Genomic DNA, 72,089 nt, shown 5'->3' with positions numbered 1-72,089 from the left:
ATGGTGAACACACCACGTGTGGATGCTCAGCAAATGGATGAGTGGTTTGGTTGTAGTTCGAGTCTGGCAGGTTGCCCAGAGGAAGGGTTGGAAGCCAGTGATGTGGGTGACAAATTGGGTGACTGTGAGATGGGAGTTGATGATCAGATGTGTGTTATTTCGGTATCTGATTATGAGTGGAAGTCAGATGTGTCAGAGGGGAGTAGAGGTGAGGGATGGTTGTTTCCCTCACAAGGATATGTAAGCTGGTCTGGAGGAGGAAGTGTAACAGAATATGGTGATGAGGCCATATTTGAAGAGCCAAGGGGGTTGCTGAAAGCAGGTCATGACAGGATCTATCAATGGATGTTTGAAGGAGGAGAATGCTTGAGGGATTGGAAGGTAGATGCACCGAGGTTTCTGTTTGATCCAGGGGGATAAATGGTTTCTGATTGAGCAGCTGCTGGACATAAATGTCTCAGCAGAAGAAAGGGGGTTGCTAAATATGTGTGGCTAAAAATAGAGGCTGATAATGTGTACATACGTGTACATGGCATGTGTGAAGGCTTTACTTTTGAGGGCGTTGCCAGGTGTAAAGGGTGGACGGTATTGGCTTTGAGCTTGTTGCAGCTTGTCGGGTGAGAGGTCAGATGATGGAGATGATGTCAGCTGCTCGGATGTCTGGATATGTGTATGCGTCTCCAAGGATAAGCGGCCACTCGAGGTTGTATTGAAGTGTGTGTGGAGCATGAGGGCAATAATAGAAAAGGGAGCCATGAGCCTTTGCATTGGTGTGAAAGCAATATGGTGGCCAATTTTCAAAATTAAATAAAATAGAAAAATAAACGTGGCCTTATTTTGGAAGGTGGCATGGAAGATTAAGTTGCCGCCAGCTAGGTGCTTCTGGAAGCTGGTCGGCGCAGCTGGATGAAGAGAGGGAGATGTTTTGCCGTGTGGAAGAGTGGGAAGACGAAGCCAAGAGCTGAGGGGCTCTGGGGCGCGGGTGTTGTGTGTGGTGGGCGCAGAGTTCATGGCTGCTGGAGGTCGCCAGGTGTGGAAGCCTTAGCTGACGGGCATTTTGGACGATGGCAGGCTAAGGGACAGCAGGGCTCGTGTGGTGTGAATGGCTAGCTGTAGCCACAGACGCAAAGAAGACGTGTGTTTTTGTGTAGCAGAAAGGGCGCAGCTGGAAGATGAGCGAAGGGACCGCCACGTGAGGAGAGAGAGGAGGACTCTGGGGTGTGCCGCCAGGCGCTGCAGCAGATAGGCGTAGCTGCAAGGGAGAGCCAAAAAGTGGAAGGCGCAGAGTAAAGAGGGATTCGGGCGCTCTCTGGTGAGTGCGCAGAGGCTGGTAACAGACGTAGAGGTGAGTGGAGTATGCTGGCGGGTGATTGCGCAGACCCAGAGAGTGGGAAAAGTGTTGCTACCTTGGATTCAGGGAGGGCTCTTGGGCGCTACAGGAGGTGTTTCAGAGAAGGGCGCAGCTGAGGGTATAAAAGGCCTTGTATGTAAGAGACGACGGGGAGAAGGGCCCCGTGTGTGTTTTTGTGGGCTAGCAGGTGAGGTGCAAAGCAGTGTGGCAGCTGCAGAGAAGTGTTCAAGAGCGAAGGCTGACAGGCTTGGGTTTGTTGTTGTGTGGCTGGAAGAGGCCAACGGGGAGCCTCTCTGCTGAAGAAGTTGACGGGCTGGTGGAGCTGGAGCAGGCTGATTGTTGCGAGCGGGTGCTTGATGAAGCTGGTCTGAGATATTTTGGGATATCCACCTCTGTAAAGGTCAAGGTCCTTTCTGAAATATAAGTCTTGTTCATGCTCTCTGGTCTGGTGTTCTGGTGTGTTTGCATGCGTGTGTGGAAGTGTGGCATGCTATAAGGGCGTAGACAGCTCTACCGCTTCCGTGCCATCACTGTCATTCGTTTGATGACTTTGTTAATAAAATGACTGCCCCAATCACTGACCAACTCCACCGGACAGCCAAACTTGGTAAAAACATCCTTAAAGAGGCACTTTGCCCCACAAAGAAAGCAATATTATCCCACAAAGCCCATGCTTCTACCCGCTTCTTTGTATAGTAATCCGTGGTAGTAAGAATAAACCTGTTCTTGGTTAGAGCTGCTGCGGGTTTGATTGGGCCTATAAAATCCAGACCCCATTTTTGAAATGGTTCCAAAAAGGAAGAATCTGATGGAGAGGCATTTGATCCCGCTGGGACAGTTGTCCCATGCGGCGCTGTGAGACAAACATCGCATTGCCTCACAAATTGTTGTGGATCTGTTTGAACAGATGGCCACCATAATCCACTTTGTCTGACCTTCTTCGCTGTGATTTTCCCTGGAAAATGCCCACTAGTAACTCCGCAATGGGCCTCCCACAACACTGTCTCTTGCTCATGGGGCAGGATACACTGCAACAGTGCATCTGCAACATTGCGATAATAAAGTTCCCCTACACAGACTTTAAACAAACGGCTTCGCAAAGCAAGGCACCTACGGTGGTCCCTGGTTAAATGAGTAGGCATCTCACCACTAGAGATAAAAGAAAACATTTCTTCATACTAGGTCCATGGGATGCTCGGGAGAGTTGCTCCTTCCTCTTCAAACTGTACCCCCCCCGACATTTGGCTAGATCGTAAACAGTGAAGCATCCAGAAATTCATCATCCACGCCAACTGCTGACTCTCCTCTGATCAGCCATGCGTACGAGAAATGGTGCAGGATCCCATGCTTGCCAACCCATGCGCTTACAGGTGGACTTTGTTGCAATATTGACACCAGCCCCACCATCAATTAGCACTTGATCAATCGTAAGGCCTCGGAAGCCTATGAAAATTTCAGGAATTCTTATTTCAGCCACGGGTACTCCCACCATGGGTTCCAGGTGTGCTGCTTGCACTGATAACACCACAGCCGGTGTGATCACCTTGCCCATCTTCTCCGACGGAAGCAGTGCTTTATGAAAATTCAGAACCAATTTAAGAAGCTGACCCAATTTGATTTGTAGAGGGGCGTCTACCAATCCATCCCATCCTTCACTCTGGTCCAAACTAGGCTGTTGTTGGGACGGTTGTTCCAAAAGATCCTTTTGAACTTGTGGCAGAGGCTGCCCTGGTTGAGGTATGTCATCGATGAGAGTCACAGCATCTTGAAACTGCACTTTACTTGGCACTTTACTAGGTCCTGGCGCTGGAACGCATTCCAGAGTTTGCTTGTCCACCCAGGAAGTAACTTGCTGGCGAATAGCTTCTTATGCTTGGCCAATCCAGAAGTGGTTGCACTGGGTGGGGGGGGCTTCAATTTGTGACCAAAACGTGTGACCACACGCACCTCCGGATCCACAGTCTCCTCCATCGACTCAATCTGAAACCATAGCCACCACCGGTTGTTTTCCTGCAGCTTTTGCCTATTTTTCAGCTTTCTTTCGATCATATTCCTGTGCTTCTGGGCAATCTTGGTGCAATGTCCTTCCTCTGGTGCAGAAAAGATAAATTTTTGGACGACCGACCTCCACGACCACCACCCCTACCACCACTCTTGTTGCTATAGGGTTGCTCAGAAGTGCTCCCAACCTGCACCCATGCGGCGGAGAGTTCTGGAGTTTCCTTATCTTTCCCAATGTTAGTGACCTGTGGTTGCCGGCACAAGCCTTGTGCCCCCTCCCGTTGTAGTAACACTCCGACGTGTTATGGGAATTGCTGATACAGATAGCACACCACTTGTCGTTCATCGCACATTCTGTTCTGGATGGCCAGGATTACGGCAACAAGAACACCAGTCTTTCTTCATGGACTTAGTAGCCAAAGTGTAAGGTTTCCCCCCTTCCAAAAATAGGGAAAACACCTAAGATAGTCCACTGTCTTATCTTGGAGAAAATTTCCTACTCATCGACACCTTAACCATGCAAAGATTCAAGGATACGATTCATAGGTAAGACCTAATTCTATCCCGCAGGGGGAGCGTGGTCTTCTAAAAATCAAATCACCCATAGGGTAATTGATCATAAATTGGGCAACTACAAGACTTGATTTCTAGAGGCAACGCTTTTTTCCTCATTCATGCAAGGCACAGCCGTCTCGCTGGCCTAGTCTTCTAGAATAGAATTGCCCGAGAACCTATTTATCTAATGTAGGGCTTTCACTTAATATGTTGGAAAGCTACCCGACTAATCAGGTCCACCCGTCCGTAGGATGGTGCCGTCGGGGCATTCCGTCCTCCCACTTTCCACCCTACTCATGCATCAATTTGTTTTCTAATTAATCCTACCACACTATTTGACATAAATAAACATGTTCCTTAATTAAGACTCTTTTCACAAGGTTTATTAAAACATCCTTTTTCCACAGTACAATAATGCCAAAGATAAGATTTATAAAAAAAGTTTATACATGAATCAATTCCATACAAACCAAACCGGCTCTCTTATTCTTTTCCTTTATACCGCCGATGATCTAGAATTCGGCCTTCCACCAGCCTCTACATGATGCTGGGCAAAACCCTACGGGACCATACACCTCATCGTCGGCCGCCGCCGCTGCTGCCGGCCTGTCGCCCTCTCAGGCTCCATCGCTCGATCCTCCCGCCCCTCAGAGGGATGTCTACGCACTAGGGTAGGCTAATTCACCACACTAGCCTGGGCCCTCAGAACTAGGCAGCATCACAATCACTCGCTTCAATCGGCAAACCTCATTCTCCCAATGGTATGAGGGATACCATGGGCCAACTCTGGGCCTTACGAACGTCTCCGCTGTCCGGCTACACAAGCACAAGAACGGGGGAGCGTCAAGGCAGGGAGAAGTTGTACCTGTACCTTAATTTAACCAAGATAACAATCCATTTACTCACTAAATCATAGGACTAGGATCCATGTCACCTTCTTTAAGAAAACAATCCTTTTCACAAAGATTTTAGCATTTTAACTTGAGATTGCGATAAGACATTTGTTGAGATATTAAGCTCACCGACTACAGTGGGATAACATTTATGGTATAGGTAGTCGTATCATGCAAGTTTGGTAGATTAGACATGTGTGGCAATAATGGCTGACACCCTGGCCGCGTGTGTGGACATTATGGTTAGGGTTACTCTTAGTGTGGACATAACACTATTGTGTGTATTCTCTCTTGTGTGAGATTGTGGGAGTGTGAGACTATGGCTTCTCTTCATGGCTATGGTGATAATATACATTAGGGTTTGAATCTATGCTTGGGTGTGTGCTGCCTCCTCTTCCTTGTGTGTGTTTCTTTACATGGTATCAGAGCCTGGTGCTCTCATTTAGGGTTTTATGAGTGAGTGAGTGAAGAGGAAGAAAAGCTATGAAGCAAAGCTGCGGTGAAGAACTCCATTGAAGCTTGGAGCTTGGGAGAGCTGTGGAGCACACACGAATACCAGATCTGGGAGCTAAGGACCATTGGTAAGTGCTACAAGACCCCCTCTGCGGATTGCAGGTAATCAAAGCAAGTGAAAGGCAAGATTGAAGTTGACAAAAGAAAGCAGAAAAATTCTGGTTTTGAAGTTTTCATGGAAAGCTTGTGAGTGAATGTATTTTGGCAAATGTACTGGGGGAAATGCAAGCAATAAAGTGAAGGTCTCATGTATTTGGAAGGGCACATGTACTAGCAACACAGGAGCAAATCATTGCAGGCAAAAATTGATGTATTTCAAGTAATGTGTGAAAGAAAAAATTCCGGTTTTGTGAACTCCTGCAAAACAGTGAACATACAAGGTAGCTTAGGTCATTGCTAAGGTGCTGATGTTGTCAATGAGCAAAAGCCCCTTCTCTACAGGCTGCCCCAGGAGCAGGCGGCGCTTCTTCATGCTATATTCTGGACTGATTGTGGTGTTTCTGGCCTAGCACACTCATTTCTACATCAATTTGGGAGCTTTAAAGCTTGGAAGGCTTAGCAAAAGGTTAATTGAGGGTTGGATAACACTGGAGCAGCTCATTTGATGAATTTGAAGCTCATTGAACTCAATTAGCAGAGATTTATAGGTTTACAGAAGTGCTGCAGAAATAAAGCTTCACTAATCAAGGCATTAGTCTTTGCCTATAGCAAATTGGGCAAATTCCTTTGGTACAATTAAATTCCTAAGAGTTGCTAAACTTTTGGTTCAATAATTTTTGCATTTGGATCAGAATTGAAGGAGATAGAGCATTTTGAATGACAGAAGGTACCTGACATATGCAGAAAAAGGCAATCAAAGAGTTACAAAAATTGGTGGTTCTCATTCACCTTGAAGAATTTGATCAAACCCTTCTAGAATATGTTGGAGCAATATATCATGAAGCCAATGAAGTCTTAAACATTGAATTTGCACAAGATTTGGAGGAATTAGAGCAAGATATTTGACTAGTTCTCTGGCGAGAAAAAAAAACCAGAAAATTTTTTCTTGAAGAAGTATCTCATGTTTTCAACTTTGATCAAGTACACATTGTTGATGAAGCATTGTGGGATGTAAAAGCACATATATTGCAAGCATTTGATGTGATTTGGAGAGATTTGGAGCATCACAGGTACTGCATACAACTAGCTCAACGGGTGCATCTACTGCATTTTGCAATCATGGGAGATGGTCCGGTCCAAATTGTTGGAGAGAAACTGGATAGAACTAACTTCCAAGTGTGGAAGTTTCGAATGAAGAGTTTTTTGAAAGGCAAAGGATTGTGGAGCCTTGTATCGGATGAAGACCCGGAGCCACTTCTACCTCATCAACCAACTAATGCTCAAATGGTAGCTCACAAGCAGTGGGTAGAGAGGTCTTCAAAAGTGTTGCATTACTTTTCTATTTGTGTTACAAATGCTTTGCTCATACATATTCAAGATGCAAATACACCAAAAGAAGCATGGGACATATTGTGTTGGATGTATGAAACAGACACAGGTGCTCGAAAGATACAACTTCAGCAACAAATTCATAGTGTGACACGTAGGAATAGAAGTATTCATGGGACATATTGTGTCGGATGTATGAAACAGACATAGGTGCTCGAAAGATACAACTTCAGCAACAAATTCATAGTGTGACACCTAGGAATAGAAGTATTCATGAGTATGTTCAAGAAATCAAGGGTTATGCAGATTCACTATCATCAATTCATGCCCCAATGGTGGATGATGATGATTTGGTTGCTCTCACATTGCGTGGTTTAGGCCGGGAGTACAAATCTTTTGATACTTCCATCTCAGTAAGGTTGGGAGGAATGCCAGACTTTAATGAGCTTGTGTCATTGCTCATTGTGGAAGAATTAAAGCTTGGACTTGGTGGTATGAATATTACAGGTGGTGCATCCTCATCCAGTAATGATGAGCATGCAAGGAATCAGGCTTTTTACTCATCTAGAGGCTCTCGAGGAAGGGGGAGATTTGCTCCTCGAGGACGTGGAGGACGTGGTTGGAATGACAGGTCTACTCAACCACAATCAAATCAGAATTTTCAGAATTCACAGTCATCATTTGGACCACGTGGAGGTCGTGGATTTCAATCCCATAGGGGGAGAGTTGGAACAGGTGCTCGTGGGGTAGAGGACGATGGCAAGGTCCTCAACAAAATTTGAATGGGATTGAATGTCACTATTGTGGAAAACTTGGACATATGGCAAAAGATTGTTACAAAAAGCAAAATGATGTCAGGAATGGAAGAGCACAACATGGAAATTATGCATCTACTAGTACAATGATGGGAGTTCAAATCATCTTTTCGCAATGAAGCATATTATGGGGACAATGTATTCTCAGAATGCTGGAGATGAGTCATGTTATATGGATTCGGGTGCCTCAAACCACATGACATGTCATGGTGAGTGGTTTGAGAAGATGCAACCATTGGGTACAAATGGTTATGTGGTCACAGGAGATGATACTCAGCATTTTATAACACATGTTGGCAGTGTGCCTTTGAGGATGCATGATGGAAATGTGAAGAATATGTCAGAAGTGCTATATGTACCATCCATTACAAAGAATTTGGCATCAGTAGGCCAAATGGTTGAGCAGGGACTACAAGTAAGATTCAATGAGAATGGCTATTTTGTGGAAGACTTTAAGCATGGCTGTAGATTGATTGCCAAGGGCAAGAAGGAAGGAAGGTTGTTCAAATTGGATGCAGGCATACCAGAGTTGAACTCAGCCATGTTTTCTAAAGCAATGGGATTGTGCAAGACATTGATATGTGGCACAAAAGGATTGGACATGTGAACATACAGAGATTGAAAAATATGCAAGTGAAAGGCATTGTTGGAGGACTACCAAGGTTCAAGTATGATGGTAGTCATCATGTATGTGAAGCATGTCAGTTTGGAAAACAAGCAAGGTTGCCATTCCCTAAAGAGGGAAACATGAGTAGGAGACCATTGGAGATTATACATAGTGATATTTGGGGGCCTGCTCAAACCCCAACTATCAATGGGAACAGATATTATATTACTTTCATTGATGACTACACCAGGTTCATTTGGGTGTACTTTCTCAAGGAGAAAAGTGAAGCACTTGGGAAGTTCATGGAGTTTAAAACTTATGTGGAAAAGCAATATGGTCATTGGGTCAAATGCTTGAGGATAGATGGAGGTGGTGAATATGTTTCTCATGCATTTGATGACTATTTGAGGAAGCATGGCATACGTAGACAGCTTACTTACAGGTATACTCCTCAGCAGAATGGAGTTGCTGAGAGGAAGAACAGGGTCATTTGTGAAGTAGCAAGAGCCATGTTAAATGAGAAGAATATGCCAAATTATTATTGGGCTGAGGCATGTGCTACTGCGGTGTATGTGCTGAATAAGACACCAACGGCAGCCATACATGAGAGCACACCAGAAATGAAGCTAACAGGTTATAGGCCAGACATTGGCCATCTCAAAGTATTTGGGAGTATTGCTTATGTACATGTTATAGATGAGAAGAGAAGGAAATTGGATCCAAAAGCAGAAAAGTGCATATTCATTGGTTATGCACAAGATAGAAAGGCATATAAGTGCTATAATCCAGTCATCACTAAGCAGGTTCTCATTTCACGAGATGTGGTGTTTGATGAGTTGGCAAGTTGGTACAAAGACAAAGTGGATGTCATGGTGGTGGATGACATTGATGCAAATGTGCATGTAAACTTACTGAATGAGGTCTCTACCTCATTGTCAGGACCTGCAGGATCATCCAGTGAAGCAAGTAATGTGAGTCCATGGTCAGGGAGACTCAGACATGAGAGTGCTAGCACTAGTAGTAGTGCTTTGGACAAAGGAAAGAAGAAGGTTGAAGGAATTGGCATTACAGGTTATGATTCTTCAAGTTCCGAAAGTCTTGATGAGGAACTTGGGATTCCAGTTGTTCGTACACCAGGTGTTGACATGCATGAGAGATATGTGCCACCTCATGCCAGGAGAGTGCATAGTGAGCCACAGGTTGTCAGGAGATCACAAAGAGTAAGGTGCCCTATGGAGAGATTGACATATAGAGGTTATGCAATGCACTATGCATACATGACCTCAATGCTACAACATGAAGAACCAACATGCTTTGAAGAAGCACATGGAAAGCATTTATGGGATACAGCTATGGATGAAGAAATGGATGCTTTGAGTCATAATGAAACATGGGATTTGGTTCCACTACCAAGTGGAAAGAATGCTATAGGTTGCAAATGGGTGTACAAGGTCAATGTAACTCAAATGGTTTGATTGAAAGGCATAAAGCAAGGCTGGTCGCAAAGGGTTATGCACAGACACATGACGTAGATTATGATGAGACATTTAGTCCTGTTGCCAAGATGGCAACTGTGAGATCAGTCATCTCTATGGCAGCTTCTAATGGCTAGGAGTTACATCAAATGGATGTCAAAAATGCATTCTTGAATGGTGAACTACAAGAGGAAGTATACATGGAGCAACCAGAAGGTTATGTACATCCTCACCATCCTACATATGTTTGCAAGTTGAAGAAAGCACTTTATGGGTTGAAGCAAGTACCTCGTGCTTGGAGTGATAAGATTAGCAAATATCTCATGAGCATTGGTGTGGTTGGTATTTCAGATTCTTCATTGTACATGAAGAAGACAGAGGATGGTATTGTGGTTATAGTCATCTATGTTGATGACTTGATTGTGACAGGTGATTCTAGCAAGAGTATTGCCAAGGTCAAAGAGATGTTATGTGCAGAATTTGACATGAAAGATTTGGGAGACTTAAGATATTTTTTGGGCATTGAAGTTGTGAGAAGCAAAGATGGTATATGGTTGGTCCAAAGACATTATGCTTTGGAAATGCTTGCCAAGTATGGCATGACAGGTTGCAAACCCATGAGTACACCTTTGGAGCAAAATGTAAAGCTGCGGGCTGATTTGGGAGATGAGTTAGATGATATTACTATGTACAAGAAAATGGTTGGAAGCTTGATCTACTTGACTATCACAAGACCGGATCTTAGTTATGCGGTTGGACTTGTGAGTCAATTCATGCAAAGCCCAAGGAAACCACATTTGGATGCAGTGAGGAGAATAATGAGATATGTGAAGGCCACAGTGCATTATGGTCTACTTTATACACATGGAAAAGAGTTAGATGTACATGGTTTCACAGATGCAGATTGGGTAGGTAGCTCCTATGATAGGAGATCTATTAGTGGATATGCTTTTACTCTTGGGAGTGCAGTGGTTAGTTGGAGCAGCAAAAAGCAACCCACTGTTGCTTTGTTTAGCACAGAAGCAGAGTATAGAGGAGCAGCTTTGGCAGCATGTGATGCTATGTGGCTGAAAAAGCTGCTTATGGATCTTGGAGTGCATTATGATGAGAAGATTGTCATGTACTGTGACAACATGAGCAGTATACAGTTGGCAAATAACCCAGTTTATCATGCGAGGACCAAACATATAGAGGTCCATTATCATTATGTGAGAGAGAAAGTACTTTGATGGGCAGATTGATTTAGCACATGTGAGGACTGAAGAGCAGGTTACAGACATCTTTACCAAGGCATTGGGTAAAGAGAAGTTTGAGTATTTCAGAGATAAACTTGGAGTATTGGAGATGGACATTGTGAGCTTTTGAGGGGGAGTGTTGAGATATCAAGCTCACCGACTACAGCTGGATAGCATTTATGGTATAGCTAGTCGTATCATGCAGGTTTGGTAGATTAGACATGTGTGGCAATAATGGCTGACACCCTGGCCACGTGTGTGGACATTATGGTTAGGGTTACTCTTAGTGTGGACATAACACTATTGTGTGTATTCTCTCTTGTGTGAGATTGTGGGAGTGTGAGACTATGGCTTCTCTTCATGGCTATGGTGATAATATACATTAGGGTTTGAATCTATGCTTGGGTGTGTGCTGCCTCCTCTTCCTTGTGTGTGTTTCTTTACAACATTCTTTATTAAGGCATATGCTATTGCTTAGAATACAAACTTTAAATAGTAAATCAATCAAATAGATCACTATTAACAATTAATAGAGAAGCCGGGGCCATACCTCAACCCCTAAGAATGATATATAATTGAAAAACAAAATATGTATATACCTTATAGAAATTTATCGTTTATCGTTGTCTTTGCTGGTTAACAAGAGCTTTAGAACTTGACATATGAGAATAGAGCCTTCTAATACCTTGTCTTACGATTGAAATTATCCAATCATCCCCAAGCTTTATCTCTTCTTACTCGTACTGTGACTCTTCTCTCTTTCTAAGGTCTATGGCAAAATAGCCTTCTCTTATAGGACGATGGCAAAATAGCCTTCTCTTACAGGACTACGGCATACTATTCTTTCTCTAAAAGAGAATAGAGCCTTCTAATACCTTGTCTTACGATTGAAATTATCCAATCATCCCCAAGCTTTATCTCTTCTTACTCGTACTGTGACTCTTCTCTCTTTCTAAGGTCTATGGCAAAATAGCCTTCTCTTAACAACGGCATACTATCTCTTCTTACTCGTACTGTGACTCTTCTCTCTTTCTAAGGTCTATGGCAAAATAGCCTTTCTAAGGTCTATGGCAAAATAGCCTTCTCTTAACAACGGCATACTATTCTTTCTCTAAAAGAAAAGCTATGGAGTTTTGGTCTCTTCCTCCGAAAGACCATAGCAATCTAAGCTTCTTTTCTAAGATATTAGATAAGAATGAAGGGATATATTACCTTGAGGCTACTTGTTGCCCTCTCACAGTTTTCTCTGTGTAGAGACCCTGACAAAAACATCAAATTATTTTGGCCATAACTCTCTGATAAAAACTCAGAATAATATAGTCATATAACCAGTCAAAAGAACGGGAAGGCATTTGGTCTACAAGCCCACGCGGGCAGAATAGGCAAAAACGTCTGTATATAGCCACAAACGCGCCATCTTTAGAAACGCGTTGTTTTTTCACATTTTTAGTATGCTTGGACTCTAAATGTGTAAAAGTACTCTAAATATGACCTCTTATCACCTAAATTCGAAATTCTATTCTTGGGGATACTTATCTCTTAATAGAACTATTCTTATGTTCTTATTTCTTTTAGGATTTTTGAAGCTAATATTTTTATTCTAACACTTTCCTAATGTTTCTAGCCTTGTTGTCTCACTCTTCTCTAATTACACTCTCTTTCCTTATTAAAATCTATATTAAAAGAGACACATACATACATGGCTTGGGAGGGACCTTACAATCTCCCCCACTTAAAAGATTCGAGATGTCCTCATCTCGCGAGCTGGGGTAGTATCTAAGTAAATCCTCCCGTCTCTTTCAAAGTGGTGTCCCCACTAGGTAGAAATCTTCTTTTATCTAAACATTGTTCCAAGTCCCTTATTTCATGTGTTTGGCTTGTTTTGTTGTGCCTCCAAAATGTCTATTATTCTAAAGTTAATTGGCCTTACTATCCTAAGTTCATGCATCCATATACCTCTCATATGATATGAACCTTCGAATTCCTTATTCTATACCCCCATGTAATATGGTACTTAACAAATTATCATGGAAAAACGTAAGGGAATCAATTCTTTATGCAATCTAACCTATGATAGCAATTTCATAATTTTAGTATCATCTTGTAGGATACCTCTATTCATTATGCACATTCACATGAATCTTGCACCAATCCTCTTCTATTTACTCATAGAAATACTTGTTGAATTCGGTTATCTTTAACCCAGCTATCCCTATTTCTTGACCTAATTTTTGCTCTAGTTCATGATTCCTTGTAGCCAGGGGTGGGCTTGACGTTCCTCTTGAATTAGGAGACCTCTTCTTGATTAACATGGAAGGACTCATGTCCTTCTCGACACTTTCTATAAAAAACTTTATCATAGTCTCTGGTTATAATTATAGCTTCTAAAATAGAGGATGGTTTTACATTCTTGATGAGGTTATTCAAAGGTAGATTAAGCTTCCAAATGAATCGATGGAGAAGAGTTACCTCATCCATCTCTGGAGCAAATCAGAGAAGTTCAACAAAAGTTTGGTGGTATTCTTTTAGGGTCTTCCTTTCATGGCATCCCATAACTGATTCTAGTTCCAGTGGTGGTTAGATTGGCAATAGTGCTTCCAACTAATTCAGCATTTCTTACGATTTTCAGACGAGCAAGGGTGAACTTGCTTTTTTCATTGTATCCATGAAAAGTTCAAAACTATCAACAAATACTTATCATAGTGCCACATCTAAAGGCACTCTGGATTAATATATTTGAGATCTTCAATTTTTGAGAATTACACATCTCTGGTGCCTTGGGATTGACACATCTAAGAGCATGATTCTCTAGGAATTACACATCCAAAGTTAGACCTATGTTTGTTTGAGATGGATTCAAGATCTTGGATGATCGTCCTAGTGTAAAGTATCGAATGGATGGCATTCACACGTCAACTATTCAAATCTTAATAATTTATAATATGCAAGTTAATGAGATATATCTTGAAAATTTCTCTAAACAAGTTTCGGTCTATCCTTCTAGTCATTTAGTCTCTCACTAGTTTCTTAATTTGATCACCCTATGTTTTCCTCACAAAAGGTTTTCTCCCCAATCTTATTTCTCAAATTTATTGTACAAATATCTTACATGTGCACCCCCAAGATACAAGAACAATTTCATAGGATGATTATCTCAACATGTGAGGATATTCAAATCACTTCAATGGCCAATAGAGATGATTGATTCGTCCTCATATGATAAACAATCACTTGTTTTAATCCCTTGACAGTTAACCTTTGAAAAACAAATCCTAGGAACTAAGATCGGCTCTGATACCACTTGTAAGGTTTCCCCCCTTCCAAAAATAAGGGAAACACCTAAGATAGTCCACTAAGTCTTATCTTGGAGAAAATTTCCTACTCAACGACACCTTGACCATGTAGAGATTCAAGAATATGATTCATAGGTAAGACCTAATTCTATCCCGCAGGGGGAGCGTGGTCTTCTAAAAATCAAATCACCCATAGGGTAATTGATCATAAATTGGGCAACTACAAGACTTAATTTCTAGAGGCAACGCTTTTTTCCTCATCCATGCAAGGCACAGCCGCTGGCCTAGTCTTCTAGAATAGAATTGCCCGAGAAACTATTTATCTAATGTAGGGCTTTCACTTAATATGTTGAAAAGCTACCCGACTAACCGGGTCCACCCGCCGTCCGTAGGATGGTGCCGTCGGGGCATTTCGTCCTCCCACTTTCCACCCTACTCACGCGTCAATTTGTTTTCTAATTAATCCTACCACACTGTTTGACATAAATAAACATGTTCCTTAATTAAGACTCTTTTCACAACAGCCTTTTTCCACAATAATGCCAATGTAACATACCCATCTTCACTAATAAAGAAATGTCCATGTAATTATGAGTTTTTATGGTATAAATATCAATGATTTTATTATTTGAGTCATTTCTACGTAGAATCTTCAAATTCTGAGCCCAAATTTGGAATCTGCGCGCGATTTTACCCTAATATAGGATTTTACAGCATCCAAAACGGACACCGGATCAAGCCTATACGCTAATTTCAATCATTTTAGTTAAAAAACGGCGACCTTTAAACCTTAATAAATGCACGACCGCACGTCCGATTGACGAACGGTCTGAACCCCTGCGACCAGGAGAACCTCCCGGACAAAAAAATTTTTCGCCCCCCGGGGCGGTCCGGCACGCAAATCGAGGCGGGCGCCCCAAATTTGGGTACCCCGTCCCAAAAATTTGGTCCGTACACACTTACTAGGGCGTCCGTACAATGGCCGCCCAAGAACCAAAGGACGACCGCCCACTATATGGTCCACGCGTACCCGTAGGTGGACACCCACCACCAGACCAGATAAGGTACATGCGTACCACTCCTTTCCCAGACAACCGATACCGTATCTTTCCCGTAGACCCATGCAGGCCAGTGATCCATAGCCTTTGAAGGTACACCGTCCTTTTGTCCTTGCTTTGCGCAGCGCCCGTACCCTCACCCCTCAGCTATATAAACCCCCGGGGTGCTCCTCAGTCGGCACGCATTTCTGTGTAGCGTATGCCCTGTTGTACCGCCGTCCGTACGTCCGTCCGTCCCTGTGTAGCGTACTTGCTGCAAGTACAGCCGCCCTTGCACCCCTCTCACACCCCCTCATTTGGTTCTTTTCAGATAAGCCAATTTTACTCCATCTCCCTCTTGCTAGAGGCCAGTGTCCTTAACTCTTCTCCCCCCCCCCCGGCGGTGTGAATAGACTTACAGAGAGGCTTGCATCCACCCCTCCCAGCCCTCTCCACGTTTTTGCCTTTGGCCTTAAGGACATCTCACAATCCCCCCCCCATTTGCGTAGACTTTAGTAAGGGATTTTTGACTCAAGCGAGGGTTCATGCGCCATATTCTTTTGCTCATACGGTGTGAGCAAACGAGCTCGGAATTCAGATCCGACTGAAGCGTTTCGATCGCAGCAGCGAGCTCTACAAGGCGACGCCTAAGATGGCCTCATCTCGGAGACGGCAAAATATTGCCTCACGAGGGGCACGTAACAACGAGATGGAGGGAGATGCGTCCAATGCGGCTCCAGTCCTCCCTTTTCAAGCCCCTCAAGGAAACGGTGGCCAGGTTAGCTTGGTTAATTTTCAAAAGAAGAGATTTTTCCTTAAATTAGTATTAATGAATGTGAGGACATAAAAATTATATGAAATTACGAATTATGTGATGTTGTTTTCGATAAATTGCGTTGAAATTGCTATCTTCATGAATTGTGAATGCTATACTTAGAAAATTACATTGAAGTTGTTATCTTTGGAATTCAAGATTTTTTTTGGCTTCAACGCTAACTCCGTTCCGTGCTTGTGTAGCCGGGCGGCGTCATTAGCAAAGCCCGGGAATGGCCCAAGGTATCCCTCATACCTTTGGGAGAATAAGGATCGCCGATTGAGGCGAGAGATTATGAGGCTGCCTAGTTCTGAGGGCCCAGGCTAGTGCGGTAAATAAGCCCACCCTAGTGTGCAGACATCCCTCTGAGGGGCGGGAGGATCGAGCGATGGAGCCTGAGAGGGCGACAGGCCGGCTTGAGTCCTCGCCAGCAGCCGACGATGAGGTGTATGGTCCCGTAGGGTTATGCCCAGCATGTAGAGGCTGGAAGGCCGAATTCTAGATCATCGGCAGAATAAGAATAAGAGAGCCGGATTGGCTTGTATGGAAATGGATTCATGTATAAACTTTTTATATAATTGCATCTTGTCTTTGGTATGATTGTATTGTGTAAGAAGGCTGTTATAACGAACCTTGTGAAGAAGGGCCCTAATTAAGGAATATGTTTATTTATGTCAAACAGTGTGGTAGTATTAATTAGAAAACAAATTGACGCGTGAGTAGGGTGGAAAGTGGGAGGATGGAATGCCCTGACGGCACCATCCTACGGACGGGTGGACCCGATTAGTCGGGTAGCTTTCCAACAAATTAAGTGAAAGCCCTACGTTAGATAGTTAGGTTCTTGGGCAACTCTATTCTAGAAGGCTAGGTCAGCGGCTGTGCCTTGCATAAGATGAGGAAAAAAGCGTTGTCTCTAGAAATCAAGTCTAGTAGTTGCCCAAATTTTTGATCAATTGCCCTATGGGTGATTTGATGTTTAGAAAATCACGCTCCCCCTGCGGGATAGAGCTAGGTCATACCTATGAATCGTATCCTTGATGAATCTCTACAGGGTCAAGGTGTCGATGAATAGGAGATTTTTCCCAAGATAAGACTTAGCGGACTATCTTAAGTGTTTCTCCCATTTTTAGAGGGAGGAACCTTACAATTGGTATCAGAGCAAGTTTGGCTCTTAGGAATTGCAGTTTAAGGACTGTTTTGTAATAAATGTTTTACCTAACGTAATGCTAATTAGTAAAGATATCCTACTTAAACAAATAAGTTAAATTGATGTTTGAATGATTGTAGGAAGAGGAAGATGCCTACTCCAAATTTCTAGTTTTCCAATGCATCTTCGAGACTGCTAGTCACTCCTCGAATTTCGAGTTTCGCGACACCATGGTGCAGATATTAGAGAAGATATCCTTCCCTCATTTCTCTCGTATTCAGAGAGGATGGGGCAGAGATTTCTGGAGTCGTGGGCCGAGATATTTCTTCATCCGAGCAGATCAGACTACTGGGAACCTCACCACCGACCTTAAGTGGATTCGTTGGATTGAGAAGCTGAAGATGATCCGCTTATTTTGGTTTGTCGGTACCCCCAGGGCCGACACCTCGGTGACTATAGATGGGGTTCGCATACCTCAGGATCGTTGGGTGTATGACAAAGTGATGCAGGTCTTACCTGCTGATAGAGTAGCGGTGTTGGGATCTACCCCAATCCAGAGTTTACTACCCTTACCATCAGTTTTTAGGGTCTTAGAAACTACAGCGGAACCCCCATATTTCACATATGTGGACCGCTCTACCCTTATGTCACAGTGAAGCCTAGGAATTTCCCTTGATGTCAAATAAGACTAATTATATTAGTCTCAGATCTTTGTAATAAAACTTGTCCTTGTAAATATTTGGAAATAAAATAATTTCAATGTTTTACTCTCCAAAAATTAAGCGTTGTGCAAACATGAATTTTGTAATCTTAAAAATTGTTTTTTACAATGATGGCCAGGACGACCACCCTCCACTTCCCAATGCGCTTTATACCGATACCCAGGAGAAGAAGCTCCTGCTCAAGCAAATGCAACCTCCCTCCTTTAAAGGAGAAGGTTCAAAGGTTGAGAAGGATGCTGAAGTCTGGATTGAGACGATGGACGATTATTTCTTTGCTGCCGGTACTGGAGAAGCAAATCAGTCTATGCTCGCACAGTTTCGCCTCACTGGAGATGCTAAACTTTGGTGGAAACAGTGGTGCCGTGACAAGGAAGTCACCGAGCATTCTCAAACGTGGGAAGACATCAAGCAGGCAGTGAAGGAAAGATATCTTCCTCCATCCCATGAATCCATAAAGATGAATGAGTTCTTTAGTCTTAGACAGTGCAGCTTAACTCTTGAGGACTACTATTCCAAATTCATTACCCTTCGGAAGTATGCCCCAGCTATGACTACTTCCCAGCAAGTGGCTCGTTTCTGCCAAGGGCTAAATGAACCCCTAGATTCCCGCCTTGAAGCAATGAGGCCAAGCACATTACAGGATGCTCTCATACGAGCTAAGCCCCTTGTGAAAGAAATGAAGGCTAACAAACCAAAGAATCAAAAGAGATCTTACCCTGAGGCAAACCTTAGAGATCAACCCTACAAGAAGCCTCAACAGAATTTCCCCTACTACAACAGAGGGCGACAAGGCAACTCTTTTGCCCCCCGCTCGTATGCTGCTTCTTCCAGAGAAGGCCCTCTGTGTTTTGAGTGCAATGAGCCGGGACACTTTAGAGCCAACTGTCCCAAGTTGGCAACATCATTCCCCCAAGGTAACAGAGGAAATCAAGGCCGTGGAGCCCCTACCCACCAAGGTGCAAGAGGCAGTGGTCATGGCAGAGGCCGCGGAGGAACAGTTGCTAGAACTGCCTGTGTTATAAGTGAAGAACCGACCTTGGAAACGGCTGAAGAAGAGCGCGCCACCGTCCATGCGGCGGTAGAATACCAATGTCCAAATAAACAATTTGGTGTAATCCAAGCCCCCGCCACTCATCACGGTAAGCCATTTCAGCTTTTGATTGATTGTGGCAGTACCCATTCATTCCTTTCTCCTAGGTGCTTGCAAAAATTAAACTTGAGTCAAAAAACAGCTAGAAAAATGATTGTAGAGTTAGCCAGTGGGAAAGAAGTAGTATCTCGCCACTCTATAGGAAACCTTGATTTTGAGCTGGGTAATGAGCAAACTCATGGTCACTTTAGAGTCTTGCCACTAGGAATTTATGATGGAATCCTTGGGAATCACGGGTTGGTATAGGATTTTTATCAAAGATTATGCCTTGGTAGCTGCACCCTTGACAGATCTTCTTAAGAAGGATTGCAAAATAGTGTGGCTGCCAATCCATCAAAACAGCTTTGATCAGCTGAAAGTCATTATTACTTCTGCCCCAGTCTTAAAGCTTCCTGATTTCTCCAAGGAATTTGAAGTGGTTACCGATGCTAGTAGTCTAGCACTTGGTGGTGTCTTAGGCCAAGAAGGTAGACCAGTCGCTTATACTTCCCGCAAGCTGAAGCAATAGTGTGGCTGCCAATCCATCAAAACAGCTTTGATCAGCTGAAAGTCATTATTACTTCTGCCCTAGTCTTAAAGCTTCCTGATTTCTCCAAGGAATTTGAAGTGGTTACCGATGCTAGTAGTCTTGGTGGTGTCTTAGGCCAAGAAGGTAGACCAGCCACTTATACTTCCCGCAAGCTGAAGCAATATGAAGCAAACTATGCCACCCATGATTTGGAACTCCTAGCAGTTGTTCATTGCCTCAAATTATGGAGACAGTATCTCTTGGGAGGCAAATTCTAGCTTGTAACTGACCACAAAAGTCTAAAGTGGCCAACCTAACCTCAACATGCGGCAAAGGAGATGGATTGAAATTCTACAGGAATATGATTTCGACATCAAATTCCGCCCTGGGAAAGATAATGTGGTAGCTGATGCACTTAGCCGCAAATCTTTCTTGAATGCAATTTCAATGCCAAATAATCCCATACTGGTCAAGGTGGAAGAAGTCTCATCTCATGACCCAGATTATCAAAGGATGATAAAGTTAGTAGAAGAAGGGGGACATTCAGAGAAAGAGAAGAATCTAATCAAGGGATACTCCACTCATGAAGGAAGCCTCTACTTCAATCACAGGCTATGTAAAGAACTGTGAATTCTTTAATAATTCACTAGTTTTTGATACTTCTCTCTTTCTTCAATCCCCATTGGTGGCTCCATCAACATACTAAACCAATTGATTGGTTGGGGGCCTCTACCGTGAATAAAGAATCAAGCAAATTATATGGTAAGTATATTGAATTTTGATCTTTTTATAATTTCTCAATGATTCTCTCTTCTCAACCCCTCTCAAGCTTGAGAAGCTTAATTGGTATGGTTTTTTTTAAATGCTATTGAAGTTAATTGGTGAATAGTAGTGAAGAGTTACATAATTTAATAAATGCTATTGAAGTTAATTTTCATTTATGTTTAAATTCTAATGGTTTTTATGTAATTTCTCTCTCTCACTTAAGAAATGGTCTTACTCATGACCCTTTTCAATCCAAATGAAGCTTTTCATAAGGCTTTTCCTTAATCCAAGATTAAGCTATGCTTGAGGCCAAATTAATGGCTTTTTTCTATGCTTTTAGTTTATGTATATCGATGATTCAATCCATTATGGATTGATGATCCAATTAGAGACCATTCTAATTATTTCCTTAATGATAAGCTTATCCCTTAGAAAAAAATTGAGATTTATCAGTCATAGTAGCGGAGCTATGGCAAAATTTTTATAGAAATTACGCATAAAATAATTTCATTCAAAGCATAAAAAGAGGACTTCCTATCATATTCTAGGAACTATCATCCTAGATTAATTAAAAGAATATTATTATGCATGGAGATATAGATGTTTGCATGTAGATGTATAGGTAGGGATGTAAGTGTTAGATGTATAGGTAGGGATGTAAGTGTGAATGTGGAGGTGGATGTATGCATGGAGATGTGAATGTATGCATGTAGAAATAGATGTGTAGATGAGGATGTAAATGGAGATGTGGATGGATGCATGTAGATGTAGATGTATAGATGTAGATGTGAATGGAGATGTGGATATATGTAGATGTAGATGTATAGATGTAGATGTGGATGTGGAGGTGGATGGATGCATGTAGATGTAGATGTATAGATGTAGATGGGAATGGAGATATGGATGTATGTATATAGATGTAGATGCATAGATGTAGATGTGAATGGAGATGTGGATGTATACATGTAGATGTAGATGTATAGATGTAGATGTGGATGTGGAGGTGGATGGATGCATGTAGATGTAGATGTATAGATATAGACGAGAATGGAGATATGGATGTATGCATGTAGATGCAGATGTATAGATGTAGATGTGGATGTGGATGTGGAGGTGGATGGATGCATGTAGATGTAGATGTATAGATGTAGATGTGAATGGAGATGTGGATGTATGCATGTAGATGTAGGTGTATAGATGTAGATGTGGATGTAGAGGTGGATGTATGCTTGTAGATGTAGATGTATAGATGTGGATGTGAATGTGGAGGTAGATGTATGCATGTAGATGTAGATGTATGGAGGTGAATGTGAATGTGGATGTGGATGTATGCATAGAGATGTAGATGTATGCATGTAGATGTGAATGTACGCATATAGATGTGGATGTATGGATGTGAATATACGATATGTGATGTGAGGGAATCTGAAGTGATGAGATGGAAATGATGTGATGGGATGAGTATACATATAAATGGAATATGGAATAAGTAATGTAGATTGATGAGGGATAATGTGGAAAAATGAAAGTTAAAATAGAAATTGTATTGTAAACTGTTTGTAAATGCTGTTTGTAAATGATTGTTTTATGTCAAGAATGCTGGGGGGAGCATTTTGACTGTCTTGTGATTAAGGTCGTGATGATAAAGTTGCAACTGCTCTGACGGGGAGTCAATGAAGGACGTCTCGCGTAGCAAGGTCGGCCGAGGTCTTGACCAGCCTCGGTGCGATTAAAATGGTGAGCTTCCGGTACGGTGGATGAGGGGCCAAGGAAGCGGCCTATGAGTGAAGCGCTAGGTCACCTGCGAAGGATCCTAGAGGGTGCTGACCATACGGTGCTCGGGCTCTGGGTCGCCTACTAGGATACCCACGCGTGCGTCGAGGAAGATATTGGAACAGAGTTGGAGTTGTTTTCTGAAATCGGGCATGGATCTGGTTGATTGACCTTGCTGGTCTTCAATGGATGAGTCCATGGCTCTTTATATGGATCTGTTGGTTGATCTTGTTGATCTTCAACGAGAGTCCATCTTGATAAGTGATTATATTGCCGAGTATTATGGGCTAGGGATTAGGAAACGGCCCCTGATAGTGGACAGGTGGTGAGCGTCCTAGTTACCAATGATGCCATAGATACTCTGATGAAGGAATGATGGGAAAATTGAGAATCAACTGGATAAATTGGAAGATGGTGATCAGTGATACTATGGTTTTATTAAAGGATTGTTTTAAACTGGTTGAATCTGTGAAAAGGCAATTTCATATTGGGTGTGTGAGTGGTGTGACTAGTTTTATTTTGCATGAACATCCGGCTAGGGGGCCTTGGAACTCTTTTCCTTGGTACCCGGGACAAAACCTAACCAAACTCTTAATTGGATCCCATCACTACAGTGGTTGGGCGGTTGGCTAACCCATGGGACTGTTGGATGGGGTTAGGCTGGACTGATGGATCCGTAAATCGAGACTCAAACTTTTGTTTTTACGATAGAAAAAAATAAATCCCGGACAGTAACTGTTCTATGGATAGGAATCAACGGCTGTGCCTCTTGAATGGGAAAAAAAGCGTTGATCCCAATGATCCAAGTGCAAGTTTCTTCCTTGAACTGACTAAGTATCTTATAGATGTAATTGGATCATCTCGATCAGAAATGATCTTGACTACGTTAGAGTAAAAAGTTATCTTGGTGGAATCGCCCGTGCTTTCCGGTAAAGGAAGTTTTTCGAGTTCGGTTTTGGAACAACCGACGGATTAGTCTCTTATCCGGATATCCGTGGGCGAGGCCCCGAGTGTGGGACCCTTGTCCCGCGCGAGAAGCACTACTTCCGCTGCCAGTACCCCGAATCCGTTGCTCGGTGGGAACAGGGATCTTACATTGCTGCCTTCTTACAGTTTTCTCTGTGTAGAGACCCTGACAGAAATAGCAAATTGTTTCGGCCATAACTCTCTGATAAAAACTCAGAATATAGTCATATAACCAGTCAAAAGAATGGGAAGGCATCTAGTCTACAACAAAAACGTCTGTATATAGCCACAAACATGCCATCTTTAGAAACACGTTGTTTTTCCACATTTTTAGTATGCATGGACTCTAAATGTGTAAAAGTACTCTAAATATAACCTCTTATCACCTAAATTCGAAATTCTATTTTTGGGGATACTTATCTCTTAATAGAACTATTCTTATGTTCTTATTTCTTTTAGGATTTTTAGAGCTAATATTTTTATTCTAACACTTTCCTAATGTTTCTAGCCTTGTTGTCTCACTCTTCTCTGATTACACTCTCTTTTCTTATTGAAATCTATATTAAAAGAGACACATACATACATGGCTTGGGAGGGATCTTACACAAAGACTCCCCGGCGGGAACCGTGCTTACCTTTCCACTTTTGTGAGATTTCCTGGTCTCCCACACTGGTGCCTCATCAAAATCTGTACTGCTATTGTCCTTCAATTCACTGTCCGAGCTCCATGTGTCCGAATCCTCCTCCGAACTGTGTCGACGGCATCCCCATGATGTGCTGCTGCTAGATTGCTTCTTGGATCGCATCATAGTGGTGGAATCGTAATCCTCCAATGATTTTCCTGTGAGAATTGACTGAGCAATGACATCCACCCCAGCGGCGTATTCACTTTGTCCACAGTGGCCAGGGCCGTGCGCAAATCCTTTGTTAACCCTTTCAAGAAATAGTCATTCAAGACCTCCTGGGGGGCTGGCCGCCGCTGCACCAGCAGAACCTGCTACAACAGCACTCAAAATTTTGCAGCATAATCCTCCACTATGCGCTTGCCTTGCTTGAGGAACCGTAGCTGCTCCAGAGTTTGGGCTACTGTCTTCTCCACACGAAACCGGCGTAAGAACGATAGACGTACCGAATCATAATCCTGAAAATGCCTGACGGGGTACTCTACCAGCCATCTAGATGCTTTGCCCCACTGAGGGTAGACTCAAAAACTGATTTCTTATACAGAGGATCAAGGGGTGGAGGCACATTTAGGCCATAAGAGTTGTCAAACTGCCACACATGTGCATCCAGATCTTCTCCTTATTTCCCCTGAAACTTAGAATAGTTGATGTTGTTGGTTGGCGCGGCCATCATTACAGGTTACGGGTGTGTAACTACCGGTGGTGAAGGAAACAGCCCGACACGTAGCCGTCCTAGGAGAGGTTGGGGGTGTCAAAGAGCACCATTTGGAGTGCGGATAGGAGGATAGGAACCGCTCCGTCGCTGCGCAATCTGAGCTCTGACCCTACTGTCGGGGAAAGAGGCGGGCTACTCCTCGAGCCATGACGAGCTTCATCAAATAGATGGTGGCTTTGCGCCCAGTTGTTGTGGGACCACCAACTCAAGAGGCCCCTTCTGCGAACGCGTGCACATTCGTGAACATCGTGGTCGCCAAGTCTAATCGCATTTACTTCTTGCGTAGACAGTAAGCGATTACAGGACTGGTTACCTTCATACACAACATACTTATCTTACAAATTGATAAAGATTAAGATAACAGTATGACAGATTTACGAAAAGTATGGAAAATTTTTCACAGAACATCATAGTAGATTTGATTGATTGATTCGTCCATACAGTTACATCCATATATAGGAATAGTATCCTATGATCCGAACAGACATATCTTCCTATGACATTCCCTGGAATCCCTAACTAACTATTCGAATTACAGTTTACCCAATGTGGTTACAAGAATACGGTTGCGGTGTGTGGTTAATGCCACAACAGGCAAAACTCTGATAAGAATCCGGCAATGCATTGAGATCTATGGGCACTAATGTACTATCAGAATATATCTCATCCACACTAGCGAGCTACTCCTTAAAATCTTTGATCTTGGTTAAGAAATTGTTCATTGAGTCTCATTCATGTGCTTACACTCCAACTGTTTGCAGTTATGCAACATGTGCTTCATTGTGCTTACACTCCAACTGTTTGTAGATATGCAACATGTGCTTCATTGTGCACCTGGTATAATGCAGCAAGTACATCCCATGCATATTTTAAAGTCTTACATGGCCGAATATGAGAAATAATGCTTCACTTTTTTTCACAGAAAGTGCAAGCAATGTAGGTGCCTGTGCATCTGTTCCATCCCATCTCGTTTGAGTAGCAGTGGGAGGTATTAGTGGTACATGTGGAGGAGCCACATCTGTATCAGATTCTACTTTAGATGTACCTACAGCACCTGATTGCACTAGTAGTTGTGAAACAGGATGAGTTTCACTACCACTGTCCGCATTCCAAAGGCCAGTAGCAACCAGTTCATATAGACCCACAATGGGTAGTTAGTCTCATCAAGTTTGTCCTCATCAATAGATAACATGTTGAATACATCACTACTGCCACCCATGATTGTCTACTAAATGCAAAATATTTCAACACACTGCAAGTACTCAATATTCACTAAATGCAACCCTGGATAGCTGTCGACTCACTAAATCACCTGCAAAGTGTATGAAAATTAACACAGAGTAGAGAATAGAGTGTTACTGGAGAAGGTAGAATGGTTGATGTTGTTGATAACACTGTAGATGTTTCTGCACACAAAATCTTTGCCGTTGCACAGCCCAAACACCCAAAATCAAGCAGAACCAATCCAAAATGATGCCTCTCCAGTCCGTCAAAACCTTACGGTGTCCAAAACATGCCCAAATTGCACCACGAACCTCGAAAACTCTGTATACTTCGTATATGAAATACTATAGTATATACCTTCTTCTCTTAAGAGGGTATCTCAATCGAAGACAAAAAAACAAGGTCATGAGGAGGAAGGCAGACTACTGGATCAAGCGTCAAGGAAGCTAGCTCTAATACCAATTGTTGGAATTAGGGTTAGGGTTGCAACAATGCATACACACACAAGATAGAGAAGCGTGAGAGCACACAAACTCACTAGATTAGAATGAACAAATGTGTGCCAAATACAAAAAATAAGTACACACCCCAAAATGAGTAGATAAGAGGTTGTACATATGCATGGGGGAAAAAACCTCCTAGTCAGGAAAAAAGTGCCCCGACGGTCCTAAGTGTGTTCACACACATCACTACCATATAATGCTACAAAAGAGAAAATGAGTGTGAGTTAGTTAGAGAGAGAGAGAGAGTTTGAGACATGGAAAGGGTTAGAGAGCGTGTGAGAATGAGGTAGAGAGAGAGTTACATAGAGTTAGCAAGTGAGAGAGAAAGATTTAGAGAGAGAGCAAGTGAGAGAGAAAGATTTAGAGAGAGAGTTATAGAGAGTGAGAGAGAGTTGAGAGGGAGTAAGAGAGAGCACGAGAGAGTTAGAGTGAGAGAGAGAGAGAGAGAGAGAGAGAGAGAGAGAGAGAGAGAGAGAGAGAGAGATTATTATTTTAGGTTTTTTTTGTTTTAAAGGAAAAAGATAAAAATGAGCCTTTTTTCAAGAGGGAAAAAGAGAGGAGAAGGAAGAGAGAGAAAAAGAGAGGGAGAGAGTAGAATTAGTTTCAATTTTGTTCTTTGGTTTTGTTTTTAAGGGGAAAATAAAAAATAGCCAAAGAGAAAGATAAGACCGAAGCGAGAAGGGAGAAGAGAGAGAAAAGAAAAGATGTGTATGTATATGTATAGATACACAACACACACCCATATGTGTGTGTGTGTGTGAGTGTGTGTATGTGTGTGTGTGTGTGTGTGTGTGTGTGTATATAAGTATATTTATGTGTGTGTGTATATAGATACATTTATATGTGTGTGTGTGTGTGTGTGTGTGTAGATACATATATATATGTGTGTGTGTGTGTGTGTAGATACATATACACACACACACACACACACACATATATATATATGTATATATGTATATGTATGTATGTGTGTCACTCTCTCTATAATATATAATATAATATATATATGTGTGTGTATCAAGTTTGACTATCATGAGTATGCACACATATATAAGGGAGGTTAGGTCAAAAGAAGAATGCAATAACCTCAATGTTGAGGAAACTCTTTTTAGTGATCCTTACATGAATCTTTTTTGCCCATGGTTGTGGAAACAATTATCATGTTGAGTAGCATTTTCTTTATATTTTCTCTAAAACATAACTAAGTCTTCAAATTTTTGAAGTGTTTTTTTTTCTACTCAAGGTTATACCTAAGGTTGAACAAGACTCAAGTTCTAGGCTAAGTCCAACCTACCTTTTCCAACCCTAATGTACAAGGAGGATTGCAACTTGCTCTTCTTTAATGGGGATTATGGGAGCTTCTACAAAGGGGGAGGCTTCTATCTAGGAAAAAGTGAGCTTCTAACCAAGCAAACTGATTCTAGAATTTTCCAGATCAGTTTGGTTAATTTTTGACCATTTTTGGTTCAGTTTAGTTCACTTGTTGGATCCAGTTTTGAATTAGGAGAGAGGAGAGATGAAATATCTAATTTTATTGATTTAAAATTCAAAAGCAATGATGGGAAAAAGGCACCTACTTCATGAGGGGGAATCCCCACTCTGAGGTGTCAAAAATTTATTTTTTTAGTATTTCCTTTGGTCCTTAGTCCACTCTTCATCTTATGTGAGTATTTACTCATTTTTGGGGGTATTTTCTTTATTTCTTCAATTTACCTCCTCCCTTAATTTGGATTAATCTTATTGGCCTCTCAGAACCTTAATCTAAATTTTTTAGAAAATCTGGACCCTTAGGATAAGGCCTTTTGAACAGATTATAATTTGTTTCTAATGCACCTTCTAAAATTCTTTTTGAACTTCTCTTTCGGGGGAGTTTATTTTAATAAGATGAGATATTTTTCCATCCAAAAATATTTAAAAATTAAATCACCTCTCTCTAGAAGATTTTCTCTCTCTAGACCAAAACAGGTAGAAACAAGATCTTTTATATTTCTGAAGAGGGATTTGATTATAGGGGAAGATACAGGACTTTTTGAGAGGCTGGGGAGGAATCTTACATTCTCTGAAAAATGCGAGATGTCCTCATCTCGCAAATTGGGGGTAATCCTGCAACAATTCGGCTTCTTTCTCCCATGTGGCATCTTCAGAAGGATAGAACTTCCATTTAACCAATAATTCTCTCAGAATTCTATTCCTGAGAACCTTCTCTCAAACATCAAGGATTTCTTCAGTTGGAGTTCCATCCCTTGGGTTGAAGAAGTTAAGATTTCATCATCAAGCACATGATTCAGGCTTGAAACATACTTTTTAAGAAGGCTTACATGAAATACATTATGTACTTTGAGATGAGGAGGCAGAAGAAGCTCGTATGCTAAGTCACCTACTTTCTTTGTAATCAGATATGGCCCACAATATCTGGGGGATAACTTCTTGTACTTTCCAAGAGATAGAGAACTTCTTTTGGGACGTACTTTACTCGAATGAAGACCATATCTGCTTCTTCGAATTTTCTGTCTGTCCTCTTCTTATCTTCATACTGTTTCTGTCTATCCTGGGCAGCTTTTATATCTTTACAAATTGACTACATCTGCTGCTCCATGTTGTCAAGCATGTGTCTGGACATCTCGACCCTAATCAACGGGTCAGACCAAGTTAATGGAGTTAAGCAATCTTGTCCATACAGAGATTTGAAAGGGCTCATCCCAATACTTCGGTGATAGGAAGTATTGTAGGCGAACTCGACTAGGTGTGCAGATAACTTAGCCACTTCTTGGGTACCCTGCCACAGCATGACCGAAGTATATCTTCGATTACTTGGTTTACCCTTTCTGTTTGACCGCCGTCGGTCTCGGGGTGGTAAGCTGTGCTGAGATCCAAGAAAGTTCCTACTGCTTCAAAAAATGCAGTCCAGAATCTTGACGTGAATTTGGGGTCTCAATCACTTACTATTCTTCTGGGTAGGTCATGTAATCTGAAGATTTCCTTGAGGAACACTCTGGCCACATCCACTGCAGTGTAGGCTTCTTTTACTGGAATCAGATGGGCAACTTTGGTTAGTCTATCAACTACCATGAAGATGGAGTTATAACCCAATTGCACTGTGAAGGTAATCCAGTAATAAAATCCATCCTGATGTATTCCCATTTCATCTGGGGGATGTCTAATGGATGTAACTTCCCAAGCATTTTTACTCTCTCAACCTTGACTTTTTGACATGTCAAACATTAACGTACATGGTTAAGCACATCCTTTTTTAGTCCAGGCCAAAAGAAGCTTTTTAATTCAGTAATAAAATCCATACTGATGCATTTCCATTTCATCTGGGGGATGTCTAATGGATGTAACTTTTTAAGCATTTTTACTCTCTCAACCTTGACTTTTTGACATGTCAGACATTAACGTACATGATTAAGCACATCCTTTTTTAGTCCAGGCCAAAAGAAGCTTTTTAATCCAATAATAAAATCCATACTGATGCATTTCCATTTCATTTGGGGGATGTCTAATGGATGTAACTTTCCAAGCATTTTTACTCTCTCAACCTTGACTTTTTGACATGTCAGACATTAACGTACATGATTAAGCACATCCTTTTTTAGTCTAGGCCAAAAGAAGCTTTTCTTCATAGACATATAGGTTTTGATGAAACCTGGATGTCCTGCAATAAGGCTATCATGGGCTTTATTCAGAATTTGACCCTTAGTTCTCTCATCATTGGGAATGCATAGCCTGCGATTATAATACATAATTCCATCATCTAGGCTGTACCCTTGAACTCGGTTCAACTCTTGTGGAGTTTTGCTTTCCTGCATAAGTAAGGTAGCAATAGGGCCAAAGAATCTATCCTGCATGATCTTCTCTCTTGCTTCAATAATCAAAGGATTTAACACTACAATAATTGCAAGCAAGGAGGCTTTTCTACTTAGGGCATTCGCTACCACATTTTCTTTGCCTGGGCGGTACTTGATTTCAAAATCAAATTCTTGCAGGGTCTGCATCTACCTTCTTTGGTACATGTTGAGATCCTTCTGAGTGAAGATCCACTTTAAGCTCTTATTATTTGTCATCAAAGTGAATCTTTGACCCAGTAGGTAATGTCTCCACAACTTCAGGGCATATACTACTGAAAGTAGTTCCAGGTCGTGGGGACAGCATAATCTCTCTCATGCGTTCTGAGTTTTCGAGATTCATAGGCCACTGCATGACCTTCCTACATGAGTGCACCTCCCAAGGCAAAACCACTAGCATCAGTTACTAGAGAGAAATCTAGAAACTTTAGAATGGGATTGGTTACCAAGATGGTTTTCAGCTTATCAAAAGCACTCTGGCACTTGGTAGACCATTGAAACGGGATATTCTTCTTGAGAAGATTAGTCACGGGGGAAGCTATGAGAGCATGCTTTGGTATAAAAATTCTATACCAGCCAATCAATCCCAAGAATCCCGTGACTTCTTTCACTGTTTTCGATTCAGGCCAATCTATGACTGCATGGGCTTTTGCGGAATTAAGAGAAATTCCATCTTTGGATACCATAAAGCCCAAGTATTCAACATGGTTATCGGCACATAAAGTGCATTTGCTCTTTTTTGCAAAGAGTTGGTGCTTCCTTAGAATCTCAAGAACTTTTTTGACATGAGCTTCATGGTCAGCTGCATTCTTTGAGTAAATCAAAATATCATCAAAGAAAACAAGAACAAAATCATCCAAGTATTCTATGAGAATGTCTTGCATTATGTGACTGAATGTAGCTGGGGCATTTGTCAATCCAAACGGCATGACAGTGAATTCATAATGCCCATACCGAGTATTCTATGAGAATGTCTTGCATTATGTGACTGAATGTAGCTGGGGCATTTGTCAATCCAAACGGCATGACAGTGAATTCATAATGCCCATACCGAGTATTGATGGCTGTCTTCGGGATATCTTGCTCATTAATCCTGATCTGATAATACCCTAATTTGAGATCTATCTTTGTGAAGATCTGGGCTCCACTTAGCCTGTCCAGAAGCTCATCAATTAGGATTTTAAGCTTTTGATTGATTCAGGCAGTACTCATTCTTTCATTTTCCCAGGATGCTTGTGTAAACTAGTCTTAGAACAGAAATCAAGGAAACCTATGCAAGTTGAATTGGCTAGTGGGAAGATTCTTTTCACTCACCTTGAGACAGATCGTATTCAATTCAATCTAGATGGGAATTTAGAATAGAAATCAGGGAAACCTATGCAAGTTGAATTGGCTCTAGTGGGAAGATTCTTTTCACTCACCTTGAGACAAATCGTATTCAATTCAATCTAGATGGGAATTTAACTGACTGTCAGTTCAGAGTTATACCTTTGGGAGTTTTTGACGGGATCCTTGGAATGGATTGGCTCCACAATAATCAAGCTGACATTCACTATCATAATGGAACCATTTCCTTCTGTGACCTTCACGGAAATAAAGTTCAAGGAACCAGAATTTTAAGATCCCCAATTAGTAAAAGCTTCTAAGTTACTAAAAGGACTTAGAAAGAAGCAACTCATTTATGTTGTCAAAATGAATCCAGTAGACACAAAGTTAAAAGCTAAAGAACCTGAATGGTTAAGTGATTTATGATGATTTATTCCCAGCAAAATTAAGAGATATGCCTCTAATTCGGGAAGTAGATCATGTGATAGAATTAACCCCCGGAGCTCAGCGAGTAGCCTGCGCACGTACAAAATGCCAGTTCCTGAAGCCATCAAACTCAAGGAACAGCTTAGACAACTATTAGAACAAGGGTTTCTAAGACTCAATGTTTCACCTTGGGGTGCGCCAGTTCTCTTTCTTGCTTCTCTCATTGTAGCCAGCTACAATGAGAGCCATCTTGCTTCTCTCATTATAGCCAGCTACATCAAAGTATTCTTCCATAGCCTCAATCCACTTTTCCACTACTTCACCTAACTGCTCCCCTTCACCCTTCCTTGAAGGGACCAGGTTCGAATCTGTGTAGGGCTTTTCGAACATCCGGATCTAACTCTTCGTCATCGGTTAGAGGATCTAGTTGCCTTGCACAGGCCGCGCACCTCATGATTTTGACAAAACGAGATTTTCGTCAACTTAACTTTGACAACAGATTTATGATTATATAATTTTATGCGATTTATTCTTTAAACATATACTTATTTCATCATACTTCATGAAATAAGATTTACTCTGATAATTTTATCAACCATATTCACAAGCATGAAAACAAATTGAAATTTTTTTGCAAAACATCGTTTATTATCAAAAGTTTAAGATATATACATAGAGCATCATGACTCTAAAGTCACTGCCTCAATCGCGTATGCATAAAGAAACGAAACTGCAAAAAGGAGACATGCCATGGTACACACGATTCATCACTGAAAGAGGTGCTGTAATTCTACTTCTAGGGATAAAGCGACTAAGAACCCTAAAAACTTGGCATGAAATTTTGAAGTTCCTGGGTGAATGATTAAAGAGTTGTACATGATGAACATAAATCCTAGCCTTATCAGAATCATGGCTAAGAAAATATTTTGCTTGAGCCTCTGACGCTGTTTGGTACTGATATTAATACATCATCCTCCAAAGAACCACATATACCGACGTCGCTCTACAGGATCAGGAAAGTAAAGACTCTCAAAATGATGTGCGAGTCTCACTCTACTTACTTGGGTCGTAGCAAAGTTGATGAGGTGCTCGAATGCAAAGGCTATCATATTTTGACTCTGGGAGAGTTCAGGAATGCCAGATAGATTCGGGGTATCCATCTATAAATTTTTAATTCAATTTATGAGTTTTCAATTTATGAATTCATTTCAACATAATCTTAGCAAGTGAAAATATTTTTTTCGCGGATTTACTTTAGAATTTTAGGCAGTTTCTACAGCTGTTTCGTAAATTTACAACAGCGCTCTAATACCACTTGTGGGATACCACTACCCCCTCCCCACATCGGCGGATTCCTGGTAGAAGCTGGCAGCAAAAGCAACTCCCTCATGCGCAGGACAAGGTTTCCCACTCGGGGCCTTGCCCCCCTCGAATGTCTTGGCACACGAGACTAATCTGCTGGTGGTCATTCCGAAAATCAAAACCGGGAAAATTTTCCATGCTCGAAAAATGGGGATGATTCCACCATTTTAAATTTCTTAATGAATTTTTCTAACGAGGTCAAGATACTGAACTAACCTTCATCTGAATAAACTAGATAGAAGGGAAACTATTACATACTTAACTTGAAAGGATCAACGCTTTTTTTCTAATTGAATCAGGCACAGCCATTGATCTATTCATTAGAGAAGTCTTCAAGCTTTTATTTAACTACTTGAGTTCTAAACGTATTCCTATTAATCAATTTTATTATTAAAACTCTACTCATTCCAGCCTTACCCCATCAGGCCCATGGGTTAGCCACTGCCCAACCACTAGAATTGGTAGAACTAGACAAACTACTAACCCACCCATAATTGAATGCCTTTCTTAACTTTTGCTTTAGAATACAAATACGCACACACTCCTCTTTAAACATTAACTTATAAAACAATCCATTATTGACAAAAAATTGGTTACAGATGTCATAACTCAAAATTTCCATCCAGTTCCTTGTTTCTCAAAAATAGGTATCACTCTGGACTCTCCGTCGAGACTAGCTGGTTAGCAACGAGATCCAGTAACAGATTACAATAATTTTTCATCATCATACATATATATCTTCCACGACATACGCATGGGTGTCCTAAGCACTGCGAGCCTGTGCATCGCCTGGTCAGAACCGTCTAGGATCCTCCTTAGGTGTCTTGGCACTTCACTCAGGGACCGCTTCGTCGGCCCTCGTCCATCGTACCAGAAGCACACCATTTTTCACCTTACCAAGGCTGGTCAAGACCTGGGTAGGTTTTTGCCGCGTGAGCCGTCCTTTGAACACTCCTCGCCACCCAGCTGTTGCAACCAAACTTCCCGTAGAAAAACACATATACCAAATGCTCCCTCCACCCAGCATTCTGGCGTAAGACAATCCTTTAAGAAAAACAGGATTTCTATGCAAGTTTTCATTTTTGAGTTTCTTTTGAATACAATGAGTATATCTTAAATCCATATCCCAAGACTTTCTGATCGCAGGTCTGAATTCCAAATAGAATTCCTTGAATTCTGTAACCTTGATCCTTAGATCAAAATCAAAGGGTCTCAACTTAGTTTCAGATTCAGTGGGTGATTTGAGAGAATTTTCTGAACTGGTCACATCGTCTTTTCTTGAAAAAAACTGACGAAGGAGTTATGTCTTAGTCATAGTCTGATTCAGGATTTGAGTCTGGAAAGGTTCTCTTGAACTATCTTTCTCGAAAGGTAATATTTCAATTACTACCTTATTGAATTTCATTCATTGAGTATTTGCTTAACTGAATTCAAAACTAATCACGAATTCCTATGAGGAATAAATTAATCATTTACCTAAAATTTCGACTTCGATAGTTTTTCTAAGTTTTCTCATTACCATCCTAGAGAATATGAAACGGTAGAATTTTCTCTCACAGAGTATTTACTTATTCATTTACCAATATTCATGGGATTTAAACATAGGATCAAAGAGAACTCTTATTTTGATATAAAAATTCTGTATGCATCTATTTATGCATAAAATCCAACTTCTATGGAAATAACACTTTTATATAAAAGAAAATCCTTTTATGCATCTATTTATGCATAAAAATCAATTTTGATGAAAGTAACACTTTTATAATAAAAAAATTCTTTTATGCATAAAAATCAAATTTGATGAAAGTAACACTTTTATAATAAAAAAATTCTTTTATGCATCTATTTATGCATAAAAATCAATTTTGATGAAAGTAACACTTTTATAATAAAAAATTCTTTTATGCATCTATTTATGCATAAAAATCAATTTTGATGAAAGTAACACTTTTGTAATTAAAAAATTTCTTTTATGCATCTATTTATGCATAAAAATCAATTTTGATGAAAGTAACACTTTTATAATAAAAAAATTCTTTTATGCATCTACTTATGCATAAAAATTAATTTTGATGAAAGTAACACTTTTATAATAAAAAAAATCTTTTATGCATCTATTTATGCATAATTTTTTTTGATGAAAGTAACACTTTTATAATAATAAAAAAAATTCTTTTATGCATCTATTTATGCATAAAAATTAATTTTGATAAAAGTAACACTTTTAGAATAAAAAAATTCTCCAATATGCATCTTTCTATGCATAGAAATTAATTCTAATGGAAATAACACTTTTATAAAATAAAAATATTTCTAATATGCATTTTTCTATACCTAGAATGAAAATAACACTTTTAAAATACACAAACGGTGGGGATTACTCTTTTTGAATAATAAAAGATAAAACTTATTTCACAAATTTTGCCATAACCTCCTTTGAATGGCTGACCATTTTTTAATTTTTTTCATTCTCAAGTTACTTAGAAATTATCCCAAATGGTTTAAAGCATTCTAAACTAATCAAATTCCACTTTTTAAAGAGAAACAATATGAAAAGTTTAATTCTAAGAATTTGATTACATATCTAGGATAAAGAAAGGCTGAATTCAAGAATGAAGAGAGGGGGAAAGCCTTTCCAACAAGGCATAATATAATTTTTCATTTTAAAGTTCTAATTTTTTTTGAAAACCATTAAATGGAATAAAGAAAAAGTAGGATTTCTAGCTTACATGAATTTTTGTGAGTTTTCTTTTGGCTTGATGGTTTGAGAGATCTACTCTTGTTTGCAACAAGAGTGGCCACCAATTCTTTTGAAGAGGAAATGGTCAAAAATAACGAATTATCAATAAATTCACTGTTTTTGGCTCTAGGGAGGAGTAGAGTAACAGTGCATAAAACACTATTAAGCTTCTACAAAGGGGGAGGCTTCTATTTATAGGAAAATGTGAGCTTCTAACCAAGCAAAGTGATTCTAGAATTTTCCAGATCAGTTTGGTCAATTTTGACCTTTTTTGGGTCAGTTTAGTTGACTTTTTGGATCCAGTTTTGAATTAGGAGAGAGGAGAGATGAAATATCTAATTTTATTGATTTAAAATTCAAAAGCAATGATGGAAAAAAGACACCTACGTCATCAGGGAGAATCCCCACTCTGAGGTGTCAAAATTTCATTTTTTAATATTTCCTTTGGTCCTTAGTCCACTCTTCATCTCTAAACCGGGAATGCCATAGCCGTTCGCTTGAGATGCCATGACCATTCGCTCAAGATGCCACACCCGTTTACTGGAATTGCCATGCTTGTACCTTGTGAATGCCACAGTTGTGTCATTCTAGAAATGTATAAATATGGGCCCCACCCCCTCATTTCCTCACTTTCACCTTCCAGTGTAGCCAAACTATTGTAGTTTTCTCTCACAAACTTCGGAGCTCTCACACACTCTCTTTACAATGGCTAACACCTCGGACTCCTTCGTGGAGGTCCAGCACCACACTTCCATCAGGAGAAATCACCCCGACAGGAGGCATATTTGAGGAGTACGCCCACCACCCACACAATTGTCATATCTGGGGGAGGCCCTAATGAAATAGGTGAATGGCCACACTGTCCACTCTTTGATGAAGAACAACCACAAGGTGGAACACAACTCTATTTCACCGGGACATGCTACAGGGTGACCGACCCCGTGGTCGTATGTAAGGTGGAGCAACTAGGCCTAGGAGGTCGTATGTAAGGTGGAGCAACTAGGCCTAGGAGGTTTCCCCACTCTAGAGCCATGGGGGCTAGACTTATACAACAATCTGTATTTTACAGAAACTTATGGTGCCAACATGCACACCGGAGAAGTCTTGGACAATAAAGGCCATCCACATAGGGTACGGCTCAACTTGGAGCTCAGTAGACATGCCTCATAGCTCCCCATGTGGACCATCCCTATGTTAGGCTCACTAATTCCCCCAAGCTGACCAGGGGCATATATAGGGGCAACGCAAACAAAGACGAGATGGAGTGAGCAAACATTACCAAAGAGGATTAGATTATGCCAGCCCATGTCCTATAGTTTTTGCTCACTACACACTAGACAGACAGATTCAGTAGGTGTAGCATGACTATCCTCGTCGAGGTGCACTAGGGACAGATAGTCAACTGGGCAGAGTATTTACAGAAGGAGCTTCATGCAATCTACTATAACCCGCAGAGGGGAAGCTATAGCTGCGGCCACCTTATTGACAAAAGTACTTTATCAGGTGGCCAGGTGCAAGGTGGAAGCTTGTTCAAGAAGATTGTGGCGCCCACAATGGAATAACGGTGTGGTGATGCGGCGGCTTGGCGGCTACCCCGATAACAACATTCTATCTTCAAATATAATGGTTTTACTTGATTTAGGGTGCACACATTGTAAATGCCACAAGTATGCTTGTGATAAATACTTTAGGATGGTAGATAGGCTAGTGATGTGGAAAATAAAAGTGGGCCTTCATGCTCACATGGATTTTTATTGTATTATTAATATGGTATTCACCATAAGGCTACAAGTTTTGGGGAGTGTGGAAGGCATGTGGAGGAGTGTGTGTAGGTGCATAATTGGGAAAGATTCTTCTAGAATGCCTACATGGAAGAGAAGAATTCCGCCATGTGTAAGTGGGATCTCCACCTACATGCCACTTAGACTTGGCTATTATCTCATCACACTCTCAAAGTCAAAAAGTCTTCAATTTAATAATCAATAGAAGACTTAGCCTAAGAGGACAATTGATGGTGACATCTACCCTTATGTCACTGAAGGGTTGAAGATTTTTATGTTGTAATTTGTAACAACGGAAGAGAGGGTGATTCTCCACCTATAAAAGGAGCCCTCCTCTCCCTTTCAAATCAAGGAATGAGCCTCCTCAATTGAGCATTTTGTGTCATTGCCATTCTCTTATCTTTCAAACCCCTATTCAAACACTCTCTTTACATGTGAATGTCTCATTTAGCATTAGCTCCTCATTCTTAACCCAATTTTGGACCTCTTTGATGATTCATGATAAGTGGGATAAGGAGTTATTATCTTGGTGGGCCTGTGACTTCTCAAGGTAGCCCTTGCCTTATTGCCGCCCTTCTTTGGAGGTACCAATGGTTTTAGCGGTAATGAGCATGTGGAAAGACTTTGGGGACCATAGGTAAATCTTTACGATTGTCCGCTGAGCAATGTTAACCCTTACCCTCTAGCTTGAATCATGAAGGAGATGAAAGGCAAGAGGCTATGTGAAAATTGAGGTTTCATGCAAAGAGAGAGAAGTGCAAAGAGAGAGAAGTGCAATTTTTGTGGTGTAATACCCAAATTTCAACCAGTAATTACTCATCACTTGGGTGTTGGTTTCTTAAATTGATCATATGACTAGGAAGCTCTTTCTATGCTCTTTTCACTCATGTAACTAATTTCTTAATCCCTTACTTCATTGATGATCAGAATTTCTCCCAAATTTGCTAATTTTTAGGCGAATTTTGGCAGTTTTATAGTCTTATAGTAAAATGCTCATAACTTTTCGCTCGGTTGTCCGTTTTTGAAAATTTTTATATGGACGCAAAGCTCTCTTCAATCTCTACGCATGTATATAATCCTTTTTTGCACAGCCTATATGGATTTAAAACTTCAATTCTCTGTGTATCTCTGTTTTTATAGAATTTTGGCAGTTTTATAGTCTTGCAGTAAAATACTCATAACTTTTCGCTCGGTTGTCCGTTTTTGAAAGTTTTTATATGGGCACAAAGCTCTCTTCAAGCTCTACGCACCTATATAATCATTTTTTGCACAGCCTATATGGATTTAAAACTGTAACTCTCTGTGTTCTCTATTTTTATAGACTTTTGACCATTATTTCTTCTTAATTATGATTAATTTCTCCTAATCTCTTATCAAAAGGCAAACCCCATGTGTCTTATCCTCTTATAAGTGATTGCTATATTTATTTTCTTTAATATGTTCCATCCAAATCGCCCAATTCGAACGGATGAACTTTACCAATATTCCCCGTATGTTTCCGTTCACATAATCCTGAGTCGGAAGATTTTCTTCCAACAAAGAATCGCCCTCTTGTTTGGAGCTGCAAGACTGGCAGAAATTCTTACTTCTTCAGAGCCTTTCATCTTTCCTTCCATGAATTATGATCTCACCTTTGATGTATATATCTTTATCTTAATCTAGGGAGAGAAAGGGAGGTGAGGAGGCTGTGAGGTTTCATTCAAATGTGTTTTTGATTCTAAGAAGTGACCGAAGTCCAAACCCCAACTTCGTAGATGTGATACGAAGTTGGGGTTTGGACTTCGGTCACTTCTTAGAATCAAAAACACATTTGAATGAAAGCTCACAGCCTCCTCACCTCCCTTTCTCTCCCTAGGTTAAGATAAAGATATACACATCAACAAAGGTGAGATCATAATTCATGGAAGGAAATATGAAAGGCTCCAGAGAAGTAAGAATTTCTGCCAGTCTTGCAGCTCCAAACAAGAGGGCGATTTTTTATTGGAAAAAAATCTTCCGACTCAGGATTATGTGAACGAAAACATACGGGGAATATTGGTAAGGTTCATCCGTTCGAATTGGGTGATTTAGATGGAACATATTAAAGAAAATAAATACAGCAATCACTTATAAGAGGATAAGACACATGGGGTTTGCCTTTTGATAAGAGATTAGGAGAAATTAATCATGATTAAGAAGAAATAATGGCCAAAAGTCTATAAAAACAGAGACACACAGAGAGTTATAGTTTTAAATCCATATAGGCTGTGCAAAAAAGGATTATATACATGCGTAGAGCTTGAAGAGAGCTTCGCGTCCATATAAAAACTTTCAAAAACGGACAACCGAGCGAAAAGTTATGAGCATTTTACTGCAAGACTATAAAACTGCCAAAATTCTATAAAAATAGAGATACACAAAGAATTGCAGTTTTAAATCCATATAAGCTGTACAAAAAAGGATTATATAGGTGCGTAGAGCTTGAAGAGAGCTTCACGTCCATATAAAAACTTTCAAAAACGGATAACTGAGCGAAAAGTTATGAGCATTTTACTACAAGACTATAAAACTGCCAAAATTCGCCTAAAAATTAGCAACTTTGGGAGAAATTCTGATCATCAATGAAGTAAGGGATTAAGAAATCAGTTACATGAGTGGAAAGAGCATAGAAAGAGCTTCCTAGCCATATGATCAATTTAAGAAACCAACACCCGAGTGATGAGTAATTACCGGTTGAAATTTGGGTATTGGACTACAAAAACTGCACTTCTCTCTCTTTGCATGAAACCTCAATTTTCACATAGCCTCTTGTCTTTCATCTCCTTCATGATTCAAGCTAGAGGGTAAGGGTTAACATTGCTCAGCGGACAATCATAAAGATTTACCTATGGTCCCTAAAGTCTTTCCACATGCTCATTATCGCTAAAACCATTGGTACCTCCAAAGGAGGGCGGCAATAAGGCAAGGGCTACCTTGAGAAGTCACAGGCCTGCCAAGATAATAACTCCTTATCCCACTTATCATGAATCATCAAAGAGGTCCAAAATTGGGTTAAGCATGAGGAGCTAATGCTAAATGAGACATTCACATGTAAAGAGAGTGTTTGAATAGGGGTTTGAAAGATAAGAGAATGACAATGAGACAAAATGCTCAATTGAGGAGGCTCATTCCTTGATTTGAAAGGGAGAGGAGGGCTCCTTTTATAGGTGGAGAATCACCCTCTCTTCCATTGTTACAAATTACAACATAAAAATCTTCAACCCTTCAGTGACATAAGGGTAGATGTTACCATCAATTGTCCTCTTAGGCTAAGTCTTCTATTGATTATTAAATTGAAGACTTTTTGACTTTGAGAGTGTGATGAGATAATAGCCAGGTCTAAGTGGCATGTAGGTGGAGATCCCACTTACACATGGCGAAATTCTCCTCTTTCATGTAGGCATTCTAGAAGAATCTTTTCCAATTATGCACCTACACACACTCCTCCACATGTCTTCCACACTCCCCAACTTGTAGCCTTATGGTGAATACCATATTAATAATACAATAAAAATCCATGTGAGCATGAAGGCCCACTTTTATTTTCCACATCACTAGCCTATCTACCATACCAAAGTATTTATCAAGCATACTTGTGGCATTTACAATGTGTGCACCCTAAAATCAAGTAAAACCATTATATTTGAAGATAGAATGTTGTTATCAAGGTAGTCGCCAAGCTGCCGCATCACCACGCCGTTATTCCATTGTGGGCGCCGCAATCTTCTTGGACAAGCTTCCACCTTATTACCATTGAGAAACCATCAAAATATGCACAAAATTGAAAATGAAAGATATCAATTTTTCACGTCACAGTATCATTGGTGGAACTTGAATAAGTGACTCGTTGTATTCAATAGATGAATCCATGCAAACAGTCACCTTGAACACTCCTGCAGAGAGTAGCAGGCATTGTACAATTGCTATTATTACGAGAGAAAGAGACCTTGGAGGAGCTAGAACTTCTAGCATATCTTACTGAAAAGATCCCTAGGATTCTGGTTGGATTGAAACTTTCCAATAAAATAACCACAGCACAAACACAACTTTATCCAACACGAGAACACGACCTCATGACCCTCAAGTTATGGGATTTGTTAGGTCAACCATAACAGTCACAGCTCATCCTGAAAGAATTCCCTTTACACAAAACTTGAACATGCCATGTTTGGGGTTCTTTGAAAATACAATGTATATTGAAACTAACCCCCTTACTTTGCAAGTTTTTTGTGGTTGAGTATGTGTTGGAAGCAGATTTGATCTTGGGGCATAAATGGACTATTGCTGCCCAAGCACCACTGTGCTTTGCTACTAGCGATAGAGTCATCTCATGATGGTCAATGATAAATGGACTATTGCTGCCCAAAGCACCACTGTGCTTTGCTAGCGATAGAGTCATCTCATGATGGTCAACAATAACAAAAAGTTGACAATACCATACTGCAAGGAAGAGGATCCAACTTTAATGGATTTCTATGATGTTAAACGCAAAAGGTTACAAGCCTCTTCCACAGAAGCCCCTCTACACAATGACCTACCATCTACGTCAACGATCGACTCTGATAAAGCATCTACTCCTTAAACCCCATCCTCACCAATGAAGTTCAATGCCAAAACCTCATAATCAACAGCCATTGTTGAGTGATCCCCACGCAACCATCTATCTCTAACAAGAAATTCAAAGGAAAATCCTTGGAGCCTATGCCTCTTCATCGACAAACCTCACCAAAAGAGAAAACTGCATGCTCGAAAGCCTCATCATCAATAGCCACTCCACAAGAGACTCTAGTCTCATCATCGTTAACACTGCCCATGAGGCTCAATCCTGTAGCCTTAGCACCAAGGAGGTCCCAAAAACTTCCACTTCCACTAAAAAGAAAAATTCACGAAGACAACATAAATCAAGGTATCTTAATGGTATCAAAATGTGGGTGGAGAAGCAACTACTTGTTGCTCAAGGCTACTAGACAAAGGTGCCAATCAAATTTGGGTACCTCGATAGTCAATGCCTCTTCCTCAATGCATCACTTAGAGGCCAAGGAAAAAGAAAAGTACTCCACAACCCCGTCCACAAAAGCCTATGCGAGTTCCTTAAAGAACTCCACCAAGTCAACAAGTGTGGGTACTAAAAATATTACTTCAAGAACAAGCGCAATACCAAGATAATACGAAAGGTTGGATTCCCAAGCGCTTCACAAAGCCCCCTAAGCTTGCACATAGAAGGAAACCTCAGCACCAAATGCAATAGCCACCAATTTATAATGTTCATCAAAGATGGGTGCCTATGCATGTGCTTCAACAACAAGGATACTATGATGGTAATCCCATCATATGGTTGTGCCAAAATCAAACAACGTGAAGAAAACCTTACCAACTAACTTCAATCCCAACAGCTTCACCTAAAGTTCGATAAGAATGGAGACCCAAGCAACACCAAGCTAGTCACTCAACCACTCTCGTGCATTCAGCATACCTATGTAAGAGCTTGTGTGTTCAAATGGTTACCAACTAGTAGTCTTACCTATCGCCTCGACAACATTTGAGCAACAAAATCAAGAATCAATACCCATGTTTGCAAAACGGAGACTTATGAGCACATAAAAAACAAAGTAACAATGCTCTTGTCACCCTTCTGGATGTGAAGCATAAGTGCACAAGAACCTGTTGCTCGCACGTCATGCCCTAGATGACCCATAGAATCATTTCAAATCAAAAACCAATGGGGTTAAACCCTACAATCTCATGGGGTCAAACCTTGTAATCTCACGGGGTCAAAACCTGTAACTTCACGGAGTCAAAACCTGCACTTTCATGGGTTTAGGCCATTTCACGGAATAACTCTTCATGGCCTAAAGACCTACACTTTCACGGAGACACCATTTCATAGAATAACCCTTCACGGCCTAAAAATCTGCACTTTCATGGGCGGAGACACCATTTCATGGGATTACCATTTCATAGAATAACCCTTCACGGCCTAAAAATCTGCACTTTCATGGGCGGAGACACCATTTCATGGGATTACCTTCCACTGGTTTAAACTGTTTCACGGGATTACCTTTCACGGCTTTAAACTATTTCATGGGATTACCTTCTTTCGGGTTTAGGCCATTTCACAGAATAACCCTTCATGGCGGCCAAAAAACCTGCAATCTCATGAGTTCAAGTTTCTCACGGGTTAAGAGTCTCACAAACTTAAGACCCTGCACTTTCACAAGTTAAGATTGTCACGGGTTAACCCCTCTCACGAATTAACAGTCTCACGGCTTAAGAACCTGCGCTTTCATGATTTAAGCCATATCACGGATCAAGCCATCTCACACATTAACACTTTCCCAAACGATCTTCAATTGCCATTATATAATTGTTAAGCTTATAGCTTACTATTCTTTTGGCTAAATTAATGTAGCAGCTCCATGAGTACATATCCATACTCATGCACTGGATAATATTTGCACCAAAGCCTCACCATTGACAACTTCCAAGTATATCTCTGGATGGGGGGGCCATGGTGGGTGAAAGCCAGGTCAATGGTACAACTTATCACCTGGAATTTTCTTTCAAATTACAAACCTTTGCAAATGATACTACCATCTTTACGAATCAATGATCTTCAATCCTTAGTGAAGATATCTATATTAGCCTTGCAAGTCAACGTAGTTATTTCAACCTTGCTAACAAGTGGCTACTTCAACATATAGCAATTCAATAAGAGTCTATTTGACTTAATTCTTGTACTTCATGTCTATCTGCTTCATAAGAGCACTTAATTATACATAAAAACATAAAAAGCACATGGGAAGAAGCATGCAGGAATAGGTCCTACTCAACAACATTTGACAAGAATCCTGCCACACAAAGGGACATCATCGAAGGTGAATTTCTTTAAATGATGAACGTCGCTTCAATGAATCAAATGAGGAATCGAGAATCACCATCTCATTCTGATGAATATGTCTACATTCCTCCAGATCCTTCCTTCTCTTCTCTTCCATTATTAACATCTCTTAGTATCCCCATTAACATAAATCACATGTAACCTTGCTTATAAGTGAGCAAAAAAATAAATAAATAAACATGCTCACACAAATAAAAAATGCAATCATTCGTTAAAAAAAAAACCACCCATCCTGTTAGGAATTCCCAATAAATCACTAACCTTTTCATTCACTAACTAGCTTTTCTTATTCCTTTCGGAGGGACAAATCAATCAACATCAAAGCCATCGACAAAGCTTATCTATTCTCCTCACATAACGGTCTTCAACGCGATCACGAGGATGCGATCACCATTAGAGAGGGTGGGATGTTAACCCATTCCTAGGGTTAACAAGATCTACCACCATTATCTTACATCAAGGAGTCAAGGTAGATACACGAAAGGATCATACATTCAAGATATGAAGCAATGGTATCCAAAGCTATAACTTGGACGGGCGCTCGTAATGGTGTGTATGGTGATTCTCGCCTTCAAGAGCGTGTGGTAGAAAGTTAGGAGGAAGTCCTAAGTGATGTACTTCATGGATATATTATGAGAGTAGTCATTATACTAGCATTTGGCCTCTTATGAGCCTAAAGTGCATGGTCGGTTACCCACAGTTTAAGTGAGTGTGAACAATTATGGCCATATATATAAGTGAATATCTCTCATAATACAATATACTCTCCCATTGTGCAATTGAGTTTTGCTCTTGCTAATCCTCTTACTAATCTCTCTCCCTAATGCATGCTAGTGTGTGTGTGTGTGTGTGAGTGAAGTGAGGTGAGAGGAGGGACGAGTGTCTGTAGTGCAACGCGACAGTGTGACAATGCTCGCAGGAGGCATGGTGGAATTGCTTCTCAAGGAGCTATAGAGCTTGGAGACCTCAAGGGTTACGAGCTCGGCCATTGGAAAGATCCTCGACAGCCGTGGTTCACCAAGTAATCACTTGTTGGATGTGTTTCAAGGGGGGTTAGGGTGAGCCATAACATGTGCTACAATAATTAGACATCTTGGATGATAGTGTCAATAAATTCGACCTATTTATGCAAGATGATGTCCCAATAACACCGGGCGGCTAACTACAAGGTTATTACAAGAAGGTATCAATGGGTCATTATCCATGGTTGGGGATAGAGGTTTATAATACCCATCAACATCTAAATCTTTAAGAATCCACCTTATATCATTCTTTTGGTATTATAAAATGTTATCAAAATATCCATAAGAATTTAGAGTCTATTCTCACTACTATGGTTTATAATTGTGATAAACAACATATTGAATATCTTAATATAAGCACATAAGATATAACTGAACTCCAAGAATTTATGAAAACTAACAAGCCCATCCACCCACCCCCAAGTTCAAGAGAGAGTCAAGAAGAGACACAAGGCTCCTCTATTTCAGCTACTTATCTCGTGTTCTCTTTAATCGCCAAGTAAATTACTAAATCCCTTTCTGAGTGTAGCTCCTACTAACAAATTTGAGGCAAATTGTGTTGAGAAAACGTGGTGCTCATGCTAGATCAAGTGTGTGGAGAGGAGAGACTCACAAAATACAAGAATAATATCTTGCTTATTAAGTATGTGTGCATACTCATGATAATCAAACTTGACACACACACACACACACACACACACACACACATATATTATATTATAGAGAGAGAGATACACACACACACACACACACACCCATATATATATATATATATGTGTGTGTGTGTGTGTGTGTGTGTGTCTACACACACACACACACACACACACACACACAAATGTATCTATACACACACATTTCTCTCTCCTGTCCTCTCCTCTCTCTCTTCTCCCTTCTTGCTTTGGTCTTATCTCTCTTTCTCTTTGGCTCTTTTTTATTTTCCCCTTAAAAACAAAACCAAAGAACAAAATCGAAACTAATTCCACTCTCTCCCTTCTTGCTAACTCTATGTAACTCTCTCTCTATCTCATTCTCGCACTCTCTCTACCTCATTCTCACACCTTCTCTAACTCTTTCCATGTCTCAAACTCTCTCTCTCTCTCTCTCTCTCTCTCTCTCTAACTAACTCTCTCTCTCTCTCTCTCTCTCTCTCTCTCTCTCTCTCTCTCTCTCTTTTGTAGCATTATATGGTAGTGATGAGTGTGAACACACTTAGGACCACGAGGGAACTTTTTCCCTCACTAGGAGGTTTTTTCCCCCGTGCATATGTACACCCTCTTATCTACTCATTTTGGGGTGTGTACTTATTTTTTGTATCTGGCACACATTTGTTCATTCTAATCTAGTGAGTTTATGTGCTCTCATGCGTCTCTATCTTGTGTGTGTGTATTGTTGCAACCCTAACCCTAATTCCAACAATTGGTATTAGAGCTAGCTTCCTTGACACGTGATTTGGTAGTCTGCCTCTCCCACCTCATGACCCTATTTTTCTGTCTCCGATTGAGATACCCTCTTAGAAGAAGAAGGTATATACTGTAGTGTTTTGTATATGAAGTATACCTAGTTTTCAGGGTCCACGGTGCAATTTGGTGGGTGCATTTTGGGTCCCACAAGGTTTCGGCGGACATTCTAAAGAGGCATTGTTTTGGATTGGTTTTGGGTGTTTGGGCTGTGCAACAGCAAATATTTGGTGTGTAGCAACATCTAGTGTTATCAACAATATCAACCATGATACCTTCACCCAGCAACAATCTATTTGATATACTTTGCAGGTGATTCATTTAGTTGGTAGCCATTCGAGGGGGCTAAATTCAGTGAATACTGAGTACTTACAGTGTGTTGAATACTGAGTACTTGCAGTTACTTGTAGTGTGTTGAAATATTTTGCATTTGGTAGAGACAATCATGGTAGGTGGCAAAAGTGATGTATTCAACATGTTGTTTGCTGAGGATAAACTTGATGAGACTAACTCCTCATTATGGTCCTATATGATGAGGCATGTACTGGTTGCTAAAGGCCTTTGAAATGTGGTCATTGGTAGTGAAACTCGTCTAGTTTCACAACTACCAGTGCAACCAGATGCTACAGGTACATCTAAAGTATCATACATATGTGGCTCGTCCACATGTACCACTAGTACCTCCCATTGCTGCTCAAACAAGATGGGATGGAAGAGATACACATGCACATACATTGCTTGCACTTTCTGTGAAGCGAAGCATTATTCTTCATATTTGGTCATGTAAAACTTCAAAATAGGCATGGGATGTACTTGCTACATTATACCAGATGCGCAACGAAGCACGTGTTGCATATCTGTGCAAACAGTTGGAGTGTGAGCACATGAATAAGGGAGACTCAATGGACAACTTCTTGACCAAGATCAAAGATTTTAAGGAGTAGCTCGCTAGTGTGGATGAGACATATCATGATAGTACATTGGTGCCCATAGTTCTCAATGCATTGTCGGATTCTTATCAAAGTTTTGCCTCTACCCTTAGACTCATGATGATGAAGGGAAATCCAAACAGCCTTACATTTGATGAGCTGGTTTCAGTACTCTTGCAAGAAGAGTAGTCTAGGTAAAACAGATCTGTTATGCGAGTTGGTGACCAAGCTTTTGTTGTTGCCAGTCAGAAAGGAAAAGGTAAAGCTTCTTTGCACGGTGGCTATAAGACAAAATCAGAATCCTTAGGTAAGGATGTAGAGAAAGAAGGTGATAAGCCTAAAAATAAGGGTATTTGTCACTATTGCAGGAAACTAGGGCTCTACATAAATGAGTGCACGAAAAGGCTAGATAAGGAGAAAAAGAAAGAATCAGGCATGGTTGTGGCTAATGCATCTGCATCAAGTGCAGAGAAGAAGGAATCTGTAAGTTTTTCTCAAGATGATTAGGCACGGACTATACATTATAGTTATGACCCTTCTATTCATGATGTATGTATGTCAGTTGGCAGAATGAGATGCTTGGTACTTTGACACCAGTTCTAGTAAGCACATTACTTCACAAAAAAATTTGTTCTCATCTTTGGAATGAGTCTCCCAAGTGTAGGAACCGTCACATGTGAAAATGGTTCCTCATATCTTTTCAAAGGAGTTGGTAGAGTTGTGCTGCTGCAAATGGGGGCCCATTTACTCTTTCTAAATTTTATATGTGCCAAGCATTAAGAAGAACTTGCTACTATTAGTTTTAGCCTTAGCCTTGTCAAGCTTGATGGGGTGAAATTTGTGGATGGTGGTTAATCTATCATTATCTCAGGTACCTTGTTTCATGGCCTATATACAAGATGGATGTATTTGAGAAGTTGCAGCATGATGCTTGCTCAGTCTCTATGACTCATGCTATGAGTGATGCAAAATTATGGCATCCATGATTTGGCCATCTGAATTATGGCAGCTTGTTACACCTTCAAAGGCATGATATGGTGTTTGAGTTGCCAACTCTTGAGACCCTTGCTAGACATGTATGTGAGGGGTGTATTCTTGGTAAAATGCATCGGCGGGTGTCATTTCCAAAGAATGGATCTATGAGAGCTGTCAAGAAATTACAGCTTATACATAGTGATGTATGTGGTCCTATGAGGACACCATCTATTGGGGGATATCTCTACTTCGTCACTTTTATTGATGATTACTCTAGATATAGCTCCGTGTGTCCATTAAAGTAAAAATCAGAGGTTTTTATGTGCTTTAGGCACTTTGTATCCATGGCTGAAAATTCATGTGTGAATGTAAAGTTGGCACCCTTCGTTTAGATTGAGGGGGGGAGTATATGTCCAAAGAATTTCATGCATATATGGCTGAAAAATGCATAAGGCATCAATGTACAGTGCCATGCACACCTCAACAAAATGGTGTGGCTAAGAGAAAGAACATGTCTCTGATGAAGATGGTATGATGTATGGTGAAAGCCCGACTTACCTCATGGTTTTTGGTCAGAGAGGCAACTATGTGCGCAAACTATGTGTTGAACAACAAGGCCTTGCAGTCTAAAACTCCTTATGAAGATTGGCATGGCAGGAAGCCTTCTGTGGCTTATTTGCATGTTTTTGCTTGTCTTGCTTATGATATTGTGCTTGAGAAACAACGCAGTAAGCTTGATGATAAGGCAATTAAATGCATATTTGTGGGATATAGTTCAAAAAGCAAGGGATATAGACTCTACCACACCTGGCCTTAAAAAGCAAATTTTGGTAGTAGAGATGTTGTTTTTGTCAAAAACTCGTTTAGCCCATGCTTTCATGCAAAAAACAAGAGAATGTGTGCTCACAGGACATGTTTGATTCGCTCCTACCTTTGCTTAATGGAGGGAAACCATATGTAGAGCAATTGAATGCTCAACCAAGTATTGAAATTTAGCCTTTGTAGGTGCAAAATTAGCCTGCATATCAGCCTTTTGATGAGGCAATGATCTAGGATGTAGTGGATGAGGAGAGAGCAACCATAGAAGAGTTTAGGCATATGTCAAAATGGCTTGTGTAGACATTGAGGGATAGCAAGTTAGTAGCTCCTTTACCTAGCAGAACTCATGCAGGTTCTCATCATGCAGACTATTCTCATGTGGATCATGCTCTCATATCTACTTTATGTAATGAGGAGGAAGGTGTTTTCATTGAGGAATCATAGGATGATGATCATGTTGAAATATGCAAATGCGTGTGTGCAGAAACAAGCCCTTAGCTAGAGACTATAAAAGGGAGTATGTAATTGAGTGGGTAGCAGTGAAAAGAAAGAATCTATTGAATGAGAGAATCAAGGGTAGCATGAGTGAATATAGGGGTGTGGAAAGATTCTAGGAAAAGGTGTCCCCAGTAGGGGAGGTGGCACAAATCAAGGAGAAATCAGTGGGATTAGATTCTTGGTATCTTGTGGATGTAAAATCTATAAATTGAGGCATTGGCCTAATGAGAACTTGTTGGTTTTTAAGTATCCATGCCTACATTAAGCTATTAGATTAATTGTGCACTAATCTCATCTTAATCACCTTTTACTAATCATGTTGATCCTTGCATTTGATTCACCATAGCTCATCACATTGCTGTAAATTTAACTTGGTATCAGAGCCAGCTTAGCATTTAGCTACTATTTTTAAGCTTAATCACTCTCTTAATTACTAACCTAGGAGATAATAACTTTATAAGCCTTTTTTTTTCAATTTTTTGTAGTACCCACTCTCATTGGAGCTTAGATCTCTCTCTCTCTCTCCATATAGATCCAAACCCACACATCTTCTTGCCAACACTCTAATGCTTAGGAATGGCACTTCAGCATGTCAAATCACCCCGCTGGGGATGCAGCCGAAATTCATGAATCTGCAAGCACCTTTTTTGTGAAGCAAGTCCTAGATCTACACTCCCACAAGTGGAATTAGTCTAATTCCTCTCAGCCCCAAGTGTTTTCAAGGGTGCTCTACAAGTCTATGATCTTAGATTTCAGAAATTCATGAAGGAGAAGTGGCATTAAGCTCTGCATCAAATCTGCAAGGTGACGTTGGTAAAACAGAGATTAAGCATTCAATGTTTGGTCAAATCTTTTGTTTTTGGGCTTGATCCTCTACTAGAGTAACTGCTATTGATGCCTTTGAAAGGATTTGAGCTGACTTGGACTCTAAGGCACCATATCTAGCCTCCTTCTACACTCTATTTTTTGCACCCAAAACATGGGATTAATCAATTAGTGATTAATTAACACTCCATTTTTTGCACACAAAACTTGGAATTAATCTCACTAATTAGTGATTTATTAACACTAATCACTATATTTTGGGATAATTGATGGTTCAAACTTACCATTGTGGATGTAAAATCTATAAATTGAGGCATTGGCCTAATGATGGTTTTTGAGTATCCATGCCTACATTAGGCTATTAGAATAATTATGTATTAATCTCACCTTAATCACCTTCTAATTACTTGTTAATCATGTTGATCCTTGCATTTGATCCACCATAGTTCATCCCATTGTTGCAAAAATTAACTGATCATTAGATGCATGCTATGCAGGATGAGTATAAGTCTATACTCAAGAATGACACACACCTGGTATTTGATAGATCTACCTCATGGCAAGAAGGCCATTGGTACTAAGTGGGTTTACAAGTTAAAACGCAAAGCAGATGGTAGCATTGATTGCTACAAGGCTAGACTTGTTGCAAAGTGGTATGCCTACTAGCAAAAGGGCATTGATTATGATGAGACCTTTGCACCCACATCTCGTATGACTACCATTAGGTGTCTCATTGCTTTGGCAGCACATCATGGGTGGAATGTACATCAATTGGACATTAAGACTGTATTCTTGAATGGTGATTCACATGAAGAGGTGTATGTATCACAGCCTCCTTGTTTTGCTGTGAAAGGAGACGAGTCTACAGTATGCAGGTTGAAAAAGCCTCTTTATGGCCTTAGGCAGGCTCCTAGAGCATGGTATGAGAAGATTCATGCATACTTGGTTGCAAATGATTTTTGCAATAGTCTAATAGAGAGTACCCTCTATGTGAAGAGGAGTAAGGACACATTTTTGGTCATCGTTCTATACGTCGTTGCTCACAAGATCTAATATAGATAAGATTTTAGCCTTTAAGGTTGAGATGTCAGATTTGGGGCCCTTGCATTACTATTTAGGGATTCACTTTATGCATCGTAATAATGGCATTGTTATGTTGCAGTCTAAATATATACATAAGCTATTGAAGAAGTTTAATCTTAAAGGCTGTAAACCTGTGGCTACACCTATGGAGATAGGTACTTGACTTAGTCTTCAAGATACAGGAGACTCTTTTGATGCTAATTTGTATCAGCAGGTTGCTGGATCCCTTCTTCATGTGTGTAACACGAGGCCAAATATATAGTATGCAATCTTACAGTGGAGCAGATTTATGCATAGCCTAGGTACAAAGCATTGGAGGGGTTTTTTGCTATTTACGAGACACTCAGTATTTTGAATTATTTTATCCAAAGGGGGGGAGTCACAGCTACATGCTTTTAGTGATTCAGATTGGGCTGGATGTCATGACACACGAGTGTCCACTATAGTGGGTCTTACTTTGACCTTGGTGATTCATGTATATCATGGCTCATTAAGAAGTAGCCTACAGTGGCTACTTCCAACTGAAGCTGAGTACATGGTAGCTTTTACAGCTATAGTTGATTGCGTGTGGCTCAGACGTCTTATGGCTGATTTGGGTGTTGGGACAATCTAGCACTACGATTTTCACTGACAACCAAAGCGCATTAGCAGTTGTTGCGAGGAACCGAGTGTTTCATGCTCGTACTACGAAGCACATTGAGGTGTATTACCACTATGTAGAGAGACTCATTAGCTTGGTCTATGTGCCTACACATGACAACATGGCAGATTTATTCAGCAAGGTTCTTCCTCGTGAAAATTTTGAAGCTTTTTGTAAAGCTTTGGGCTTATTGCCTTTTCAAGATTGATTGGCCATACCCTGTACATGTTCACATCATCACTCTCTAGGGGAGATTTGTAGCATTATATGGTAGTGATGTGTGTGAACACACTTAGGACTGCTAGGGCACTTTTTTCCTCACTAGGAGGTTTTCCCCCCGTGCATATGTACACCCTCTTATCTACTCATTTTTGGGTGTGTACTTATTTTTTGTATTTGGCACACATTTTTTCATTCTAATCTAGTGAGTTTGTGTGCTCTCAATCTTCTCTATCTTGTGTGTGTGCATTGTTGCAACCCTAACCCTAATTCCAACATCTTTAGCTCTCTTTGTAACTCTCTTTCTACCTCTCTCTCTCTCTCTCTCTCTCTCTCTCTCTCTCTCTCTCTCTCTCTCTCTCTCTCTCTCTCTCTCTCTCGCTCGCGTGTTGTCGTAGCATAAAAAACAAGACATTCACTCCCTAGCTTACACATGACTACACACAGCTCCCTCTTTCCTTGTTATACCATGTGCCTCGTGCCTAATAGATAGTATAGAAAAGATATAAATATAGAAGTCATAGAGTGGTACATGTTTTTGTGAGTGTATGTTATGTTTGTGCCTATCAACGTTTCATATTGGGATTAACTGTTGTGGAGATAACATTTAATTAGAACAACTAATGTGTTTATGTTTGTAAGATAGGTGATTTGGATTATTATTATTTTGTTGGACATGTGCTAAATGATTGCCTAACCGTGCTCAATGGAGAGTCTCCACTATGTTTTGAGGGAGGAGGGTCCAGCCTCTCTGAAAGGAGAGGGTACATCTATAAACTGCTCTAGGGGTGGTGTTTCAAAGTTTTTGCTAGAAGAAAGCGTGTTTTTGCTTCTCCTCCTCCTCAGCCTTTCTTCATGCTTCCTCGGCCTGCCAGCTCGGCCTTTCTTCATGCTTCCTCGGCCTGCCAGCTCCTCATAAGTAGGACCTAGACTGGGCAGTGGGGGTACCTGCTCTTTGCCCTTGGGGTGGTCCTCCAGGTGGTACCTCTTAGCTAGTGGGGAGTGGGGAGAGAACTCTAGTGGGGAGGCGGTCTTGAACTTGCTACCACCCTATTCAGCAACTTGCTCAAGCTTGTTGGTGCCTCACCTTTGTGCTTCCCCATCTGATATGCATATTGCTTTGCACTTTGTAGTAAAGCGTGCCATATCTGAAATGCATGCATCATAGAAGCTAACCTTTTCCTTATATCCTTCACCAGCAAGCCAACTCCCATGTACACTTTCAGATAAGTTTGTTCGAGGGGTTTGTGCTAAATCCACCGAGCTTAAGACCACCTGCACACAAGAGGTTTCATACATGAATTCACAAAATTGACTCCAATGCAAATACATCCATACAACATATCATTTCTTCATAAAATTTCTCACCCTTGACATGAGGTTGCCCCAATGTGCTATTCATACTTCCCACTAACTCATCCACGTATCCATTACTGATAGTTTTCCCTCATGAACATGTCCATTTCTCCACCACTCACGAATCTCTTTACTTTTTAAGAAAGCTGAATCCTTATTGGTTGCCAATCTCCATTCTTCACACAAGTCAATATGGTGTTGTCGACTTTCTGCCTTCACGCATTATTTAGCATGCTTCAGCAAACTTTGTTTCCAATGGAATAAGCACATTTGCTCCCTGTCCTCCATAATGTTGTGCGGACTCCCATTGAAAACGGTCCTAATTGCACACCAATTTGACCTTGCTTCATCAGCCACACCATAAACCCATAGAAGTGTGCGGGTGCATAACTTCATTGCTCCATTGTGGTATACAGCATTTTCCAAAATAGTACTTGGCTTTTTGTATCCTCCTCCTTCATTTCACGTGTGGCAATTGTCAACAGCTCTTAAACACTATAGGATTTTGGAGAGAATTTTTTTCAATCAGCAATCATTCAAGGTAAATGAAAGAAAGGAAAAAATAGAAGCACGTAGTCTCACCTTAGGTCGTCGTAAACATGACAAGCCATTGTTGACCAACCAAAAACTCGATGAGTGTGATAAAAAAAACCCAAGACTTTGCCAAGTTACCTCCACTATCACACCGCATGCGATTCACCAAGTCCACTGATGCTGGTCCTCACAAAGACATCTTAAAGACATAACATTTTTCATCAGGGCCACCTTGTCCTAGGAAACGGCTACCTTGTATAAATGAATAGTGAGATCTTCTCTGTATAAGAAGGATGCTATCAAAGCCCTCTCCTCTCGGCATCAATTTTCTTTTCTCTTGGGATACAATGCGTCTAAATCTAAAAAACATAATTTCACAATAAAGAGAGGACCGAATGTAGAAAAATACATCCAAATATAATTAAGTTACAGAATGAATACTCACCTCTGGTTTTCCCACAAGAGGACTCAACTCCTCCAAAAAATTACAGAGCTCATGATCCCCAATACTTGTAGGTAGCTCATCATTTTGATTCATCATGGAGGAAAACAACATATCCTTCACAATATCCATCTGTATTTTTCGAGGACCTGCACTTCTCTAGGCTTTCAACACTTGAGAAACAAACATTTTCACGTGCTCCAACATTGACCTTGAAGTTCCTGGGTGAACTGGATGTTCATGCAGCCCAATGTGGAGCATCATTCTTGTAATAGTTGTGTCACGAGGCATTACGTAATACACAACACATCTACACACTTGCACACACAGTGTGCAGTTTTGCGAGACAAAAGTGACAAACTATTTTAGTTTTCTCATCCTCTATCAGAAGTCCAACTGTAATCTTTTTTGTTAGATATCCATGAAAGAAGGTGTTGTTATACCTTTTATTGTTCAAGTAAAAAAAAAGGACAGCTAAGCCTATGGCACTCCAAAGCACCAACACAATAGCTAATATACACGGTACATCTTATAGACATGTTTGATGTTACTGGACGTGTCGATAGGTGACCATCATATTTTTGCTCCATTCCATCCATATTTCCTATTTTTCCATATGTTGGTGGAAACTCTAGGATGATGGAATCACCATCATAATGTCATGGCACCTCCTGGACTTGGATGACTCGAGTAACTTTTTCCATCAATGAACGTAGAAGAGAAGGTTGCTCCTTCTTACAAAGAACTAAAAGTATACTCTCTGAAAGAAATACATTTATCTTCAGAGATATTGTGCTTATTTGGATTGCTTGTGCCTTCACCTGGTTGCAAAATAGTTGCTGAGCCATTCACCTGGTTGCTTGTGCCTTCACCTGGTTGCAAAATAGTTGCTGAGCCATTCAAGTCACTCTCAGAGGAGGAGCTCGAGATATGAACATGGTGGGTGTTTTGTGTCCCTAATTATTTCTCCACTGAGGTCTCCAAATGTCAGACATCTTGGGCAATGTCATTAGCACTAGAATCAAGACTATCAACAGCATAGAGAGGACTACATTGTAGCATATATGTTTTACTTCGAGTAATATCTACAAGGTAGTTTTTATTGCCCTCCATGTCATAATGAGCGATGATTTCCTGTAGGCTTCCATTGGTCCTAGTAGCTTTCACTCCAGAAAGGGCGTGTGATGAAGGCAGAAACCCTTGTAGATATCCATGGCTGACAAGCGTGGTCTGGTGGAGAAGTATTAAAGTTTGAGATTTTTTGTTGCAGCCACCATCAAAGCTCCCACTCATCAAAGGTCATAGTGTGCTCCATAGGGAAGGCAATACGAAGATGCAGAAAGGACAGGAGATACAAAAATGTGAAATGAAAATAAAAAAACGAAGGAACAAGTGGACTTTATAAAACAAAAATAGAAGATCAGGTATCTAGGCCGAATCAATCATTGTCAGGTAAGGCGGCTGAAATGATAAAACAAGGTGGAGCAATCACGATTGAGAATGGCCATGACAAATTTTTTATATAAAAAATATACAAATATATGTAAAAATTCTAAGTTAAATATGTATCTTTTTATATTAATTTATCATATGTATGTTTTAAATTATACATTTATTGGTTCTAAGTATTATATGTATCTTTTTATAATAGTTTTTTATATGTAAGTAACCTTTAAAATGAAAATAATATGTAACTGTCTATAGGCCCGATTTATTCATTGAGTTTGAATAAGAGAGAAAAAGAGAGAGACATCGAGACCAGAGAGAGAAAAGGAAGACGAAATCTAGAGAGAGGTGGAGAGATTTGCTGACAAGGAGGGATGTGGAGGGAGGTGGCAAACTTTAATACAATCTCCTTAGAAAGGAACACTTCTTTCCTTATTTTTTCTTAGGCTTTTGTTTCTGTTTTCTCCATCTTCTCTGGCTATAGAGACCACCTCTGCGAAGCTTGGGGCAGCAGATCTTGATCTTCTCCTCAAGTTCTGAGCTTGGGCCAAGAAGGTAAGCACTCCAAATTTCCTCTTGTTGTTCTGAGCTGCTTTTGAAGACGACATCTGTGTGGTTCCCATCCCCATGAGGGGTCCCCACAGCCAGCCACCATGGCCGGCCTCTGAGGGGATTGGGAGGAGTCCCTCAGGGGGCCTGTACATCCTGCACATCCCCCCTTGCCCCGCGTTGCTCCGGCCAGTCTAGACCCCCGGCTCTGCCGGGGGCTTTCACATCTTGCACATCCCCCCCCTTGCCCCCCGCCGTTGCTCCAGCCCCCCAGCAGGTCCAGGCCTGTACTGACCCCTTTCAGCCCCTTGAGGGACTCCTCCCATCCCCCCCATCCCCCTGAGGGACCCCCACAGAGAGATGTACTGACCTTTCGTCTCCTATCTGTCATTTATCTCAAAGTGTTTGCTACTCATATTCAAGGCAAAAGAGAGAGAGATGGTTCCAAGAAAAGCAAGAAAAAAATAGGCAAAGACTAAGAAAGGTATATGATGTGAATAGCCAAGATTTTAGTGAGATTGTGTTTTTATGTTTTTAGATATACTTACTTGGGCTTGGTGTGTGTGTCTTATAGACAACAGGGGATACTCACTTAGATCTGGGCGTGTTTGTTTGACTCTTAGTAGCGAGGAAGCTCAATCATCACGGACACCTGTGTCCTCACATGTATCTCCTATTAGAGAGAAAACAGAAGCACATAATTCTCTTGTTCATGAGGGAGAAGTGCTTGTGTTGGAGAACGAAATTGGCTCAATGAGCTCACCTCCTTCGACTCACACGGAGATGCGTGAATCTAGTACTGGTCAAGGGGAGACCCATAGAAGGCTTCTTCGTGGAAAATCTATTGAATTGGGATTGCTTGGTGATGTATTCACTAAGTTTTTTGTGCAATGCAATTCCGCTACCCCATTGGTCCCTTTATGCAGGCTGATTCCAAATGAAGCCATCCGTACAGTTTCTAGCCAACTTGAGGTGTTTCGTGATTCCTTTGATTGCCATGGCTATGTCGAAGCATCTCCTCCTTTTTTAGTTTCACTTACACGTCCCGGAAGCTCTATGTATTTTGCGGTCACACAAATAGACTTGCAAGAATGGGGACCATACTGGGTGGTACAACATGACAGATTTAAGGATGAAATCAGAGGAACTGAGTGGGAGGATCTCTCTGGTAAGAAGTTTCTTGTTTGGGATGGAGATCATCATGTGAAGGCATGGATGTCTCAAGTGCGCGAAGGTATGTTCTTTTGAATGCCATAGAGTGATTTTATGCAACATTAAAAGTAATATATTGTAATATCTTTATTTTGTTTTCTCTAGCTTGGTCTCATAGCCCCTCACGCCATGTCCAGGTCAAATGTCAATTTTTGGTTGTGGACAAGAAGCAAGAAGGAGAATTGCTATTGGCTTTGCAATCCCAAAATGAGTAAGTGATCTCTCTCTACTTAATTACGGACATTATGAAGTCATTGTGAAGTTCTTGGCTCATTGTGACTCTTTACAGATTCGTGCGCACTAGTGTTACACCCACATTGTCACATGAGATGTAAGGTTCCCCCCTTCCACAAATGGGGGAAATGCTTAAGATAGTCCGCTAAGTCTTATCTTAGAGAAAATTTCCTACTCATCGACACCTTGACCATACAGAGATTCAAGGATACGATTCATAGGTAAGACCTAGTTCTATCCCGCAGGGGGAGCGTGGTCTTCTAAAAATCAAATCACCCATAGGGTAATTGATCATATAAATTGGGCAACTACAAGACTTGATTTCTAGAGGCAACGCTTTTTTCCTCATCCATGCAAGGCACAGCCGCTGGTCTTCTAGAATAGAGTTGCCCGAGAACCTATTTATCTAACGTAGGGCTTTCACTTAATATGTTGGAAAGCTACCCGACTAATCGGGTCCACCCGTCCGTAGGATGGTGCCGTCAGGGCATTCCATCCTCCCACTTTCCACCCTACTCACGCGTCAATTTATTTTCTAATTAATCCTACCACACTGTTTGACATAAACAAACATGTTCCTTAATTAAGGCCCTTTCATAAGGTTTATTAAAACAGCCTTTGCCTTTTTCCACAATACAATAATGCCAAAGATAAGATTTATAAAAACAAAGTTTAAACATGAATCAATTTCATACAAGCCAAACTGGCTCTCTTATTCTTTTCCTTTATACCGCCGATGATCTAGAATTCGGCCTTCCAGCCTCCACATGCTGGGCAAAACCCTACGGGACCATACACCTCATCGTCGGCCGCTGGCGAGGACTCAAGCCGGCCTGTCGCCCTCTCAGGCTCCATCGCTTGATCCTCCCGCCCCTCAGAGGGATGTCTGCGCACTAGGGTGGGCTAATTCACTGCACTAGCCTGGGCTCTCAGAACTAGGCAGCATCATCACAATCACTTGCCTCAATCGGCAAACCTCATTCTCCCAATGGTATGAGGGATACCATGGGCCAACTCCGGGCCTTACTAACGTCTCCGCCGTCTGGCTACACAAGCACAAGAACGGGGCAGCATCAAGGCAGGGAGAAGTTGTACCTGTACCTTAATTTAACCAAGATAACAATCCATTTACTCACTAAACCATATGACTAGGATCCATGTCACCTTCTTTAAGAAAACAATCTTTTTCACAAAGATTTTATCATTTCAACTTGAGATTGCGATAAGACATTCTTTATTAAGGCATATGCTATTGCTTAAAAGAATACAAACTTTAAATGGTAAATCAATCAAATAGATCATTGTAACAATCAATAGGGAAGTCGGGGCCATACCTCAACCCCTAAGAATGATATGTAAATAAAAAACAAAATATGTATATACCTTATAGAAATTTGTCGTTTATCTCGTTGTCCTTGCTTGTCAACAAGAGCTTTAGAATTTGACATATGAGAATAGAGTCTTCTAATACCTTGTCCTTTGATTGAAATCATCCAATAATCTCCAAGATTTATCTCCTCTTACTCATACTGTGATTCTTCTCTCTTTCTAAGATCTATGGCAAAATAGCCTTCTCCTACAGGGCTACGGCATACTATTCTTTCTCTAAAAGAAAGGCTATGGAGTTTTGGTCTCTTCCTCGAAAGATTATAGCAATCTAAGCTTCTTTTCTGAGATATTAGATAAGAATGAAGAGATATATGTATCTCAAACTCTAGGATTACCTTGAGGCTACTTGCTGTCTTCTCACACTTTTCTCTATGTAAAGACCCTGACAGAAATAGCAAACTGTTTCGGCCATAACTCTCTGATAAAAACTCAGAATATGGTCATGTAACCAGTCAAAAGAACGGGAAGGTATCTGGTCTACAAGCCAACGCGGGCAGAATAGGCAAAAACGTCTGTATATAGCCGCAAACGCACCATCTTTAGAAACGCGTTGTTTTTTCACATTTTTAGTATGCATGGACTCTAAATGTGTAAAAGTACTCTAAATATGACCTCTTATCACCTAAACTCGAAATTCTATTTTTGGGAATACTTATCTCTTAATGGAACTATTCTTATGTTCTTATTTTTTTTTGGGATTTTTGGAGCTAATATTTTTATTCTAACACTTTTCTAATGTTTCTAGCCTTATTGTCTCACTCTTTCTAATTACACTCTCTTTTCTTATTGAAATCTAAATTAAAAGAGACACATACATACATGGCTTGGGAGGGACGTTACAATCTCCCCCACTTAAAAGATTCGAGATGTCCTCATCTCGCGAGCTGGGGTAGTATCTAAGTAAATCCTCTTGTCTCTTTCAAAGTGGTGTCCCCACACTAGGTAAAAATCATCTTTTATCTAGACATTGTTTTTAAAGAGTCTTTTATTTCATGTGCTTGGCTCGTTTTATTGTGCCTCCAAAAGGTCTTTATTATTCTAAAGTTAATTGGCCTTATTATCCTAATTTCATGTATCCATATACCTCTCATATGATATGAACCTTCGAATTCCTTATTCTATACCCCCATGTAGTATGGTACTTAATAAATTATCATGGAGAAACATAAGGGAATCAATCCTTTATGCAATCTAACCTATGATAGCAATTTCATAACCTTTAGTATCGTCTTGTAGAATATCTCTATTCATCATGCACATTACTTCACATAAATCTTGCACCAATCCTCTTCTATTTACTCATAGAAATACTTGTTGAATTCGGTTATCTTTAACCGTGCTATCCCTATTTCTTGACCTAATTTTTGCTCTAGCTCATGATTCCTTGTAGCCAAGAGTGGACTTGACGTTCCTCTTGAATTAGGGGACCTCTTCTTGATTAACATGGAAGGACTCATGTCCTTCTCGACACTTTCTATATAAAAACTTTATCACAGTCTCTGGCTATAATTATGGCTTCTGAAATAGAGGATGGTTTCACATTCTTGATGAGGTTATTCAAAGGTAGATTAAGCTTCCAAATGAATTGATGGAGAAGAGTTACCTCATCCATCTCTGGAGCAAATCGAAGAAGTTTAGTTGGTGGTATTCTTTTAGGGTCTTCCTTTCTTGGGTTAGCTTAGAAAATTCATTCATTTTATCCTCTCAAAATCCTGGAGAACAAAACCTTTCACGAAGGTGTACTTTCATGGCATCTCATAACCGATTCTAGCTCCAGTGGTTAGATTGACAACAATGCTTTTAACTTTCTAGCTCCAATGGTTAGATTGACAACAATGCTTCTAACTAATTTGGCATTTCTTACGATTTTTAGACGCGAGTAAAGGCGAGCTTGCTTCTTTCATTGTATCCATTAAAAGTTCAAAACTATCAAATATTTGTCATAGCACCACATTTGAAGGCAGTCAGGATTAATACATCTGAGATCTTCATTTTCTTGAGAATTACACATCTGGTGCCTTGGGATTGACACATCCAAAGATTATCAGGATTGACATATCTAAGATGATTAGTTTTCTGAAAATTACACACCTAGTATCTAGGAATTAACACATCTAAGAGCGTGATCCTTTGGGAATTACACATCCGAGATTCATGTTGTCTCAGATGGGTTCTAGATCTTGGATGATCGTCCTAGTGTAAAGCATCCAATGGATGGGATTCGCACATCAACTATTCAAACCTTAATGGAGTTATAATCTTAATAATTTATAATATGCGAACTAATGAGATATATCCTGAAAATTTCTCTAAACAAAGTTTTAGTCTATCCTTCTATTCAGTCACTAGTTTCTTAATTTGATCACCCTATGTTTTTCCTCACAAAAGGTTTTCTCCCCAATCTTATTTCTCAAATTTATTGTACAAATATCTTGCGTGTGCACCCCCAAGATACAAGCACAATTTCATAAGATGATTGTCTCAACATGTGAGGATATTCAAATCACTTCTATGGCCAGTAGAGATGATTGATTTGTCCTCATATGATAAACAATCACTTGTTTTAATCCCTTGACAGTTAACCTTTGAAAAACAAATCCTAGGAACTAAGATCGGCTCTGATACCACTTGCAAGGTTCCCCCCTTCCACAAATGGGGGAAACGCTTAAGATAGTCCGCTAAGTCTTATCTTAGAGAAAATTTCCTACTCATCGACACCTTGACCATACAGAGATTCAAGGATACGATTCATAGGTAAGACCTAGTTCTATCCCGCAGGGGGAGCGTGGTCTTCTAAAAATCAAATCACCCATAGGGTAATTGATCATATAAATTGGGCAACTACAAGACTTGATTTCTAGAGGCAACGCTTTTTTCCTCATCCATGCAAGGCACAGCCGCTGGTCTTCTAGAATAGAGTTGCCCGAGAACCTATTTATCTAACGTAGGGCTTTCACTTAATATGTTGGAAAGCTACCCGACTAATCGGGTCCACCCGTCCGTAGGATGGTGCCGTCAGGGCATTCCATCCTCCCACTTTCCACCCTACTCACGCGTCAATTTATTTTCTAATTAATCCTACCACACTGTTTGACATAAACAAACATGTTCCTTAATTAAGGCCCTTTCACAAGGTTTATTAAAACAGCCTTTGCCTTTTTCCACAATACAATAATGCCAAAGATAAGATTTATAAAAACAAAGTTTAAACATGAATCAATTTCATACAAGCCAAACTGGCTCTCTTATTCTTTTCCTTTATACCGCCGATGATCTAGAATTCGGCCTTCCAGCCTCCACATGCTGGGCAAAACCCTACGGGACCATACACCTCATCGTCGGCCGCTGGCGAGGACTCAAGCCGGCCTGTCGCCCTCTCAGGCTCCATCGCTTGATCCTCCCGCCCCTCAGAGGGATGTCTGCGCACTAGGGTGGGCTAATTCACTGCACTAGCCTGGGCCCTCAGAACTAGGCAGCATCATCACAATCACTTGCCTCAATCGGCAAACCTCATTCTCCCAATGGTATGAGGGATACCATGGGGCAACTCCGGGCCTTACTAACGTCTCCGCCGTCTGGCTACACAAGCACAAGAACGGGGCAGCGTCAAGGCAGGGAGAAGTTGTACCTGTACCTTAATTTAACCAAGATAACAATCCATTTACTCACTAAACCATATGACTAGGATCCATGTCACCTTCTTTAAGAAAACAATCTTTTTCACAAAGATTTTATCATTTCAACTTGAGATTGCGATAAGACATTCTTTATTAAGGCATATGCTATTGCTTAAAAGAATACAAACTTTAAATGGTAAATCAATCAAATAGATCACTGTAACAATCAATAGGGAAGTCGGGGCCATACCTCAACCCCTAAGAATGATATGTAAATAAAAAACAAAATATGTATATACCTTATAGAAATTTGTCGTTTATCTCGTTGTCCTTGCTTGTCAACAAGAGCTTTAGAACTTGACATATGAGAATAGAGTCTTCTAATACCTTGTCCTTTGATTGAAATCATCCAATAATCTCCAAGCTTTATCTCCTCTTACTCATACTGTGATTCTTCTCTCTTTCTAAGATCTATGGCAAAATAGCCTTCTCCTACAGGGCTACGGCATACTATTCTTTCTCTAAAAGAAAGGCTATGGAGTTTTGGTCTCTTCCTCGAAAGATTATAGCAATCTAAGCTTCTTTTCTGAGATATTAGATAAGAATGAAGAGATATATGTATCTCAAACTCTAGGATTACCTTGAGGCTACTTGCTGTCTTCTCACACTTTTCTCTATGTAAAGACCCTGACAGAAATAGCAAACTGTTTCGGCCATAACTCTCTGATAAAAACTCAGAATATGGTCATGTAACCAGTCAAAAGAACGGGAAGGTATCTGGTCTACAAGCCAACGCGGGCAGAATAGGCAAAAACGTCTGTATATAGCCGCAAACGCACCATCTTTAGAAACGCGTTGTTTTTTTCACATTTTCAGTATGCATGGACTCTAAATGTGTAAAAGTACTCTAAATATGACCTCTTATCACCTAAACTCGAAATTCTATTTTTGGGAATACTTATCTCTTAATGGAACTATTCTTATGTTCTTATTTTTTTTTGGGATTTTTGGAGCTAATATTTTTATTCTAACACTTTTCTAATGTTTCTAGCCTTATTGTCTCACTCTTTCTAATTACACTCTCTTTTCTTATTGAAATCTAAATTAAAAGAGACACATACATACATGGCTTGGGAGGGACGTTACAATCTCCCCCACTTAAAAGATTCGAGATGTCCTCATCTCGCGAGCTGGGGTAGTATCTAAGTAAATCCTCTTGTCTCTTTCAAAGTGGTGTCCCCACACTAGGTAAAAATCATCTTTTATCTAGACATTGTTTTTAAAGAGTCTTTTATTTCATGTGCTTGGCTCGTTTTATTGTGCCTCCAAAAGGTCTTTATTATTCTAAAGTTAATTGGCCTTATTATCCTAATTTCATGTATCCATATACCTCTCATATGATATGAACCTTCGAATTCCTTATTCTATACCCCCATGTAGTATGGTACTTAATAAATTATCATGGAGAAACATAAGGGAATCAATCCTTTATGCAATCTAACCTATGATAGCAATTTCATAACCTTTAGTATCGTCTTGTAGAATATCTCTATTCATCATGCACATTACTTCACATAAATCTTGCACCAATCCTCTTCTATTTACTCATAGAAATACTTGTTGAATTCGGTTATCTTTAACCGTGCTATCCCTATTTCTTGACCTAATTTTTGCTCTAGCTCATGATTCCTTGTAGCCAAGAGTGGACTTGACGTTCCTCTTGAATTAGGGGACCTCTTCTTGATTAACATGGAAGGACTCATGTCCTTCTCGACACTTTCTATATAAAAACTTTATCACAGTCTCTGGCTATAATTATGGCTTCTGAAATAGAGGATGGTTTCACATTCTTGATGAGGTTATTCAAAGGTAGATTAAGCTTCCAAATGAATTGATGGAGAAGAGTTACCTCATCCATCTCTGGAGCAAATCGAAGAAGTTTAGTTGGTGGTATTCTTTTAGGGTCTTCCTTTCTTGGGTTAGCTTAGAAAATTCATTCATTTTATCCTCTCAAAATCCTGGAGAACAAAACCTTTCACGAAGGTGTACTTTCATGGCATCTCATAACCGATTCTAGCTCCAGTGGTTAGATTGACAACAATGCTTTTAACTTTCTAGCTCCAATGGTTAGATTGACAACAATGCTTCTAACTAATTTGGCATTTCTTACGATTTTTAGACGCGAGTAAAGGCGAGCTTGCTTCTTTCATTGTATCCATTAAAAGTTCAAAACTATCAAATATTTGTCATAGCACCACATTTGAAGGCAGTCAGGATTAATACATCTGAGATCTTCATTTTCTTGAGAATTACACATCTGGTGCCTTGGGATTGACACATCCAAAGATTATCAGGATTGACATATCTAAGATGATTAGTTTTCTGAAAATTACACACCTAGTATCTAGGAATTAACACATCTAAGAGCGTGATCCTTTGGGAATTACACATCCGAGATTCATGTTGTCTCAGATGGGTTCTAGATCTTGGATGATCGTCCTAGTGTAAAGCATCCAATGGATGGGATTCGCACATCAACTATTCAAACCTTAATGGAGTTATAATCTTAATAATTTATAATATGCGAACTAATGAGATATATCCTGAAAATTTCTCTAAACAAAGTTTTAGTCTATCCTTCTATTCAGTCACTAGTTTCTTAATTTGATCACCCTATGTTTTTCCTCACAAAAGGTTTTCTCCCCAATCTTATTTCTCAAATTTATTGTACAAATATCTTGCGTGTGCACCCCCAAGATACAAGCACAATTTCATAAGATGATTGTCTCAACATGTGAGGATATTCAAATCACTTCTATGGCCAGTAGAGATGATTGATTTGTCCTCATATGATAAACAATCACTTGTTTTAATCCCTTGACAGTTAACCTTTGAAAAACAAATCCTAGGAACTAAGATCGGCTCTGATACCACTTGCAAGGTTCCCCCCTTCCACAAATGGGGGAAACGCTTAAGATAGTCCGCTAAGTCTTATCTTAGAGAAAATTTCCTACTCATCGACACCTTGACCATACAGAGATTCAAGGATACGATTCATAGGTAAGACCTAGTTCTATCCCGCAGGGGGAGCGTGGTCTTCTAAAAATCAAATCACCCATAGGGTAATTGATCATATAAATTGGGCAACTACAAGACTTGATTTCTAGAGGCAACGCTTTTTTCCTCATCCATGCAAGGCACAGCCGCTGGTCTTCTAGAATAGAGTTGTCCGAGAACCTATTTATCTAACGTAGGGCTTTCACTTAATATGTTGGAAAGCTACCCGACTAATCGGGTCCACCCGTCCGTAGGATGGTGCCGTCAGGGCATTCCATCCTCCCACTTTCCACCCTACTCACGCGTCAATTTATTTTCTAATTAATCCTACCACACTGTTTGACATAAACAAACATGTTCCTTAATTAAGGCCCTTTCACAAGGTTTATTAAAACAGCCTTTGCCTTTTTCCACAATACAATAATGCCAAAGATAAGATTTATAAAAACAAAGTTTAAACATGAATCAATTTCATACAAGCCAAACTGGCTCTCTTATTCTTTTCCTTTATACCGCCGATGATCTAGAATTCGGCCTTCCAGCCTCCACATGCTGGGCAAAACCCTACGGGACCATACACCTCATCGTCGGCCGCTGGCGAGGACTCAAGCCGGCCTGTCGCCCTCTCAGGCTCCATCGCTTGATCCTCCCGCCCCTCAGAGGGATGTCTGCGCACTAGGGTGGGCTAATTCACTGCACTAGCCTAGGCCCTCAGAACTAGGCAGCATCATCACAATCACTTGCCTCAATCGGCAAACCTCATTCTCCCAATGGTATGAGGGATACCATGGGGCAACTCCGGGCCTTACTAACGTCTCCGCCGTCTGGCTACACAAGCACAAGAACGGGGCAGCGTCAAGGCAGGGAGAAGTTGTACCTGTACCTTAATTTAACCAAGATAACAATCCATTTACTCACTAAACCATATGACTAGGATCCATGTCACCTTCTTTAAGAAAACAATCTTTTTCACAAAGATTTTATCATTTCAACTTGAGATTGCGATAAGACATTCTTTATTAAGGCATATGCTATTGCTTAAAAGAATACAAACTTTAAATGGTAAATCAATCAAATAGATCACTGTAACAATCAATAGGGAAGTCGGGGCCATACCTCAACCCCTAAGAATGATATGTAAATAAAAAACAAAATATGTATATACCTTATAGAAATTTGTCGTTTATCTCGTTGTCCTTGCTTGTCAACAAGAGCTTTAGAACTTGACATATGAGAATAGAGTCTTCTAATACCTTGTCCTTTGATTGAAATCATCCAATAATCTCCAAGCTTTATCTCCTCTTACTCATACTGTGATTCTTCTCTCTTTCTAAGATCTATGGCAAAATAGCCTTCTCCTACAGGGCTACGGCATACTATTCTTTCTCTAAAAGAAAGGCTATGGAGTTTTGGTCTCTTCCTCGAAAGATTATAGCAATCTAAGCTTCTTTTCTGAGATATTAGATAAGAATGAAGAGATATATGTATCTCAAACTCTAGGATTACCTTGAGGCTACTTGCTGTCTTCTCACACTTTTCTCTATGTAAAGACCCTGACAGAAATAGCAAACTGTTTCGGCCATAACTCTCTGATAAAAACTCAGAATATGGTCATGTAACCAGTCAAAAGAACGGGAAGGTATCTGGTCTACAAGCCAACGCGGGCAGAATAGGCAAAAACGTCTGTATATAGCCGCAAACGCACCATCTTTAGAAACGCGTTGTTTTTTTCACATTTTCAGTATGCATGGACTCTAAATGTGTAAAAGTACTCTAAATATGACCTCTTATCACCTAAACTCGAAATTCTATTTTTGGGAATACTTATCTCTTAATGGAACTATTCTTATGTTCTTATTTTTTTTTGGGATTTTTGGAGCTAATATTTTTATTCTAACACTTTTCTAATGTTTCTAGCCTTATTGTCTCACTCTTTCTAATTACACTCTCTTTTCTTATTGAAATCTAAATTAAAAGAGACACATACATACATGGCTTGGGAGGGACGTTACAATCTCCCCCACTTAAAAGATTCGAGATGTCCTCATCTCGCGAGCTGGGGTAGTATCTAAGTAAATCCTCTTGTCTCTTTCAAAGTGGTGTCCCCACACTAGGTAAAAATCATCTTTTATCTAGACATTGTTTTTAAAGAGTCTTTTATTTCATGTGCTTGGCTCGTTTTATTGTGCCTCCAAAAGGTCTTTATTATTCTAAAGTTAATTGGCCTTATTATCCTAATTTCATGTATCCATATACCTCTCATATGATATGAACCTTCGAATTCCTTATTCTATACCCCCATGTAGTATGGTACTTAATAAATTATCATGGAGAAACATAAGGGAATCAATCCTTTATGCAATCTAACCTATGATAGCAATTTCATAACCTTTAGTATCGTCTTGTAGAATATCTCTATTCATCATGCACATTACTTCACATAAATCTTGCACCAATCCTCTTCTATTTACTCATAGAAATACTTGTTGAATTCGGTTATCTTTAACCCTGCTATCCCTATTTCTTGACCTAATTTTTGCTCTAGCTCATGATTCCTTGTAGCCAAGAGTGGACTTGACGTTCCTCTTGAATTAGGGGACCTCTTCTTGATTAACATGGAAGGACTCATGTCCTTCTCGACACTTTCTATATAAAAACTTTATCACAGTCTCTGGCTATAATTATGGCTTCTGAAATAGAGGATGGTTTCACATTCTTGATGAGGTTATTCAAAGGTAGATTAAGCTTCCAAATGAATTGATGGAGAAGAGTTACCTCATCCATCTCTGGAGCAAATCGAAGAAGTTTAGTTGGTGGTATTCTTTTAGGGTCTTCCTTTCTTGGGTTAGCTTAGAAAATTCATTCATTTTATCCTCTCAAAATCCTGGAGAACAAAACCTTTCACGAAGGTGTACTTTCATGGCATCTCATAACCGATTCTAGCTCCAGTGGTTAGATTGACAACAATGCTTTTAACTTTCTAGCTCCAATGGTTAGATTGACAACAATGCTTCTAACTAATTTGGCATTTCTTACGATTTTTAGACGCGAGTAAAGGTGAGCTTGCTTCTTTCATTGTATCCACTTAAAGTTCAAAACTATCAAATACTTGTCATAGCACCACATTTGAAGGCAGTCAGGATTAATACATCTGAGATCTTCATTTTCTTGAGAATTACACATCTGGTGCCTTGGGATTGACACATCCAAAGATTATCAGGATTGACATATCTGAGATGATTAGTTTTCTGAAAATTACACACCTAGTATCTAGGAATTAACACATCTAAGAGCGTGATCCTTTGGGAATTACACATCCGAGATTCATGTTGTCTCAGATGGGTTCTAGATCTTGGATGATCGTCCTAGTGTAAAGCATCCAATGGATGGGATTCGCACATCAACTATTCAAACCTTAATGGAGTTATAATCTTAATAATTTATAATATGCGAACTAATGAGATATATCCTGAAAATTTCTCTAAACAAAGTTTTAGTCTATCCTTCTATTCAGTCACTAGTTTCTTAATTTGATCACCCTATGTTTTTCCTCACAAAAGGTTTTCTCCCCAATCTTATTTCTCAAATTTATTGTACAAATATCTTGCGTGTGCACCCCCAAGATACAAGCACAATTTCATAAGATGATTGTCTCAACATGTGAGGATATTCAAATCACTTCTATGGCCAGTAGAGATGATTGATTTGTCCTCATATGATAAACAATCACTTGTTTTAATCCCTTGACAGTTAACCTTTGAAAAACAAATCCTAGGAACTAAGATCGGCTCTGATACCACTTGTAAGGTTCCCCCCTTCCACAAATGGGGGAAACGCTTAAGATAGTCCGCTAAGTCTTATCTTAGAGAAAATTTCCTACTCATCGACACCTTGACCATACAGAGATTCAAGGATACGATTCATAGGTAAGACCTAGTTCTATCCTGCAGGGGGAGCGTGGTCTTCTAAAAATCAAATCACCCATAGGGTAATTGATCATATAAATTGGGCAACTACAAGACTTGATTTCTAGAGGCAACGCTTTTTTCCTCATCCATGCAAGGCACAGCCGCTGGTCTTCTAGAATAGAGTTGCCCGAGAACCTATTTATCTAACGTAGGGCTTTCACTTAATATGTTGGAAAGCTACCCGACTAATCGGGTCCACCCGTCCGTAGGATGGTGCCGTCAGGGCATTCCATCCTCCCACTTTCCACCCTACTCACGCGTCAATTTATTTTCTAATTAATCCTACCACACTGTTTGACATAAACAAACATGTTCCTTAATTAAGGCCCTTTCACAAGGTTTATTAAAACAGCCTTTGCCTTTTTCCACAATACAATAATGCCAAAGATAAGATTTATAAAAACAAAGTTTAAACATGAATCAATTTCATACAAGCCAAACTGGCTCTCTTATTCTTTTCCTTTATACCGCCGATGATCTAGAATTCGGCCTTCCAGCCTCCACATGCTGGGCAAAACCCTACGGGACCATACACCTCATCGTCGGCCGCTGGCGAGGACTCAAGCCGGCCTGTCGCCCTCTCAGGCTCCATCGCTTGATCCTCCCGCCCCTCAGAGGGATGTCTGCGCACTAGGGTGGGCTAATTCACTGCACTAGCCTGGGCCCTCAGAACTAGGCAGCATCATCACAATCACTTGCCTCAATCGGCAAACCTCATTCTCCCAATGGTATGAGGGATACCATGGGGCAACTCCGGGCCTTACTAACGTCTCCGCCGTCTGGCTACACAAGCACAAGAACGGGGCAGCGTCAAGGCAGGGAGAAGTTGTACCTGTACCTTAATTTAACCAAGATAACAATCCATTTACTCACTAAACCATATGACTAGGATCCATGTCACCTTCTTTAAGAAAACAATCTTTTTCACAAAGATTTTATCATTTCAACTTGAGATTGCGATAAGACATTCTTTATTAAGGCATATGCTATTGCTTAAAAGAATACAAACTTTAAATGGTAAATCAATCAAATAGATCACTGTAACAATCAATAGGGAAGTCGGGGCCATACCTCAACCCCTAAGAATGATATGTAAATAAAAAACAAAATATGTATATACCTTATAGAAATTTGTCGTTTATCTCGTTGTCCTTGCTTGTCAACAAGAGCTTTAGAACTTGACATATGAGAATAGAGTCTTCTAATACCTTGTCCTTTGATTGAAATCATCCAATAATCTCCAAGCTTT

The sequence above is a fragment of the Cibotium barometz genome, chromosome 41 (assembly GCF_041138505.1).
Source record: "Cibotium barometz isolate CiBa-2024 chromosome 41, ASM4113850v1, whole genome shotgun sequence".
NCBI lineage: Eukaryota > Viridiplantae > Streptophyta > Polypodiopsida > Cyatheales > Cibotiaceae > Cibotium > Cibotium barometz.
Note: the sequence above shows the minus strand (reverse complement) of the source record.